The sequence below is a fragment of the Phalangium opilio genome, unplaced genomic scaffold (assembly GCF_054372755.1).
Source record: "Phalangium opilio isolate 3A_F unplaced genomic scaffold, DU_Popi_V2 ptg000101l_1, whole genome shotgun sequence".
Taxonomy (NCBI): domain Eukaryota; kingdom Metazoa; phylum Arthropoda; class Arachnida; order Opiliones; family Phalangiidae; genus Phalangium; species Phalangium opilio.
This window is the reverse complement of record NW_028324204.1, coordinates 10,414,516-10,486,604: the sequence shown is the minus strand read 5'-3', so window position 1 is coordinate 10,486,604 and position 72,089 is coordinate 10,414,516. Positions and strand designations below refer to the sequence as shown.

Here is a 72,089-nt window from a genome sequence, read left to right as displayed (position 1 = left end):
CCTTTCGATTAAGAGCTGGACGCGCTAATTACTGCGCCACGGAAGCCCAAAAATTAAATGTTCGTCAGGTATTGTGGAAAAACTCTGACATTTTACGTAACATCTGAGACGTCACAACACCGCTCCCGGATGGGCTCGAACCACCAACCTTTCGGTTAACAGCCGAACGCGCTAGCCATTGCGCCACGGACGCCCAAAAATTAAATGGTTGTCAGGTATTGTTGAAAAGTTACGACTTTTCACGCTACATCTGAGACCCCACAAATCCTCTCTCGTTTGGGCTCGAACCACCAACCTTTCGGTTAACAGCTGAACGCACTAACCATTGCGCCACGGAAGCCCAAAAATTAAATGGTCGTCAGGTATTGTGGAAAAACTCTGACATTTTACGTTACATCTGAGACGTCACAACACCGCTGCCGGGAGGGCTCGAACCACCAACCTTTCGGTTAACAGCTGAACGCGCTGACCATTGCGCCACTGAAGCCCAAAAATTAAATGCTCGTCAGGTATTGTGGAAAAACTCTGACATTTTACGTTACATCTGAGACGTCACAACACCGCTGCCGGGAGGGCTCGAACCACCAACCTTTCGGTTAACAGCTGAACGCGCTGACCATTGCGCCACTGAAGCCCAAAAATTAAATTTTCGTCAGGTATTGAGGTAAAACTTTGACTTTTTACTTCACATCCTAGACCTCACAACACCGCTCCCGGATGGGCTAGAACCTCCAACCTATTGGTTAACAGCCGAACGCGCTAACCATTGAGCCACGGAAGCTCAGAAATTAAATGGTTGTCAGGTATTGTTGAAAAGTTACGACTTTTCAAGCTACATCTGAGACCCCACAAAACCTCTCTCGTTTGGGCTCGAACCACCAACCTTTCGGTTAACAGCTGAACGCGCTGACCATTGCGCCACTGAAGCCCAAAAATTAAATGTTCGTCAGGTATTGTGGAAAAACTCCGACATTTTACGTTACATCTGAGACGTCACAACACTTCTCCCGGATGGGCTCGAACCACCAACCTATTGGTTAATAGCCGAACGCGCTAACCATTGCGCCACTGAAGCCCAAAAATTAAATTTTCGTCAGGTATTGAGGTAAAACTTTGACTTTTTACTGCACATCTGAGGCCTCACAACACCGCTCCCGGATGGGCTCGAACCACCAACCTTTCGGTTAACAGCCGAACGCGCTAACCATTGCGCCACGGACGCCCAAATAAAATGGTCGTCAGGTATTGCGGAAAAACTTTGGCTATTTACGTTACATTTGAGATCCAAAAACACCGCTCCCGGGTGGGCTCGAACCACCAAGCTATTGGTTAACAGCCGAACGCGCTAACCATTGAGCCACGAAAGATCAGAAAATAAATGGTTATCACGTATTATGGAAAAAGTTTGACTTTTCACGCTTCATCTGAGACCTCACAACACCTCTACCGGGTGGGCTCGAACCACCAACCTATTGGTTAACAGCTGAACACGCTAATCATTGCGCCACGGAAGCCCAAAAATTAAATGGTCGTCAGGTATTGTGGAAAAACTTTGGCTATTTACGTTACATTTGAGATCCAAAAACACCGCTCCCGGATGGGCTAGAACCTCCAACCTATTGGTTAACAGCCGAACGCGCTAACCATTGAGCCACGGAAGCTCAGAAATTAAATGGTTGTCAGGTATTGTTGAAAAGTTACGACTTTTCACGCTACATCTGAGACCCCACAAAACCTCTCTCGTTTGGGCTCGAACCACCAACCTTTCGGTTAACAACTGAACGCGCTGACCATTGCGCCACTGAAGCCCAAAAATTAAATGTTCGTCAGGTATTGTGGAAAAACTCTGACATTTTACGTTACATCTGAGACGTCACAACACTTCTCCCGGATGGGCTCGAACCACCAACCTATTGGTTAATAGCCGAACGCGCTAACCATTGCGCCACTGAAGCCTAAAAATTAAATGGTCGTCAGGTATTGTGGAAAAACTTTTGCTATTTACGTTACATTTGAGATCCAAAAACACCGCTCCCGGGTGGGCTCGAACCACCAACCTATTGGTTAACAGCCGAACGCGCTAACCATTGAGCCACGAAAGCTCAGAAAATAAATGGTTGTCACGTATTGTGGAAAAGTTTTGACTTTTTACGTTACATATGAGACCCAACAACACCTCTCCCGGGTGGGCTCGAACCACCAACCTTTCGATAAACAGCTGAACGCGCTAACCATTGCGCCACGCAAGCCCAAAAATAAAATGTTCGTCAGGTATTGTGGAAAAACTCTGACATTTTACGTTACATCTGAGACGTCACAACACTTCTCCCGGATAGGCTCGAACCACCAACCAATTGGTTAACAGCCGAACGCGCTAACCATTGAGCCACAGAAGCTCAGAAATTAAACGGTTGTTAGGTTTTGTGGATAAGTTATGACTTTTTACGTTACATCTGAGACCCTACAACACCTCTCCCAAGTGGGCTCGAACCACCATCCTTTCGGTTAACAGCCGAACGCGCTAACCATTGCGCCAAAGAAGCCCAAAAATTAAATGGTTGTCACGTATTGTGGAAAAGTTTTGACATTTAACGCTACATCTGAGACCCCACAACACCTCTTCCGGGTGGGCTCGAACCACCAACCTTTCGATTAAGAGCTGGACGCGCTAATTACTGCGCCACGGAAGCCCAAAAATTAAATGTTCGTCAGGTATTGCGGAAAAACTCTGACATTTTACGTAACATCTGAGACGTCACAACACCGCTCCCGGATGGGCTAGAACCACCAACCTATTGGTTAACAGCCGAACGCGCTAGCCATTGCGCCACGGACGCCCAAAAATTAAATGGTTGTCAGGTATTGTTGAAAAGTTACGACTTTTCACGCTACATCTGAGACCCCACAAATCCTCTCTCGTTTGGTCTCGAACCACCAACCTTTCGGTTAACAGCTGAACGCACTAACCATTGCGCCACGGAAGCCCAAAAATTAAATGGTCGTCAGGTATTGTAGAAAAACTTTGGCATTTGTAGAACGTTACATTTGAGATCCAAAAACACCGCTCCCGGGTGGGCTCGAACCACCAACCTATTGGTTAACAGCCGAACGCGCTAACCATTGAGCCACGAAAGCTCAGAAAATAAATGTTCGTCAGGTATTGTGGAAAAACTCTGACATTTTACGTTACATCTGAGACGTCACAACACTTCTCCCGGATAGGCTCGAACCACCAACCAATTGGTTAACAGCCGAACGCGCTAACCATTGAGCCACAGAAGCTCAGAAATTAAATGTTCGTCAGGTATTGAGGTAAAACTTTGACTTTTTACTTCACATCTGAGGCCTCACAACACCGCTCCCGGATGGGCTCGAACCACCAACCTTTCGGTTAACAGCCGAACGCGCTAACCATTGCGCCACGGACGCCCAAAAAAAATGGTTGTCAGGTATTGCGGAAAAACTTTGGCTATTTACGTTACATTTGAGATCCAAAAACACCGCTCCCGGGTGGGCTCGAACCACCAAGCTATTGGTTAACAGCCGAACGCGCTAACCATTGAGCCACGAAAGATCAGAAAATAAATGGTTATCACGTATTATGGAAAAAGTTTGACTTTTCACGCTTCATCTGAGACCTCACAACACCTCTCCCGGGTGGGCTCGAATACCAACCTTTCGATTAACAGCTGAACGCGCTAACCATTGCGCCACGGAAGCCCAAAAATTAAATGCTCGTCAGGTATTGTGGAAAAACTCTGACATTTTACGTTACATCTGAGACGTCACAACACCGCTCCCGGGAGGGCTCGAACCACCAACCTTTCGGTTAACAGCTGAACGCGCTGACCATTGCGCCACTGAAGCCCAAAAATTAAATTTTCGTCAGGTATTGAGGTAAAACCTTGTCTTTTTACTTCACATCTGAGACCTCACAACACCGCTCCCGGATGGGCTCGAACCACCAACCTTTCGGTTAACAGCCGAACGCGCTAACCATTCGCCACGGACGCCCAAAAATTAAATGGTCGTCAGGTATTGTGGAAAAACTTTGGCTATTTACGTTACATTTGAGATCCAAAAACACCGCTCCCGGGTGGGCTCGAACCACCAACCTATTGGTTAACAGCCGAACGCGCTAACTATTGAGCCACGGAAGATCAGAAATTAAATGGTTGTCACGTATTGTGGAAAAGTTTTGACTTTTAACGCTACATCTGAGACCCCACAACACCTCTTCCGGGTGGGCTCGAACCACCAACCTTTCGATTAAGTGCTCGACGCGCTAATTATTGCGCCACGGAAGGCCAAAAATTAAATGTTCGTCAGGTATTGTGGAAAAACTCTGACATTTTACCAGGGGTAAATAACGAAAGGAGTTAGAGACGCTAGCTTCCGTAGTGTAGAATACAGTAGGACCTTGAAACGTCATAGAATTTGTAACTAACGTAGTGCCATCTTTGGAACAGTATTGTATATAAGACCAGAACCTTAAAAGTTTTGCCTTAAAATCTCGCGCCGCAAGGTATTCTGGGTAAAGTAAAATGGCGGGTGTCGATGTTGAGAAGTCATCTCATAAAGCAACCCAATATAATTATTATATTCAATCGCGAGTAAACAGCGATTTAAAGAAGAAAGATAAGTCAACAATTTGCAATTTGAAGCCGGGGAAATCCTCAAAATGTGATCAAACTTTTTTTGCCGTAAGTGCGCGGTTACAGAGACGGCCCAGTGAGCCAAGGCTTAGTGATTTTTCCGAGTCAGTGCCAGTGGAACTGTGGGATCAGGATCATCGACTGTATCTGTGACTAAAGAAATTAAAACAACTAAAACTGTCTAGAAGGATGCAAAAACGACATTTAATTCCATTTCATTATCGATAAAGGAATTTACCAACTTTAAGATTGCATGATTCTAATTCAAGTGCACCTTAATGAATAAACTTTACTCTAAGCCTAATTGTCACTGAGTCGTAAGCAGACGAACACTAGCAGACGAACACTTGCAGACGAAAACTAGCAGACGAAAATTAGCAGACAGGAGAAAATCGATATCCCAGCATGACTTTCGAAACTTTGCTGCCACGCTATTGGTTGGAAAATATCATACTTATTTTGAATTATAGACGGCGCGACCGAGGCGTTTTCTCTTTTCTGTGTCTACGTTTGAAAGTCCCAATGTATTCTACACTACGGAAGCTAGCGTCTCTAACTCCTTTCGTTATTTACCCCTGATTTTACGTAACATCTGAGACGTCACAACACCGCTCCCGGATGGGCTCGAACCACCAACCTTTCGGTTAACAGCCAAACGCGCTAGCCATTGCGCCACGGACGCCCAAAAATTAAATGGTTGTCAGGTTTTGTTGAAAAGTTACGACTTTTCACGCTACATCTGAGACCCCACAAAACCTCTCTTTTGGGCTCGAACCACCAACCTTTCGGTTAACAGCTGAACGCGCTAACCATTGCGCCACGGAAGCCCAAAAATTAAATGGTCGTCAGGTATTGTGGAAAAACTTTGGCTATTTACGTTACATTTGAGATCCAAAAACACCGCTCCCGGGTGGGCTCGAACCACCAAGCTATTGGTTAACAGCCGAACGCGCTAACCATTGAGCCACGAAAGATCAGAAAATAAATGGTTATCACGTATTATGGAAAAAGTTTGACTTTTCACGCTACATCTGAGACCTCACAACACCTCTCCCGGGTGGGCTCGAACCACCAACCTTTCGATTAACAGCTGAACGCGCTAACCATTGCGCCACGGAGGCCCAAAAAATAAATGCTCGTCAGGTATTGAGGTAAAACTTTGACTTTTTACTTCACATCCGAGACCTCACAACACCGCTCCCGGATGGGCTCGAACCACCAACCCTTCGATTAACAGCCGAACGCGCTAACCATTGAGCCACGGAAGCTCAGAACTTAAATGGTTGTCACGTATTGTGGAAAAGTTTTGACTTTTTACGCTACATCTGAGACCCCACATCACCTCTTCCGGGTGGGCTCGAACCACCAACCTTTCGATTAACAGCTGAACGCGCTAACCATTGCGCCACGGAAGCCCAAAAAATAAACGTTCGTCAGGTATTGTGGAAAAGCTCTGACATTTTACGTTACATCTGAGACATCACAACACCGCTCCCGGATGGGCTAGAACCACCAACCTATTGGTTAAAAGCCGAACGCGCTAACCATTGAGCCACGGAAGCTCAGAAATTAAATGGTTGTCAGGTATTGTTGAAAAGTTACGACTTTTCACGCTACAACTGAGACCCCACAAAACCTCTCTCGTTTGGGCTCGAACCACCAACCTTTCGGTTAACAGCTGAACGCGCTGACCATTGCGCCACTGAAGCCCAAAAATTAAATGTTCGTCAGGTATTGTGGAAAAACTTTGGCTATTTACGTTACATTTGAGATCCAAAAACACCGCTCCCGGGTGGGCTCGAACCACCAAGCTATTGGTTAACAGCCGAACGCGCTAACCATTGAGCCACGAAAGATCAGAAAATAAATGGTTATCACGTATTATGGAAAAAGTTTGACTTTTCACGCTACATCTGAGACCTCACAACACCTCTCCCGGGTGGGCTCGAACCACCAAGCTATTGGTTAACAGCCGAACGCGCTAACCATTGAGCCACGAAAGATCAGAAAATAAATGGTTATCACGTATTATGGAAAAAGTTTGACTTTTCACGCTACATCTGAGACCTCACAACACCTCTCCCGGGTGGGCTCGAACCACCAACCTTTCGATTAACAGCTGAACGCGCTAACCATTGCGCCACGGAGGCCCAAAAAATAAATGCTCGTCAGGTATTGAGGTAAAACTTTGACTTTTTACTTCACATCCGAGACCTCACAACACCGCTCCCGGATGGGCTCGAACCACCAACCTATTGGTTAAAAGCCGAACGCGCTAACCATTGAGCCACGGAAGCTCAGAAATTAAATGGTTGTCAGGTATTGTTGAAAAGTTACGACTTTTCACGCTACATCTGAGACCCCACAAAACCTCTCTCGTTTGGGCTCGAACCACCAACCTTTCGGTTAACAGCTGAACGCGCTGACCATTGCGCCACTGAAGCCCAAAAATTAAATGTTCGTCAGGTATTGTGGAAAAACTCTGACATTTTACGTTACATCTGAGACGTCACAACACTTCTCCCGGATGGGCTCGAACCACCAACCTATTGGTTAATAGCCGAACGCGCTAACCATTGCGCCACTGAAGCCCAAAAATTAAATTTTTGTCAGGTATTGAGGTAAAACTTTGACTTTTTACTTCACATCTGAGGCCTCACAACACCGCTCCCGGATGGGCTCGAACCACCAACCTTTCGGTTAACAGCCGAATGCGCTAACCATTCGCCACGGACGCCCAAAAATTAAATGATCGTCAGGTATTGTGGAAAAACTTTGGCTATTTACGTTACATTTGAGATCCAAAAACACCGCTCCCGGGTGGGCTCGAACCACCAACCTATTGGTTAACAGCCGAACGCGCTAACCATTGAGCCACGAAAGCTCAGAAAATAAATGGTTGTCACGTATTGTGGAAAAGTTTTGACTTTTTACGCTACATATGAGACCCAACAACACCTCTCCCGGGTGGGCTCGAACCACCAACCTTTCGATTAACAGCTGAACGCGCTAACCATTGCGCCACGCAAGCCCAAAAATTAAATGTTCGTCAGGTATTGTGGAAAAACTCTGACATTTTACGTTACATCTGAGACGTCACAACACTTCTCCCGGATGGGCTCGAACCACCAACCTATTGGTTAATAGCCGAAAGCGCTAACCATTGCGCCACTGAAGCCCAAAAATTAAATTTTCGTCAGGTATTGAGGTAAAACTTTGACTTTTTACTTCACATCTGAGGCCTCACAACACCGCTCCCGGATGGGCTCGAACCACCAACCTTTCGGTTAACAGCCGAATGCGCTAACCATTCGCCACGGACGCCCGAAAATTAAATGGTCGTCAGGTATTGTGGAAAAACTTTGGCTATTTACGTTACATTTGAGATCCAAAAACACCGCTCCCGGGTGGGCTCGAACCACCAACCTATTGGTTAACAGCCGAACGCGCTAACCATTGAGCCACGAAAGCTCAGAAAATAAATGGTTGTCACGTATTGTGGAAAAGTTTTGACTTTTTACGCTACATATGAGACCCAACAACACCTCTCCCGGGTGGGCTCGAACCACCAACCTTTCGATTAACAGCTGAACGCGCTAACCATTGCGCCACGCAAGCCCAAAAATTAAATGTTCGTCAGGTATTGTGGAAAAATTCTGACATTTTACGTTACATCTGAGACGTCACAACACTTCTCTCGGATAGGCTCGAACCACCAACCAATTGGTTAACAGCCGAACGCGCTAACCATTGAGCCACAGAAGCTCAGAAATTAAATGGTTGTTAGGTTTTGTGAATAAGTGTGACATTATGCTTTGTATTATTAGTAGGCCAGTTTATGAACAGCCCCATATTAGCTTAATGTCTATTATTTATCTAATCTCTCGTGTATAAAAAGGCCCCCTCTCTGTGTTAAAAATTCAGTCTATCCCGGACCTCGATCATGTATAAATCATTGTAAATAAAACCATAGTTTTAAAGTATCAACTCCTGTGTAGTCGTACAAACACACAACATGGTGTCAGAAGTTCGTTAATGTGGTATTTAGTCGCGCGATATCACGGTTAGCTTTAATTCGTTAATCAGTAATCGACTAGATTTGCGGTCTACCTCGACACGGTAAATGCAGAACGCCGCAGCCTTTCAAGTGCAACCGCCTTGCCAATTCAACTTTTCGAATTCCAATGAGTGGCCCCGATGGAGGAGGAGGTTCGAGAGATTCAGATCCGCGTCCGGTCTTAGTTCCAAGACAGGAGAGGAACAAGTCAACGCGTTAATATACATGATGGGCGACAAAGCTGATGACGTATTCTTGTCATTTACGTTTGCCACCGATGCAGAGAAGTCTGACTTCAATGTCGTTATGAATAAATTCGAAGGACATTTCATTCTCCGGAGGAACGTTATCTACGAGCGAGCAACCTTCAACTCACGAGTTCAGCAAGATGGCGAACCGGTAGAAGAGTTTATCACCGCGTGTCGAGCCCAGATTGAGAAATGTGCCTACGGAACTCTCCAAGACGAATTGCTGAGAGACCGAATAGTAGTCGGGGTGCGAGACAAAGCCCTGTCGGAAAAAATGCAATTAGACGGAAACCTTACACTGGAGAAAGCGATCTCAACTGCCCGCCATGCCGAAGAAGTTCGCCGACAACAACAAGAATTAAACGCAGGAAGTTATAAAAACGGAACTCCGGCTGTTGTCGAAAAGCTTGGCTCTCAAAACACCTCTCAGACGAAGGAGAACAGGCGACCAAGAGCAACTCATCCTTCAAGACCAATTCAACGCGATCAAAAGGTTACTTCAGATACCTGCAAGAAATGCGGAATGTTCGAGAAACACAATCGAGAGCGATGCCCATCATATAGAGCAGTTTGCAGGAAGTGTAAGAAGATTGGCCGCTACGAGCGTGTGTGTCAAAGGTCAACCACCAACTACAATCGTGAGGTCACATCGCAAATGATCTCTGTGGATGATGATGACTCAACGCCAATGGATACGTTCTTGGGAAAAGTCAGCAGCGACGAGATACAAGATCGTTGGATGGTAAACATTAGGATTAATGCAAAACAAGTTCAATTCAAGATAGATACCGGCGCGGACGTTTGCGTATTACCAGACTCGCTGTACAAGGCGAAATTTCAAGACTTAGCACTGAATAAATCTGACCGACGTCTCTTTGGACCAGGGAAGACCTTGATTAACTGCAAAGGTTTCATTGAAGCCTACCTGTCAAGTAGAGATACCACCATCCATGACAAGGTCTATGTCATCGACCAATTGCAAGTTCCACTTCTAAGCCTCAGAGCAAGTGAAGACCTGAAAATAGTTCAAAGAATCGATGAGCTGCAACTCACGGAGACGAGTATAAGACCAAAGGACCATTATCCTCAACTATTTACCGGCTTAGGACGAGTCAAACGAAGCTACAAACTGAAGCTGAAACCAAACGCAGTACCGTATGCAGTGACGACTCCACGTCGAGTTGCGATTCCTTTGATGTCACAAGTCGAAGCTGAATTGAAACGAATGGTGGACTTGGGAGTAATCCGGAGAGTCGAGGACCCCACAGACTGGTGCGCTCCCATGGTGGTCGTGAGAAAGGATTCTGGCGAATTAAGGATATGCGTGGATTATACGCAACTGAATAACTACGTACAACGTGAACGGTACCAGATACCGGCTGTAGACCATACGCTTGGACGACTGGCTGGAGCCGAGATCTTCTCAAAACTTGATTGTAATTCCGGTTATTGGCAGATACCGCTACATCCGGACTCCATATTACTAACGACTTTCATGACGCCATTTGGAAGATATTGCTGCAATTGCCTGCCCTTTGGTTTAACATCTGCATCCGAGCACTACCAAAGCCAAATGTCTTCGTATATTGAAGGCGTCAAGAACACAGTTTGTCATCAGGACGACATTCTAGTATGGGGCAAGGACATGGCCGAACATGATGAAAACCTAAAGGAAGTTCTCGAAAGATTGAAAGACCAAGGAGTCACGCTCAATGAAAGGAAATGCCTCTTTGGAGTCAAAAGGATCAAGTTTTTGGGGCACGTAATAGACAGTGCCGGGATCAGTCCAGACGAGGAGAAGGTTCGAGCCATAGTCGAGATGAAATCACCATCTGATGTCGCAGAGCTACGTCGTCTATTAGGAATGGTAAATTATCTTGGAAAGTTCATTCCCCGAATGGCCGAGCAGCTTAAACCACTAAGTAGTCTATTGAGCACCAAGAACAGCTGGATTTGGGGCCCAAGTCAAGAAATGGCCTTCAAATACCTCAAGACGACGCTCACAAGCAAGCCTGTTTTGGGTATCTTCGATCCAAGGAAGCCAACAGTAGTATCCGCCGATGCGTCAAGCTATGGGATTGGAGCAATACTTCGACAAGAACAAGCCAATGGAACTTACAAAGTCATTGCCTATGCCTCGAAGACGTTATCCTCGACAGAACAACGCTATGCGCAGATCGAGAAGGAGGCGTATGCATTAACGTGGGCATGCCAGCGATTTGAGGATTTCATAACGGGTATAACAATAAAGCTAGAAACTGATCATCAGCCCCTTGTTTCCATATTGCATTCGAAACAACTGGACGATTTATCTCCGAGACTGCAAAGGCTACGTCTACGCATGATGCGATACTCGTACAAGGTCTCCTACGTGCCTGGAAAATCCTTAGTTGCCGCTGATACATTGTCTAGAGCTCCGTTGATAGACGTTGACGAAAACGAGCTACAACAAGAAATTTCTGCTCACGTACAGTTAGTAATGATGAACCTACCCACTACAGATCCAAAGCTTGCGGAAATTCTTCATAAACAACAGGAAGATGCTACAGGCAGAACATTACAACGTTACCTCGAACATGGATGGCCGGAGAAAAAACGCGTACACAGTAGTTGTAATGACTACTTCAGCTACAGGCATGAAATCACCATCCAAGACGGAATCATCATGAAAGGCAGCAGACTGCTCATTCCAAGTTCCATGCGTCCAGAAATAATGGATCGAATTCATCAAGGTCACATGGGAATCGTCAAATGTCGAGAAAGAGCCAAACAATCCGTCTGGTGGCCTGGAATTTCACGGGAAATCGAAGATAAGGTGAAAAGATGCGAACGATGTCTCAAAGAATCAGTCAACTTTCATGAGCCCTTAAAGCCAACAAGCTTACCCGAACGACCATGGCAAGCAGTTGCCATAGATATGCTACATCATGGGGGAAAATGGTACCTGGTCATGATGGACTACTACTCAAAATATCTGGAACTGGCTCGAATGAAAGATCAAACTACAAAAACTGTCATCGAGATCATCGAAGATATATTTGCACGACACGGAATTCCAGAGGTGGTCCGCAGCGATAATGGCACTAATTTATCAGCGACAAGAACCTTGGAATTCATCGCATTCTCCAAGAAATATGGATTTCGATCTATCACGAGCAGCCCAAGATATTCTCAAAGTAATGGGTTCGCAGAAGCAGCAGTAAAGACAGCGAAATCCATTTTAAAGAAATCTGACAACATCCCTTTGGCACTCTTGGCGTACCGATCTACACCGACGTCCAATGGTTTCAGTCCAGCACAAATGCTTATGAGTCGCCATCTCCGAACAACGCTCCCATTACCGTCAAACATGCTTGTCCCGACGATCTTATCAGCAGAACGTATCAAAGAAACATCACTAACGCAGAAAAAAACTCAGAAACGAGATTACGACCAACGCCATAGAGTCAGAGAGCTACACAAATTAGATCTTGGGAAAAGGGTATGGATAACCGATTTACGCAAAGAAGGAACCGTTGTCGAGAAAGCAGAGGAGCCCCGATCATATATAATCGAGACGTCTAAAGGAAGGATTCGAAGAAACCGGTTCCATCTAGTTCCCCTACCGGACAGTCATCAAAATCACGGAATCAAGTCTTTCACTCCGGAATCAAGTATTGGCCCAGAGGACGTCATAGATCCACCAAACATCATTGATCGAGATGCTGAAAACATTCAAGATACCGACAGAGAGAACTTGCGAGCTGATCCATCTGAGTCCAATACCACGAGGTCACCGGAAAGTACGAATAAGAGAAAGACAAGAAGCAAATTGCCAAAAGACGACAAAGGGACAGTAACACGATCCGGAAGAATCTCAAAGCCATCGACTAAGTTAAATTTATAAAACGCATTCTTATTTGTATAAAAAAAGGGGATGTGACATTATGCTTTGTATTATTAGTAGGCCAGTTTATGAACAGCCCCATATTAGCTTAATGTCTATTATTTATCTAATCTCTCGTTGTAACGCTATTTTGCTACTACCGGCGGACTACTACGCCTAGCGTTGACATTATCTACTACAACTACTATTAAACTTATAAATGGATTAAAATAGGTTATAATAAGGACAGGTTTTTGCCATACCAAGAGTCATGTTTATTATGAAACATAATTATTAAACTACTATTAATACTATGAAGTATTACTTCGACAATACACAAAAACAAAGTATTTACTTAATATTAAATTAGACTACTAGTCAATTAAATGGTTACTACTACTACTAAATTATACTACTATTATAAAATTACATTACCCCCAAAATAATAACATGCAGCATGCGCTACTCGACCAATGCCAGATTAAATATTACTACTAAAATTATATACTACTAATATTAACACTACTATATACACGGCTACTACTACTACGCGTTAAGTCAATTGTACTCATCACTTATCGTTGGTCTCGAGACTTGAAGAATTGAAGAATGTAGATTCGGAGAACAGTGGCCATAGAGTTGAAGAGATGAGATGTAACGATACGAGAGTTAATACGGCGTGGGCTTCTACGGGCTACTACGATGGTAGAAGGCAACGGCTGTCCATGAGGAACTTCTGGTGTGAGGAGAGCTGGTCTCAATTCAGGATTCTAAGTATTAGTTTTTGCGGCCAGCGCGGAGACTAAGTCTTTTTGTCCATCCTTGGTCCAGAAGAAGTTTTTAAGTTAGCTGTTGGTGCTTCGGCTCTCGAGCTCAGAATGATTTTCCTTTATGGTTAAAATCTTGAAACCCCGTTTTAACCTGGGTCTTCTTAATGCTATTCTATACAACCGTGCTTCTATTTCGGCTTCATATGGCCACCAATATCGGTCCCACATGAGCCCTCCAATTAAGGACGGATGGCGTTCCTTTTTACTTAATGGCTTTCGAGGTAACGCGCTAAAAACCGTCTTCCACGAAAACGCACTACTATCGGCTTAAACTATTATTTGCATTGGTCGGTAGATTCTGGCAAAGGAACGAGTTCAATAGAAATGGCATGCACTTAAATAAAAATACATTGGATACAATATTTTCTATCTTAATTTATGACCCCAGGTATGGCTTTTATGGTATAACGAGAAAAAGGAGCGGTGACAATTTACGGGGGTCTAATGGCGACGCTAAGGTATTGAACTTCGCCGGTATACGATTTTCACCCTTTCGCATTAGGCTTTATCTACTATTCTCTACGGATCTCTACTATCTTTCTAAACTATACGTAGGCATGGGCAAAAGCAATTATACGCCGTAGGCATGGGCAAAAGCAATCATACGCAGATGGAAAGGAATATTTCTTGGAATTTGAGAAATATTTCGTTACACTCCCCACTCCTCAGAGCCGAACGACCCTGAGAGGCAAATAAACTGGTCACTAACTAGGAATTACTAATACTAAAACAAAGCAAACTAATATACAAATATACACATAAAATTAATCACAATGGCTTCGGGTAAACTATGCTACGACGATGATTACTATAACCGGGAGTGTACCTTTCCCAGAAAGTAAGTCGTGCGAAATATGCTTTCTTCTCACACAGAGTCCCTAAGACCGTATTTAGTCCTTGCGAGATCGCAAGTTCATGTGGAAACTACTGTCTGCTGGAGGACGGACAATATCGGGTTTCCCTCTAGGTTTGAGGTTTTTAGCCTCTTCAACAAGTTGGTCACGCTCATTATAGAGCTTAAGTTCCCTCAAGTTGAAGGTTCCCTTCAAGGCCTGGTTACTATTTCGCGGGCGAATTTTGTAGGTGTAAGGGGATAACTTCGTGTCTATTACAAAGGGTCCTTCCCAAGATGGTGCTAACTTCGCGGAGAACCTATTTCCTGCTGAAGATTGGAAGTGAGTTTTCTTCAAAACTAAATCTCCCTCTACAAATTCAAACTCTCGCTTATTTTCATCATAAATAGCCTTATTCTTTTGCTGGCTTTCTACTAAATTAGCCTGGGCTTTCTTTATGGCGCTACTAATTAATTCTGCCTTGCTAAGGGGGTCGATTTGCTCGCAAGCTTTCGATAGTTGATTGTGGTCAACGTTCATGATGGGCGCTTCTCTTATTTCCCTACCAAAATTTAAAAACGAAGGTGTAAACCCTGTCGATTCGTTTTTAGAGGCGCGCAATGCCATAACGAACTGTTGAAGCCCTTCATCCCAATACTGGTGGCTCTCTTTGACGTAGCATTTAATCATCATTCCTAAGGTCTTATTAGCTCGCTCGGTTTGATTACTCTGAGGGCTATAGAATGATGTGAATCTCTGTTTGATGTTAAACAGGCTGCAAACTTCTCGAATTAGGTTAGACACAAATTGTGACCCATTGTCCGAGACTATTCTTTTTGGTACGCCAAATCGAGAAAATACTTGATTCACCAGGATGTTTGCTATGTTTTTAGTTGTCGCTTTCTTTAATGGAAAAGCTTCAACCCACTTGGTGGAATAGTCTATAACTACTAAAATATGGGTGTTCCCCTTTCTACTTCTAGGGTACTCACCCTTCAGATCTATCCCAATTATTTCCCAAGGTTGAGAAGGTTCTGCAGATTTCATAAATCCTGCCTGCTTAACGGGTGGGGATTTATGTTCTTGACAAATTGTGCATGTTTTGACAAATCTACAAACATCTTTTGCCATACCTTCCCAGGTGTAATATTTTCTAATCCTTTCTAAAGTTTTACTGGCTCCTTGATGGCCAGCTGACGGAATATCATGACAGGCGGACATTACTATATTGACTAGGTTATCGGGAACTACTACCATGAACGATTCTACTATGTTAGGGCATATGGCACTATCACCATTGTTATCCTGACTAGTACTACTACTATTGTTGTTGCTACTACTACTATTTCTACAACCGTTGCGACTACTACTATTTCTACAACCGTTGCGACTACTACTATTATTGCAACTATTGCGACTACTATTTTCGCCTCCTAACTGACCTACTATTGGAATGTTTCTATAAACAATACCGTCAATTATTTTACAGGAGGGTGCAACTCGTTCTACCCATTTACCTATACTATCTTTAGTACCTAATGAACGTTCCTCCAGAAACTTCAAGAGGCGACTGATTTTTGCGTCCAAGCGCTGTTCTTCAATAATTAATTCTCTATCTAGAATTATTGGTTCCGTCTTTTCTATTTCTACTAATCCTATAACGGGTTCTTCCGTTTCTGTAGCTTCTGGGATACGTGAGAGGGCGTCTGCTACTATATTATTTTTCCCCGGAATGTAAACAATTTTAAAATCAAAAGACTGCAACTTTGTGCTCCATCTAGTGAATTTTCCGGTTGGATCTTTTGCATTTTTCAGCCACTCTAGCGATTTGTGGTCAGTAATGATTTCAAAAGGAGCGCCCTCCAAGTAAACCCTGAATTTTTCTACCGCCCATACTATGGCTAAACATTCTCTTTCTGTGACAGAAAGCTTTCTCTGCGCGGAGTCTAAAGTCTTACTCGCGTATTGCACTACTCTACTTTTCCCATCTACTATTTGGGTTAATACGGCGCCAAGCCCACAATTGGACGCGTCAGTATAGAGAGTGAACGGGGCTTTAAAGTTTGGCGAGGCTATTATTGGGGCGGAGCTGAGTCTATTCTTCAGCGTCTCGAACGCGCTTTGTTGTTCAGGCCCCCACTGCCAACTAACATTATCATGAGTCAAGTGATGTAAAGGGGTTGCTATGTCCGCGAACTTGGGGATGAAACGCCGGTAGAAGCCGGCCATTCCCAAGAACCGTCTTAGTTGTCGTACTGTACGAGGGATAGGGTATTCTCTAATTGAACTCACTTTTTCTGGGTCTACTTCTATACCTTGACTAGAAACAAGGTGTCCCAAGATGTGTGCCTTTTTGCGGCAGAATTGAGTTTTCGAGGATTTTATTGTCAGACCGTCGTTCTTTAAAATAGTTAAAACCTTTTCTAAACTTTCGAGATGATCTTCGAAAGTGTCTGAAACTATGTATAAATCGTCGAAATAATCGAATACTCCCTCTCTCGCTAACCCACCGAATAAATTATTGACTAGTCTCTGAAATGTAGCTGGGGCGTTTGTCAGTCCAAACATCATAACTTTGGGTCTATAAATCCCACTATGCGTGACAAAAGCGCAAGTGTCACGACTGCCCTCGTGTAATGAAACTTGCCAATACCCACTTCTCATATCCATGACTGTGATATAATCTGGGGCTCTAATGGACTCTAAAATGTCTTCTATTCTTGGCAAGGGATATGAATCCCTGCGTGTTACGTTGTTAAGTTTCCTATAGTCTATTACTAAGCGATGTTTTCCGTCAGGTTTTCCAACTACTAGTGTAGGAGCTGACCATGGACTACTACATGGTTCGATTAAATTCAAGTCCAACATTTCTTGAATAATCCCATCTATTATTTCTCTCTTATGTGGAGAGTATCTATACGGTGGACACGCTATAGGCAGACTATTGCCCGTGTCGACGTAATGCTCCGTGGATTTAGTTAAACCGGGGTTGACAGAAAACACGCTTTTAAATTTAAAAACTAGCGCTCTTAATTTCTCCTTCTTATCTTTATCTATGGGCGCTTCATCTATCGCCTTACAAATAGCTTCTCCATCGAACTCCTCGTCCTCGAATAAATTACATTCTACTAAATTAAAATTACTACCACTATTATAAAATTCATATTCGACGGAAGGGTTCGTATCCCAACACCAACTCATCTGACCGTAACTAACCGTCATACCGGAAGTGCTTAAAAAGTCCAATCCTAATATACACGGATAAGCCAGGTCTTTGAGAATGAGTGCCTCATGTGTCAAAAGTTTGCCAGAAAATTCTAGAGACATTGAGATTGCCTCTTTTACTACTATTGAATTTTTATCTACAACTCTAAGTTTAATATTGACCGGTGAAATTTTAAATCCTAATTGTACTAAACTACTACTAAGGGTACAATCAATTAAAGTAACGGAGCTTCCCGATTCTACTAATGCTATTGTAGGAATACCCGCTACGTTAATCTCTATGAGGCATTTCTTTCGATCGCTATCTTTTGACACGTGGAGACAGTCAAAGGCAAAGGGGCTATTTTGGAGGATTTCTACTTTCTCTTTGGGGGGGCTCCCTCTCCTCTGGGACCTCCCCTCCTGTCGTTTCCCGCTTGCTGGCAATACCTTTGGATATGGCCCTTCTTCCCACAAATGGTGCAAACTACGGTAGGGCAATCGGGTACTTTGTGCCCTTCTTGATTGCAATGCATACACCTAATCACGAAGTTACTATTGAAACTAGGGGGGTTTGCTCTAGGCTGGAAACTACTTGGTTTATGTCTACGTCGCCCGCTTCTGTGGTTTCTATTTTCTAGGTCACTGTTGTCCCTAGAGTTATTTTCTTGGGCTTGACCTCCCACTGCTCCCTTCGAAAGCTCGACGCGAACGGCGGCCTCCAAAAGCTCGCTAACGTTTTTAAAGTTTTTGGTGGCTAAATATGGTTTTATACTTGTTCTCATATTGCGATAAACATATTCCACCTGGAGAGAGAGTGGCAACTGAGCTTCCATTTGAAGCATTAATTCGCGCATGCTATTTATATAGTCGCGAACTCCTTCGTTAGGCCCTTGTTTCCTACTAATAATTTGTTCGCTTAATGCAGCGTCGTTTACGTCGAAAGCGAATTCCCTCTTAATTACTTTCTGTAACTCTGAAAACTCGGTGGGCTTGGTTGGTAAAGATTGCCACCATTCTAATGCCGGACCTATGAACATCTGGGGTACCCACGATTGAATAAAGAGATCGTCTGGCATAGCTAGAGTCTCCCTGATTTGTAAAATCTTTACTAAAAAATCCTTCCTACTCATATCGGATGGTTTCCCAGTGAAAGTTGGGGTGTTAATTTTTGGCATTCTATTATAATGCATGCTAGACCCACCTAATGTCGACGTGTGCGGACTATTTTGCGCTGTAAAATTAGCGGCACTACTAGGAATAGTCTGGACTGCTAAAGGTACAGTCGGATTAGGAGGTGGGGGTTGATTATTAATCCCCAAAGTCTGAGCGGCCTGAGGAAGTGAGGCTACTAAATTTTGTGCTTGTGCGAGTTGTGTTAACTGCACTTGCAAGTCGGCTAATTGCTTTTGCATCGCCGCTAAATCTACGGTAGAAATCAACTGCATACCCGGAGGTATGGGATTTACTACTGATGGGATGGTATTCATATTTGAACTGGTGGTAGAGGTTGAATTACTCAAATTACTTGTATTGCTACTACTAATGGTCGTTACTGGAGGAGAGAGGATACTTGGCACGCTAGTTACTACTACTATATTACTAGCTGCTGTTCCACTACTAACCCCTGCTCCAGCACCCACATTATTAACGTTTAATGTGTTCATTTTTCTACTATCTCTTCCCTGTGCCCGCTTTTCTCTACCTACAGTTTGAGATACTCTATATGATTGTAAACAATCTGGGCAGCTAGAAAATGATCCCAATTGGGGTGTGCAATTTGAATGATTAACCTTACCAGTCATCAGTTAGACTATAAAATATTTCATACCTCCTACTATCGTCATAGCTTTCTACTAATTAGCTAAAATTACGGTTTCTACTAATTAGCTAAAATTACGGTTTCTACTAATTGGCTGAAATTAAAGTTCTGGATGCCTCCGTACTAGTTAATACTGGCATAGAAAGGCAATCCCGGCTGGGCCCCCAAAATGTAACGCTATTTTGCTACTACCGGCGGACTACTACGCCTAGCGTTGACATTATCTACTACAACTACTATTAAACTTATAAATGGATTAAAATAGGTTATAATAAGGACAGGTTTTTGCCATACCAAGAGTCATGTTTATTATGAAACATAATTATTAAACTACTATTAATACTATGAAGTATTACTTCGACAATACACAAAAACAAAGTATTTACTTAATATTAAATTAGACTACTAGTCAATTAAATGGTTACTACTACTACTAAATTATACTACTATTATAAAATTACATTACCCCCAAAATAATAACATGCAGCATGCGCTACTCGACCAATGCCAGATTAAATATTACTACTAAAATTATATACTACTAATATTAACACTACTATATACACGGCTACTACTACTACGCGTTAAGTCAATTGTACTCATCACTTATCGTTGGTCTCGAGACTTGAAGAATTGAAGAATGTAGATTCGGAGAACAGTGGCCATAGAGTTGAAGAGATGAGATGTAACGATACGAGAGTTAATACGGCGTGGGCTACTACGGGCTACTACGATGGTAGAAGGCAACGGCTGTCCATGAGGAACTTCTGGTGTGAGGAGAGCTGGTCTCAATTCAGGATTCTAAGTATTAGTTTTTGCGGCCAGCGCGGAGACTAAGTCTTTTTGTCCATCCTTGGTCCAGAAGAAGTTTTTAAGTTAGCTGTTGGTGCTTCGGCTCTCGAGCTCAGAATGATTTTCCTTTATGGTTAAAATCTTGAAACCCCGTTTTAACCTGGGTCTTCTTAATGCTATTCTATACAACCGTGCTTCTATTTCGGCTTCATATGGCCACCAATATCGGTCCCACATGAGCCCTCCAATTAAGGACGGATGGCGTTCCTTTTTACTTAATGGCTTTCGCGGTAACGCGCTAAAAACCGTCTTCCACGAAAACGCACTACTATCGGCTTAAACTATTATTTGCATTGGTCGGTAGATTCTGGAAAAGGAACGAGTTCAATAGAAATGGCATGCACTTAAATAAAAATACATTGGATACAATATTTTCTATCTTAATTTATGACCCCAGGTATGGCTTTTATGGTATAACGAGAAAAAGGAGCGGTGACAATTTACGGGGGTCTAATGGCGACGCTAAGGTATTGAACTTCGCCGGTATACGATTTTCACCCTTTCGCATTAGGCTTTATCTACTATTCTCTACGGATCTCTACTATCTTTCTAAACTATACGTAGGCATGGGCAAAAGCAATTATACGCCGTAGGCATGGGCAAAAGCAATCATACGCAGATGGAAAGGAATATTTCTTGGAATTTGAGAAATATTTCGTTACATCGTGTATAAAAAGGCCCCCTCTCTGTGTTAAAAATTCAGTCTATCTCGGACCTCGATCATGTATAAATCATTGTAAATAAAACCATAGTTTTAAAGTATCAACTCCTGTGTAGTCGTACAAACACACAAAAATAAGTTATGACTTTTTACGTTACATCTGAGACCCTACAACACCTCTCCCAGGTGGGCTCGAACCACCATCCTTTCGGTTAACAGCCGAACGCGCTAACCATTGCGCCAAGGAAGCCCAAAAATTAAATGGTAGTCAGGTATTGTGGAAAAAATTTGGCTTTCTACGTTACATTTGAGATCCCACAACACCGCTCCCGGGTGGGCTCGAACCACCAACCTTTCGATTAACAGCTGGACGCGCTAATTATTGCGCCACGGAAGCCCAAAAATTAAATGTTCGTCAGGTATTGTGGAAAAACTCTGACATTTTACGTAACATCTGAGACGTCACAACACCGCTCCCGGATGGGCTCGAACCACCAACCTTTCGGTTAACAGGCGAACGCGCTAACCATTGCGCCACGGACGCCCAAAAAAAAATGGTCGTCAGGTATTGTGGAAAAACTTTGGCTATTTACGTTACATTTGAGATCCCAAAACACCGCTCCCGGATGGGCTCGAACCACCAACCTTTCGATTAACAGCCGAACGCGCTAACATTGAGCCACGGAAGCCCAAAAATTAAATGTTCGTCAGGACAATAAATAAAAATGTACCTCGATTTTTAATAACATTTTCAAAATCGACGTTTCACGGCCAAAGAAGCATATTTTGAGTATTTCTACACTATTTTCAAATATAACCACTGGAACCATTATTTTTATACTTTTTGCTTTAATTCAAGCAATGTAACGATATTCATTCAAAAAACTGTTAAAATTCAATTTTCAATAAGAAATCGTATTCACGGATTTTGTGTCTTGAAGAAGAAAAACCTGCGATTTTTTCGGTACTTTTTTGAATGCATTTTTTTCTGGAGAAATTTTTGACCGAATTGAGCTTAATTCCCTATAAAACACTCATTAAAAGTGATTTCATCTCGATTGAACAATAAATAAAAATGTACCTCGATTTTTAATAACATTTTCAAAATCGACGTAACTTGGCCTAAGATATGGCCGTTGCCGAGAGTGCTAGTTAAAAATTCGAATTTAAATTAAGTGAGACAAATTAACCTTCATCTTTATAACCTTGACTTGACTGAGACCTCACAACACCGCTCCCGGATGGGCTCGAACCACCAACCTATTGCTTAACAGCCGAACGCGCTAACCATTGCGCCACGGAAGCCCAAAAGCTAAATGCTCGTCAGGTATTGTGCAAAAAACTTGACTTTTTACGTCACATCTGAGACCTGACAACACCGCTCCCGGATGGGCTCGAACCACCAACCTATTGGTTAACCGCCGAACGCGCTAACCATTGCGCCACGGAAGCCCAAAAGTTAAATGCTCGTCAGGTATTGTGTAAAAACCTTGACTTTTTACGTCACATCTGAGACCTCACAACACCGCTCCCGGATGGGCTCGAACCACCAACCTATTGGTTAACAGCCGAACGCGCTAACCATTGCGCCACAGAAGCCCAAAAATTAAATGGTTGTCAGGTGTTGTGGAAAAACTTTGGCTTTCTACGTTACATTTGAGACCCCACAACACCTCTCCCGGGTGGGCTCGAACCACCAACCTTTCGATTAACAGCTGAACGCGCTAACCATTGCGCCACGGAATCCCAAAAATTAAATGCTCGTCAGGTATTGTGTAAAAACCTTGACTTTTTACGTCACATCTGAGACCTCACAACACCGCTCCCGGATGGGCTCGAACCACCAACCTATTGGTTAACAGCCGAACGCGCTAACCATTGCGCCACGGAAGCCCAAAAGTTAAATACTCGTCAGGTATTGTGTAAAAACCTTGACTTCTTACGTCACATCTGAGACCTCACAACACCGCTCCCGGATGGGCTCGAACCACCAACCTATTGGTTAACAGCCGAACGCGCTAACCATTGCGCCACGGAAGCCCAAAAGTTAAATGCTCGTCAGGTATTGTGTAAAAACCTTGACTTTTTACGTCACATCTGAGACCTCACAACACCGCTCCCGGATGGGCTCGAACCACCAACCTATTGGTTAACAGCCGAACGCGCTAACCATTGCGCCACGGAAGCCCAAAAGTTAAATGCTCGTTAGGTATTGTGTAAAAACCTTGACTTTTTACGTCACATCTGAGACCTCATAACACCGCTCCCGGATGGGCTCGAACCACCAACCTTTCGGTTAACAGCCGAACGCGCTAACCATTGCGCCACGGACGCCCAAAAAAAAATGGTCGTCAGGTATTGCGGAAAAACTTTGGCTATTTACGTTACATTTGAGATCCAAAAACACCGCTCCCGGGTGGGCTCGAACCACCAAGCTATTGGTTAACAGCCGAACGCGCTAACCATTGAGCCACGAAAGATCAGAAAATAAATGGTTATCACGTATTATGGAAAAAGTTTGACTTTTCACGCTACATCTGAGACCTCACAACACCTCTCCCGGGAGGGCTTGAACCACCAACCTTTCGATTAACAGCTGAACGCGCTAACCATTGCGCCACGGAAGCCCAAAAATTAAATGCTCGTCAGGTATTGTGGAAAAACTCTGACATTTTACGTTACATCTGAGACGTCACAACACCGCTCCCGGGAGGGCTCGAACCACCAACCTTTCGGTTAACAGCTGAACGCGCTGACCATTGCGCCACTGAAGCTCAGAAATTAAATGGTTGTCACGTATTGTGGAAAAGTTTTGACTTTTTACGCTACATCTGAGACCCCACATCACCTCTTCCGGGTGGGCTCGAACCGCCAACCTTTCGATTAACAGCTGAACGCGCTAACCATTGCGCCACGGAAGCCCAAAAATTAAATGTTCGTCAGGTATTGTGGAAAAACTCTGACATTTTACGTTACATCTGAGACATCACAACACCGCTCCCGGATGGGCTAGAACCACCAACCTATTGGTTAACAGCCGAACGCGCTAACCATTGAGCCACGGAAGCTCAGAAATTAAATGGTTGTCAGGTATTGTGGAAAAGTTACGACTTTTCACGCTACATCTGAGACCCCACAAAACCTCTCTCGTTTGGGCTCGAACCACCAACCTATTGGTTAACCGCCGAACGCGCTAACCATTGCGCCACGGAAGCCCAAAAGTTAAATGCTCGTCAGGTATTGTGTAAAAACCTTGACTTTTTACGTCACATCTGAGACCTCACAACACCGCTCCCGGATGGGCTCGAACCACCAACCTATTGGTTAACAGCCGAACGCGCTAACCATTGAGTCACGGAAGCTCAGAAATTAAATGGTTGTCAGGTGTTGTGGAAAAACTTTGGCTTTCTACGTTACATTCGAGACCCCACAACACCTCTCCCGGGTGGGCTCGAACCACCAACCTTTCGATTAACAGCTGAACGCGCTAACCATTGCGCCACGGAATCCCAAAAATTAAATGCTCGTCAGGTATTGTGTAAAAACCTTCACTTTTTACGTCACATCTGAGACCTCACAACACCGCTCCCGGATGGGCTCGAACCACCAACCTATTGGTTAACAGCCGAACGCGCTAACCATTGCGCCACGGAAGCCCAAAAGTTAAATACTCGTCAGGTATTGTGTAAAAACCTTGACTTCTTACGTCACATCTGAGACCTCACAACACCGCTCCCGGATGGGCTCGAACCACCAACCTATTGGTTAACAGCCGAACGCGCTAACCATTGCGCCACGGAAGCCCAAAAATTAAATGTTCGTCAGGTATTGTGGAAAAACTCTGACATTTTACGTTACATCTGAGACATCACAACACCGCTCCCGGATGGGCTAGAACCACCAACCTATTGGTTAACAGCCGAACGCGCTAACCATTGAGCCACGGAAGCTCAGAAATTAAATGGTTGTCAGGTATTGTTGAAAAGTTACGACTTTTCACGCTACATCTGAGACCCCACAAAACCTCTCTCGTTTGGGCTCGAACCACCAACCTTTCGGTTAACAGCTGAACGCGCTGACCATTGCGCCACTGAAGCCCAAAAATTAAATGTTCGTCAGGTATTGTGGAAAAACTCTGACATTTTACGTTACATCTGAGACGTCACAACACTTCTCCCGGATGGGCTCGAACCACCAACCTATTGGTTAATAGCCGAACGCGCTAACCATTGCGCCACTGAAGCCCAAAAATTAAATTTTCTTCAGGTATTGAGGTAAAACTTTGACTTTTTACTTCACATCTGAGACCTCACAACACCGCTCCCGGATGGGCTCGAACCACCAACCTATTGGTTAACAGCCGAACGCGCTAACCATTGCGCCACGGAAGCCCAAAAGTTAAATGCTCGTTAGGTATTGTGTAAAAATCTTGACTTTTTACGTCACATCTGAGACCTCACAACACCGCTACCGGATGGGCTCGAACCACCAACCTTTCGGTTAACAGCCGAACGCGCTAACCATTGCGCCACGGACGCCCAAAAAAAAATGGTCGTCAGGTATTGCGGAAAAACTTTGGCTATTTACGTTACATTTGAGATCCAAAAACACCGCTCCCGGGTGGGCTCGAACCACCAAGCTATTGGTTAACAGCCGAACGCGCTAACCATTGAGCCACGAAAGATCAGAAAATAAATGGTTATCACGTATTATTGAAAAAGTTTGACTTTTCACGCTACATCTGAGACCTCACAACACCTCTCCCGGGTGGGCTTGAACCACCAACCTTTCGATTAACAGCTGAACGCGCTAACCATTGCGCCACGGAAGCCCAAAAATTAAATGCTCGTCAGGTATTGTGGAAAAACTCTGACATTTTACGTTACATCTGAGACGTCACAACACCGCTCCCGGGAGGGCTCGAACCACCAACCTTTCGGTTAACAGCTGAACGCGCTGACCATTGCGCCACTGAAGCTCAGAAATTAAATGGTTGTCACGTATTGTGGAAAAGTTTTGACTTTTCACGCTACATCTGAGACCCCACAAAACCTCTCTCGTTTGGGCTCGAACCACCAACCTATTGGTTAACCGCCGAACGCGCTAACCATTGCGCCACGGAAGCCCAAAAGTTAAATGCTCGTCAGGTATTGTGTAAAAACCTTGACTTTTTACGTCACATCTGAGACCTCACAACACCGCTCCCGGATGGGCTCGAACCACCAACCTATTGGTTAACAGCCGAACGCGCTAACCATTGAGTCACGGAAGCTCAGAAATTAAATGGTTGTCAGGTGTTGTGGAAAAACTTTGGCTTTCTACGTTACATTCGAGACCCCACAACACCTCTCCCGGGTGGGCTCGAACCACCAACCTTTCGATTAACAGCTGAACGCGCTAACCATTGCGCCACGGAATCCCAAAAATTAAATGCTCGTCAGGTATTGTGTAAAAACCTTCACTTTTTACGTCACATCTGAGACCTCACAACACCGCTCCCGGATGGGCTCGAACCACCAACCTATTGGTTAACAGCCGAACGCGCTAACCATTGCGCCACGGAAGCCCAAAAGTTAAATACTCGTCAGGTATTGTGTAAAAACCTTGACTTCTTACGTCACATCTGAGACCTCACAACACCGCTCCCGGATGGGCTCGAACCACCAACCTATTGGTTAACAGCCGAACGCGCTAACCATTGCGCCACGGAAGCCCAAAAATTAAATGTTCGTCAGGTATTGTGGAAAAACTCTGACATTTTACGTTACATCTGAGACATCACAACACCGCTCCCGGATGGGCTAGAACCACCAACCTATTGGTTAACAGCCGAACGCGCTAACCATTGAGCCACGGAAGCTCAGAAATTAAATGGTTGTCAGGTATTGTTGAAAAGTTACGACTTTTCACGCTACATCTGAGACCCCACAAAACCTCTCTCGTTTGGGCTCGAACCACCAACCTTTCGGTTAACAGCTGAACGCGCTGACCATTGCGCCACTGAAGCCCAAAAATTAAATGTTCGTCAGGTATTGTGGAAAAACTCTGACATTTTACGTTACATCTGAGACGTCACAACACTTCTCCCGGATGGGCTCGAACCACCAACCTATTGGTTAATAGCCGAACGCGCTAACCATTGCGCCACTGAAGCCCAAAAATTAAATTTTCTTCAGGTATTGAGGTAAAACTTTGACTTTTTACTTCACATCTGAGACCTCACAACACCGCTCCCGGATGGGCTCGAACCACCAACCTATTGGTTAACAGCCGAACGCGCTAACCATTGCGCCACGGAAGCCCAAAAGTTAAATGCTCGTTAGGTATTGTGTAAAAATCTTGACTTTTTACGTCACATCTGAGACCTCACAACACCGCTACCGGATGGGCTCGAACCACCAACCTTTCGGTTAACAGCCGAACGCGCTAACCATTGCGCCACGGACGCCCAAAAAAAATGGTCGTCAGGTATTGCGGAAAAACTTTGGCTATTTACGTTACATTTGAGATCCAAAAACACCGCTCCCGGGTGGGCTCGAACCACCAAGCTATTGGTTAACAGCCGAACGCGCTAACCATTGAGCCACGAAAGATCAGAAAATAAATGGTTATCACGTATTATTGAAAAAGTTTGACTTTTCACGCTACATCTGAGACCTCACAACACCTCTCCCGGGTGGGCTTGAACCACCAACCTTTCGATTAACAGCTGAACGCGCTAACCATTGCGCCACGGAAGCCCAAAAATTAAATGCTCGTCAGGTATTGTGGAAAAACTTTGGCTTTCTACGTTACATTTGAGACCCCACAACACCTCTCCCGGGTGGGCTCGAACCACCAACCTTTCGATTAACAGCTGAACGCGCTAACCATTGCGCCACGGACGCCCAATAATTAAATGGTTGTCAGGTATTGTTGAAAAGTTACGACTTTTCACGCTACTTCTGAGACCCTACAAATCCTCTCTCGTTTGGGCTCGAACCACCAACCTATTGGTTAACAGCTGAACGCGCTAACCATTGAGCCACGGAAGCTCAGAAATTAAACGGTTGTCAGGTATTGTGGAAAAACTTTGGCTTTCTACGTTACATTTGAGACCCCACAACACCTCTCCCGGGTGGGCTCGAACCACCAACCTTTCGGTTAACAGCTGAACGCGCTAACCATTGCGCCACTGAGGCCCAAAAATTAAATGGTCGTCAGGTATTGTGGAAAAACTTTGGCTATTTACGTTACATTTGAGATCCCAAAACACCGCTCCCGGGTGGGCTCGAACCACCAACCTATTGGTTAACAGCCGAACGCGCTAACCATTGAGCCACGGAAGCTCAGAAAATAAATGGTTATCACGTATTATGGAAAAAGTTTGACTTTTCACGCTACATCTGAGACCTCACAACACCGCTCCCGGATGGGCTCGAACCACCAACCTTTCGATTAACAGCCGAACGCGCTAACCATTGCGCCACGGAAGCCCAAAAGTTAAATGTTCGTCAGGTGTTTTGGAAAAACTCTGACATTTTACCTTACATCTGAGACGTCACAACACCGCTCCCGGGAGGGCTCGAACCACCAACCTTTCGGTTAACAGCTGAACGCGCTAACCATTCGCCACTGAGGCCCAAAAATTAAATGGTCGTCAGGTATTGTGGAAAAACTTTGGCTATTTACGTTACATTTGAGATCCAAAAACACCGCTCCCGGGTGGGCTCGAACCACCAACCTATTGGTTAACAGCCGAACGCGCTAACCATTGAGCCACGGAAGATCAGAAATTAAATGGTTGTCACGTATTGTGGAAAAGTTTTGACCTTTAACGCTACATCTGAGACCCCACAACACCTCTTCCGGGTGGGCTCGAACCACCAACCTTTCGATTAAGAGCTGGACGCGCTAATTACTGCGCCACGGAAGCTCCGAAATTAAATGGTTGTCAGGTATTGTGGAAAAACTCTGACATTTTACGTAACATCTGAGACGTCACAACACCGCTCCCGGATGGGCTCGAACCACCAACCTTTCGGTTAACAGCCGAACGCGCTAGCCATTGCGCCACGGATGCCCAAAAATTAAATGGTTGTCAGATATTGTTGAAAAGTTAAGACTTTTCACGCTACATCTGAGACCCCACAAAACCTCTCTCGTTTGGGCTCGAACCACCAACCTTTCGGTTAACAGCTGAACGCGCTGACCATTGCGCCACTGAAGCCCAAAAATTAAATGTTCGTCAGGTATTGAGGTAAAACTTTGACTTTTTACTTCACATCTGAGGCCTCACAACACCGCTCCCGGATGGGCTCGAACCACCAACCTTTCGGTTAACAGCCGAACGCGCTAACCATTGCGCCACGGACGCCCAAAAAAAATGGTCGTCAGGTATTGCGGAAAAACTTTCGCTATTTACGTTACATTTGAGATCCAAAAACACCGCTCCCGGGTGGGCTCGAACCACCAAGCTATGGGTTAACAGCCGAACACGCTAACCATTGAGCCACGAAAGATCAGAAAATAAATTGTTATCACGTATTATGGAAAAAGTTTGACTTTTCACGCTACATCTGAGACCTCACAACACCTCTCTCGGGTGGGCTCGAACCACCAACCTTTCGATTAACAGCTGAACGCGCTAACCATTGCGCCACGGAAGCCCAAAAATTAAATGCTCGTCAGGTATTGTGGAAAAACTCTGACATTTTACGTTACATCTGAGACGTCACAACACCGCTCCCGGGAGGGCTCGAACCACCAACCTTTCGGTTAACAGCTGAACGCGCTGACCATTGCGCCACTGAAGCTCAGAAATTAAATGGTTGTCACGTATTGTGGAAAAGTTTTGACTTTTTACGCTACATCTGAGACCCCACATCACCTCTTCCGGGTGGGCTCGAACCACCAACCTTTCGATTAACAGCTGAACGCGCTAACCATTGCGCCACGGAAGCCCAAAAATTAAATGTTCGTCAGGTATTGTGGAAAAACTCTGACATTTTACGTTACATCTGAGACGTCACAACACTTCTCCCGGATGGGCTCGAACCACCAACCTATTGGTTAATAGCCGAACGCGCTAACCATTGCGCCACTGAAGCCCAAAAATTAAATTTTCGTCAGGAATTGAGGTAAAACTTTGACTTTTTACTTCACATCTGAGGCCTCACAACACCGCTCCCGGATGGGCTCGAACCACCAACCTTTCGGCTAACAGCCGAACGCGCTAACCATTCGCCACGGACGCCCAAAAATTAAATGGTCGTCAGGTATTGTGGAAATATTTTGGCTATTTACGTTACATTTGAGATCCAAAAACACCGCTCCCGGGTGGGCTCGAACCACCAACCTATTGGTTAACAGCCGAACGCGCTAACCATTGAGCCACGAAAGCTCAGAAAATAAATGGTTGTCACGTATTGTGGAAAAGTTTTGTCTTTTTACGCTACATATGAGACCCAACAACACCTCTCCCGGGTGGCCTCGAACCACCAACCTTTCGATTAACAGCTGAACGCGCTAACCATTGCGCCACGCAAGCCCAAAAATTAAATGTTCGTCAGATATTGTGGAAAAACTCTGACATTTTACGTTACATCTGAGACGTCACAACACCGCTCCCGGATGGGCTAGAACCACCAACCTATTGGTTAACAGCCGAACGCGCTAACCATTGAGCCACGGAAACTCAGAAATTAAATGGTTGTCAGGTATTGTTGAAAAGTTACGACTTTTCACGCTACATCTGAGACCCCACAAAACCTCTCTCGTTTGGGCTCGAACCACCAACCTTTCGGTTAACAGCTGAACGCGCTGACCATTGCGCCACTGAAGCCCAAAAATTAAATGTTCGTCAGGTATTGTGGAAAAACTCTGACATTTTACGTTACATCTGAGACGTCACAACACTTCTCCCGGATTGGCTCGAACCACCAACCTATTGGTTAATAGCCGAACGCGCTAACCATTGCGCCACTGAAGCCCAAAAATTAAATTTTCTTCAGGTATTGAGGTAAAACTTTGACTTTTTACTTCACATCTGAGGCCTCACAACACCGCTCCCGGATGGGCTCGAACCACCAACCTTTCGGTTAACAGCCGAACGCGCTAACCATTGCGCCACGGAAGCCCAAAAATTAAATGGTCGTCTGGTATTGTGGAAAAACTTTGGCTTTCTACGTTACATTTGAGATCACACAACACCGCTCCCGGGTGGGCTCGAACCACCAACCTATTGGTTAACAGCTGAACGCGCTAACCATTGAGCCACGGAAGCTCAGAAATTAAACGGTTGTCATGTATTGTGGAAAAACTTTGGCTTTCTACGTTACATTTGAGACCCCACAACACCTCTCCCGGGTGGGCTCGAACCACCAACCTTTCGATTAACAGCTGAATGCGCTAACCATTGCGCCACGGACGCCCAATAATTAAATGGTTGTCAGGTATTGTTGAAAAGTTACGACTTTTCACGCTACTTCTGAGACCCCACAAATCCTCTCTCGTTTGGGCTCGAACCACCAACCTATTGGTTAACAGCTGAACGCGCTAACCATTGAGCCACGGAAGCTCAGAAATTAAACGGTTGTCAGGTATTGTGGAAAAACTTTGGCTCTCTACGTTACATTTGAGACCCCACAACACCTCTCCCGGGTGGGCTCGAACCACCAAGCTATGGGTTAACAGCCGAACGCGCTAACCATTGAGCCACGAAAGATCAGAAAATAAATTGTTATCACGTATTATGGAAAAAGTTTGACTTTTCACGCTACATCTGAGACCTCACAACACCTCTCTCGGGTGGGCTCGAACCATCAACCTTTCGATTAACAGCTGAACGCGCTAACCATTGCGCCACGGAAGCCCAAAAATTAAATGCTCGTCAGGTATTGTGGAAAAACTCTGACATTTTACGTTACATCTGAGACGTCACAACACCGCTCCCGGGAGGGCTCGAACCACCAACCTTTCGGTTAACAGCTGAACGCGCTGACCATTGCGCCACTGAAGCTCAGAAATTAAATGGTTGTCACGTATTGTGGAAAAGTTTTGACTTTTTACGCTACATCTGAGACCCCACATCACCTCTTCCGGGTGGGCTCGAACCACCAACCTTTCGATTAACAGCTGAACGCGCTAACCATTGCGCCACGGAAGCCCAAAAATTAAATGTTCGTCAGGTATTGTGGAAAAACTCTGAAATTTAACCTTACATCTGAGACGTCACAACACTTCTCCCGGATGGGCTCGAACCACCAACCTATTGGTTAATAGCCGAACGCGCTAACCATTGCGCCACTGAAGCCCAAAAATTAAATTTTCGTCAGGAATTGAGGTAAAACTTTGACTTTTTACTTCACATCTGAGGCCTCACAACACCGCTCCCGGATGGGCTCGAACCACCAACCTTTCGACTAACAGCCGAACGCGCTAACCATTCGCCACGGACGCCCAAAAATTAAATAGTCGTCAGGTATTGTGGAAATATTTTGGCTATTTACGTTACATTTGAGATCCAAAAACACCGCTCCCGGGTGGGCTCGAACCACCAACCTATTGGTTAATAGCCGAACGCGCTAACCATTGAGCCACGAAAGCTCAGAAGATAAATGGTTGTCACGTATTGTGGAAAAGTTTTGTCTTTTTACGCTACATATGAGACCCAACAACACCTCTCCCGGGTGGCCTCGAACCACCAACCTTTCGATTAACAGCTGAACGCGCTAACCATTGCGCCACGCAAGCCCAAAAATTAAATGTTCGTCAGATATTGTGGAAAAACTCTGACATTTTACGTTACATCTGAGACGTCACAACACTTCTCCCGGATAGGCTCGAAAAACCAACCAATTGGTTAACAGCCGAACGCGCTAACCATTGAGCCACAGAAGCTCAGAAATTAAATGGTTGTTAGGTTTTGTGGATAAGTTATGACTTTTTACGTTACATCTGAGACCCTACAACACCTCTCCCAGGTGGGCTCGAACCACCATCCTTTCGGTTAACAGCCGAACGCGCTAACCATTGCGCCAAAAATGGAATGGTCGTCAGGTATTGTGGAAAAACTTTGGCTATTTACGTTACATTTGAGATCCCAAAACACCGCTCCCGGGTAGGCTCGAACCACCAACCTATTGCTTAACAGCCGAACGCGCTAACCATTGAGCCACGGAAGCTCAGAAAATAAATGGTTATCACGTATTATGGAAAAAGTTTGACTTTTCACGCTACATCTGAGACCTCACAACACCGCTCCCGGATGGGCTCGAACCACCAACCTTTCGATTAACAGCCGAACGCGCTAACATTGAGCCACGGAAGCCCAAAAATTAAATGTTCGTCAGGACAATAAATAAAAATGTACCTCGATTTTTAATAACATTTTCAAAATCGACGTTTCACGGCCAAAGAAGCATATTTTGAGTATTTCTTCACTATTTTCAAATATAACCACTGAAACCATTATTTTTATACTTTTTGCTTTAATTCAAGCAATGTAACGATATTCATTCAAAAAACTGTTAAAATTCAATTTTCAATAAGAAATCGTATTCACGGATTTTGTGTCTTGAAGAAGAAAAACCTGCGATTTTTTCGGTACTTTTTTGAATGCATTTTTTTCTGGAGAAATTTTTGACCGAATTCAGCTTAATTCCCTATAAAACATTAATTAAAAGTGATTTCATCTCCAGAAAAAAAAATTTCTCCAGAAAAAAAGCATTCAAAAAAGTACCGAAAAAATCGAAGGTTTTTCTTCTTCAAGACACAAAATCCGTGAATACGATTTCTTATTGAAAATTGAATTTTAACAGTTTTTTGAATGAATATCGTTACATTGCTTGAATTAAAGCAAAAAGTATAAAAATAATGGTTTCAGTGGTTATATTTGAAAATAGTGAAGAAATACTCAAAATATGCTTCTTTGGCCGTGAAACGTCGATTTTGAAAATGTTATTAAAAATCGAGGTACATTTTTATTTATTGTTCAATCGAGATGAAATCACTTTTAATGAGTGTTTTATAGGGAATTAAGCTGAATTCGGTCAAAAATTTCTCCAGAAAAAAATATATTCAAAAAAGTACCGAAAAAATCGCATGTTTTTCTTCTTCAAGATACAAAATCCGTGACAACGATTTCTTATTGAAAAATTTAATTTTAACAGTTTTTTGATTGAATATCGTTACATTTGCTTGAATTAAAGAAAAAGTATAAAAATAATGGTTTCAGTGAATATATTTGTAAATAGTGAAGAAATACTCAAAATATGCTTCGTTGGCGGCGAAACGTCGATTTTTAAAATGTTATTAAAAATCGAGGTACATTTTTAATTATTGTTCAATCGAGATGAAATCACTTTTAATGAGTGTTTTATAGGGAATTAAGCTGAATTCGGTCAAACATTTCTCCAGAAAAAAATGCATTTAAAAGTGTACCGAAAAAATCGCATGTTTTTTTTTTCAAGATACAAAATCCGTGACAACGATTTCTTATTGAAAAATTTAATTTTAACAGTTTTTTGATTGAATATCGTTACATTTGCTTGAATTAAAGCAAAAAGTATAAAAATAATGGTTTCAGTGAACATATTTGAAAATAGTGAAGAAATACTCAAAGTATGCTTCTTTGGCCGTGAAACGTCGATTTTGAAAAAGTTATTAAAAATCGAGGTAAATTTTTAATTATTGTTAAATCGAGATGAAATCACTTTCAATGAGTGTTTTATAGGAAATTAAGCTGAATTCGGTCAAAAATTTCTCCAGAAAAAAATGCATTCAAAAGTGTACCGAAAAATCGCATGTTTTTCTTCTTCAAGATACAAAATCCGTGACAACGATTTCTTATTGAAAAATTTAATTTTAACAGTTTTTTGATTGAATATCGTTACATTTGCTTGAATTAAAGCAAAAAGTATAAAAATAATGATTTCAGTGAATATATTTGTAAATAGTGAAGAAATACTCAAAATATGCTTCGTTGGCGGTGAAACGTCGATTTTTAAAATGTTATTAAAAATCGAGGTACATTTTTAATTATTGTTCAATCGAGATGAAATCACTTTTAATGAGTGTTTTATAGGGAATTAAGCTGAATTCGGTCAAACATTTCTCCAGAAAAAAATGCATTTAAAAGTGTACCGAAAAAATCGCATGTTATTTTTTTCAAGATACAAAATCCGTGACAACGATTTCTTATTTAAAATTGAATTTTAACAGTTTGTTGAATGAATATCGTTACATTTGCTTGAATTAACGCAAAAATTACAAAAATAATGGTTTCAGTGGTTATATTTGAAAATAGTGAACAAATACTCAAAATGTTTTTCTTAGGCCGAGTTACGTCGATTTTGAAAATGTTATTAAAAATCGAGGTACATTTTTATTTATTGTTCAATCGAGATGAAATCACTTTTAATGAGTGTTTTATAGGGAATTAAGCTGAATTCGGTCCAAAATTTCTTCAGAAAAAAATTCATTCAAAAAAGTACCGAAAAAATCGCATGTTTTTCTTCTTCAAGATACAAAATCCGTGACAACGATTTCTTATTGAAAAATTGAATTTTAACAGTTTTTTGAATGATTATCGTTACATTTGCTTGAATTAAAGCAAAAAGTATAAAAATAATGGTTTCAGTGGTTATATTTGAAAATAGTGAAGAAATACTCAAAATATGCTTCTTTGGCCGTGAAACGTTGATTTTGAAAATGTTATTAAAAATCGAGGTACATTTTTATTTACTGTTCAATCGAGATGAAATCACTTTTAATGAGTGTTTTATAGGGAATTAAGCTGAATTCTGTCAAAAATTTCTCCAGAAAAAAATGCATTAAAAAAGTACCGAAAAAATCGCATGTTTATCTTCTTCAAGATACAAAATCCGTGACAACGATTTCTTATTGAAAAATTTAATTTTAACAGTTTTTTGATTGAATATCGTTACATTTGCTTGAATTAAACAAAAAGTATAAAAATAATGGTTTCAGTGAATATATTTGTAAATAGTGAAGAAATACTCAAAATATGCTTCGTCGGCGGTGAAACGTCGATTTTTAAAAAGTTATTAAAAATCGAGGTTCATTTTTAATTATTGTTCAATCGAGATGAAATCACTTTTAATGAGTGTTTTATAGGGAATTAAGCTGAATTCGGTCAAACATTTCTCTAGAAAAAAATGCATTTAAAAGTGTACCGAAAAAATCGCATGTTTTTTTTTTCAAGATACAAAATCCGTGACAACGATTTCTTATTTAAAATTGAATTTTAACAGTTTGTTGAATGAATATCGTTACATTTGCTTGAATTAACGCAAAAATTACAAAAATAATGGTTTCAGTGGTTATATTTGAAAATAGTGAACAAATACTCAAAATGTTTTTCTTAGGCCGAGTTACGTCGATTTTGAAAATGTTATTAAAAATCGAGGTACATTTTTATTTATTGTTCAATCGAGATGAAATCACTTTTAATGAGTGTTTTATAGGGAATTAAGCTGAATTCGGTCCAAAATTTCTTCAGAAAAAAATTCATTCAAAAAAGTACCGAAAAAATCGCATGTTTTTCTTCTTCAAGATACAAAATCCGTGACAACGATTTCTTATTGAAAAATTGAATTTTAACAGTTTTTTGATTGAATATCGTTACATTTGCTTGAATTAAAGCAAAAAGTATAAAAATAATGGTTTCAGTGAACATATTTGAAAATAGTGAAGAAATACTCAAAGTATGCTTCTTTGGCCGTGAAACGTCGATTTTGAAAATGTTATTAAAAATCGAGGTAAATTTTTAATTATTGTTAAATCGAGATGAAATCACTTTCAATGAGTGTTTTATAGGGAATTAAGCTGAATTCGGTCAAAAATTTCTCAAGAAAAAAATGCATTCAAAAGTGTACCGAAAAAATCGCATGTTTTTCTTCTTCAAGATACAAAATCCGTGACAACGATTTCTTATTGAAAAATTGAATTTTAACAGTTTTTTGAATGAATATCGTTACATTTCCTTGAATTAAAGCAAAAAGTATAAAAATAATGGTTTCAGTGGTTATATTTGAAAATAGTGAAGAAATACTCAAAATATGCTTCTTTGGCCGTGAAACGTCGATTTTGAAAATGTTATTAAAAATCGAGGTACATTTTTATTTATTGTTCAATCGAGATGAAATCACTTTTAATGAGTGTTTTATAGGGAATTAAGCTGAATTCGGTCAAAAATTTCTCCAGAAAAAAATGCATTCAAAAGTGTACCGAAAAAATCGCATGTTTTTTTTCTTCAAGATACAAAATCCGTGACAACGATTTCTTATTTAAAATTGAATTTTAACAGTTTGTTGAATGAATATCGTTACATTTGCTTGAATTAAAGCAAAAAGTATAAAAATAATGGTTTCAGTGGTTATATTTGAAAATAGTGAAGAAATACTCAAAATATGCTTCTTTGGCCGTGAAACGTCGATTTTGAAAATGTTATTAAAAATCGAGGTACATTTTTATTTATTGTTCAATCGAGATGAAATCACTTTTAATGAGTGTTTTATAGGGAATTAAGCTGAATTCGGTCAAAAATTTCTCCAGAAAAAAATGCATTCAAAAGTGTACCGAAAAAATCGCATGTTTTTTTTCTTCAAGATACAAAATCCGTGACAACGATTTCTTATTTAAAATTGAATTTTAACAGTTTGTTGAATGAATATCGTTACATTTGCTTGAATTAACGCAAAAATTACAAAAATAATGGTTTCAGTGGTTATATTTGAAAACAGTGAACAAATACTCAAAATGTTTTTCTTAGGCCGAGTTACGTCGATTTTGAAAATGTTATTAAAAATCGAGGTACATTTTTATTTATTGTTCAATCGAGATGAAATCACTTTTAATGAGTGTTTTATAGGGAATTAAGCTGAATTCGGTCAAAAATTTCTCCAGAAAAAAATTCATTCAAAAAAGTACCGAAAAAATCGCAGGTTTTTCTTCTTCAAGACACAAAATCCGTGAATACGATTTCTTACTGAAAATTGAATTTTAACAGTTTTTTGAATGAATATCGTTACATTGCTTGAATTAAAGCAAAAAGTATAAAAATAATGGTTTCAGTGGTTATATTTGAAAATAGTGAAGAAATACTCAAAATATGCTTCTTTGGCCGTGAAACGTCGATTTTGAAAATGTTATTAAAAATCGAGGTACATTTTTATTTATTGTTCAATCGAGATGAAATCACTTTTAATGAGTGTTTTATAGGGAATTAAGCTGAATTCGGTCAAAAATTTCTCCAGACAAAAATGTATTCAAAAAAGTACCGAAAAAATCGCATGTTTTTCTTCTTCAAGATACAAAATCCGTGACAACGATTTCTTATTGAAAAATTTAATTTTAACAGTTTTTTGATTGAATATCGTTACATTTGCTTGAATTAAAGCAAAAAGTATAAAAATAATGGTTTCAGTGAATATATTTGTAAATAGTGAAGAAATACTCAAAATATGCTTCGTTGGCGGCGAAACGTCGATTTTTAAAATGTTATTAAAAATCGAGGCACATTTTTAATTATTGTTCAATCGAGATGAAATCACTTTTAATGAGTGTTTTATAGGGAATTAAGCTGAATTCGGTCAAACATTTCTCCAGAAAAAAATGCATTTAAAAGTGTACCGAAAAAATCGCATGTTTTTTTTTTCAAGATACAAAATCCGTGACAACGATTTCTTATTGAAAAATTTAATTTTAAAAGTTTTTTGATTGAATATCGTTACATTTGCTTGAATTAAAGCAAAAAGTATAAAAATAATGGTTTCAGTGAACATATTTGAAAATAGTGAAGAAATACTCAAAGTATGCTTCTTTGGCCGTGAAACGTCGATTTTGAAAATGTTATTAAAAATCGAGGTAAATTTTTAATTATTGTTAAATCGAGATGAAATCACTTTCAATGAGTGTTTTATAGGGAATTAAGCTGAATTCGGTCAAAAATTTCTCAAGAAAAAAATGCATTCAAAAGTGTACCGAAAAAATCGCATGTTTTTCTTCTTCAAGATACAAAATCCGTGACAACGATTTCTTATTGAAAAATTGAATTTTAACAGTTTTTTGAATGAATATCGTTACATTTCCTTGAATTAAAGCAAAAAGTATAAAAATAATGGTTTCAGTGGTTATATTTGAAAATAGTGAAGAAATACTCAAAATATGCTTCTTTGGCCGTGAAACGTCGATTTTGAAAATGTTATTAAAAATCGAGGTACATTTTTATTTATTGTTCAATCGAGATGAAATCACTTTTAATGAGTGTTTTATAGGGAATTAAGCTGAATTCGGTCAAAAATTTCTCCAGAAAAAAATGCATTCAAAAGTGTACCGAAAAAATCGCATGTTTTTTTTCTTCAAGATACAAAATCCGTGACAACGATTTCTTATTTAAAATTGAATTTTAACAGTTTGTTGAATGAATATCGTTACATTTGCTTGAATTAAAGCAAAAAGTATAAAAATAATGGTTTCAGTGGTTATATTTGAAAATAGTGAAGAAATACTCAAAATATGCTTCTTTGGCCGTGAAACGTCGATTTTGAAAATGTTATTAAAAATCGAGGTACATTTTTATTTATTGTTCAATCGAGATGAAATCACTTTTAATGAGTGTTTTATAGGGAATTAAGCTGAATTCGGTCCAAAATTTCTTCAGAAAAAAATTCATTCAAAAAAGTACCGAAAAAATCGCATGTTTTTCTTCTTCAAGATACAAAATCCGTGACAACGATTTCTTATTGAAAAATTGAATTTTAACAGTTTTTTGAATGATTATCGTTACATTTGCTTGAATTAAAGCAAAAAGTATAAAAATAATGGTTTCAGTGGTTATATTTGAAAATAGTGAAGAAATACTCAAAATATGCTTCTTTGGCCGTGAAACGTTGATTTTGAAAATGTTATTAAAAATCGAGGTACATTTTTATTTATTGTTCAATCGAGATGAAATCACTTTTAATGAGTGTTTTATAGGGAATTAAGCTGAATTCTGTCAAAAATTTCTCCAGAAAAAAATGCATTAAAAAAGTACCGAAAAAATCGCATGTTTATCTTCTTCAAGATACAAAATCCGTGACAACGATTTCTTATTGAAAAATTTAATTTTAACAGTTTTTTGATTGAATATCGTTACATTTGCTTGAATTAAACAAAAAGTATAAAAATAATGGTTTCAGTGAATATATTTGTAAATAGTGAAGAAATACTCAAAATATGCTTCGTCGGCGGTGAAACGTCGATTTTTAAAAAGTTATTAAAAATCGAGGTTCATTTTTAATTATTGTTCAATCGAGATGAAATCACTTTTAATGAGTGTTTTATAGGGAATTAAGCTGAATTCGGTCAAACATTTCTCCAGAAAAAAATGCATTTAAAAGTGTACCGAAAAAATCGCATGTTTTTTTTTTCAAGATACAAAATCCGTGACAACGATTTCTTATTTAAAATTGAATTTTAACAGTTTGTTGAATGAATATCGTTACATTTGCTTGAATTAACGCAAAAATTACAAAAATAATGGTTTCAGTGGTTATATTTGAAAATAGTGAACAAATACTCAAAATGTTTTTCTTAGGCCGAGTTACGTCGATTTTGAAAATGTTATTAAAAATCGAGGTACATTTTTATTTATTGTTCAATCGAGATGAAATCACTTTTAATGAGTGTTTTATAGGGAATTAAGCTGAATTCGGTCAAAAATTTCTCCAGAAAAAAATTCATTCAAAAAAGTACCGAAAAAATCGCAGGTATTTCTTCTTCAAGACACAAAATCCGTGAATACGATTTCTTACTGAAAATTGAATTTTAACAGTTTTTTGATTGAATATCGTTACATTTGCTTGAATTAAAGCAAAAAGTATAAAAATAATGATTTCAGTGAATATATTTGTAAATAGTGAAGAAATACTCAAAATATGCTTCGTTGGCGGTGAAACGTCGATTTTTAAAATGTTATTAAAAATCGAGGTACATTTTTAATTATTGTTCAATCGAGATGAAATCACTTTTAATGAGTGTTTTATAGGGAATTAAGCTGAATTCGGTCAAACATTTCTCCAGAAAAAAATGCATTTAAAAGTGTACCGAAAAAATCGCATGTTTTTTTTTTCAAGATACAAAATCCGTGACAACGATTTCTTATTTAAAATTGAATTTTAACAGTTTGTTGAATGAATATCGTTACATTTGCTTGAATTAACGCAAAAATTACAAAAATAATGGTTTCAGTGGTTATATTTGAAAATAGTGAACAAATACTCAAAATGTTTTTCTTAGGCCGAGTTACGTCGATTTTGAAAATGTTATTAAAAATCGAGGTACATTTTTATTTATTGTTCAATCGAGATGAAATCACTTTTAATGAGTGTTTTATAGGGAATTAAGCTGAATTCGGTCCAAAATTTCTTCAGAAAAAAATTCATTCAAAAAAGTACCGAAAAAATCGCATGTTTTTCTTCTTCAAGATACAAAATCCGTGACAACGATTTCTTATTGAAAAATTGAATTTTAACAGTTTTTTGAATGATTATCGTTACATTTGCTTGAATTAAAGCAAAAAGTATAAAAATAATGGTTTCAGTGGTTATATTTGAAAATAGTGAAGAAATACTCAAAATATGCTTCTTTGGCCGTGAAACGTTGATTTTGAAAATGTTATTAAAAATCGAGGTACATTTTTATTTATTGTTCAATCGAGATGAAATCACTTTTAATGAGTGTTTTATAGGGAATTAAGCTGAATTCTGTCAAAAATTTCTCCAGAAAAAAATGCATTAAAAAAGTACCGAAAAAATCGCATGTTTATCTTCTTCAAGATACAAAATCCGTGACAACGATTTCTTATTGAAAAATTTAATTTTAACAGTTTTTTGATTGAATATCGTTACATTTGCTTGAATTAAACAAAAAGTATAAAAATAATGGTTTCAGTGAATATATTTGTAAATAGTGAAGAAATACTCAAAATATGCTTCGTCGGCGGTGAAACGTCGATTTTTAAAAAGTTATTAAAAATCGAGGTTCATTTTTAATTATTGTTCAATCGAGATGAAATCACTTTTAATGAGTGTTTTATAGGGAATTAAGCTGAATTCGGTCAAACATTTCTCCAGAAAAAAATGCATTTAAAAGTGTACCGAAAAAATCGCATGTTTTTTTTTTGAAGATACAAAATCCGTGACAACGATTTCTTATTTAAAATTGAATTTTAACAGTTTGTTGAATGAATATCGTTACATTTGCTTGAATTAACGCAAAAATTACAAAAATAATGGTTTCAGTGGTTATATTTGAAAATAGTGAACAAATACTCAAAATGTTTTTCTTAGGCCGAGTTACGTCGATTTTGAAAATGTTATTAAAAATCGAGGTACATTTTTATTTATTGTTCAATCGAGATGAAATCACTTTTAATGAGTGTTTTATAGGGAATTAAGCTGAATTCGGTCAAAAATTTCTCCAGAAAAAAATTCATTCAAAAAAGTACCGAAAAAATCGCAGGTTTTTCTTCTTCAAGACACAAAATCCGTGAATACGATTTCTTACTGAAAATTGAATTTTAACAGTTTTTTGAATGAATATCGTTACATTTCCTTGAATTAAAGCAAAAAGTATAAAAATAATGGTTTCAGTGGTTATATTTGAAAATAGTGAAGAAATACTCAAAATATGCTTCTTTGGCCGTGAAACGTCGATTTTGAAAATGTTATTAAAAATCGAGGTACATTTTTATTTATTGTTCAATCGAGATGAAATCACTTTTAATGAGTGTTTTATAGGGAATTAAGCTGAATTCGGTCAAAAATTTCTCCAGAAAAAAATGCATTCAAAAGTGTACCGAAAAAATCGCATGTTTTTTTTCTTCAAGATACAAAATCCGTGACAACGATTTCTTATTTAAAATTGAATTTTAACAGTTTGTTGAATGAATATCGTTACATTTGCTTGAATTAAAGCAAAAAGTATAAAAATAATGGTTTCAGTGGTTATATTTGAAAATAGTGAAGAAATACTCAAAATATGCTTCTTTGGCCGTGAAACGTCGATTTTGAAAATGTTATTAAAAATCGAGGTACATTTTTATTTATTGTTCAATCGAGATGAAATCACTTTTAATGAGTGTTTTATAGGGAATTAAGCTGAATTCGGTCCAAAATTTCTTCAGAAAAAAATTCATTCAAAAAAGTACCGAAAAAATCGCATGTTTTTCTTCTTCAAGATACAAAATCCGTGACAACGATTTCTTATTGAAAAATTGAATTTTAACAGTTTTTTGAATGATTATCGTTACATTTGCTTGAATTAAAGCAAAAAGTATAAAAATAATGGTTTCAGTGGTTATATTTGAAAATAGTGAAGAAATACTCAAAATATGCTTCTTTGGCCGTGAAACGTTGATTTTGAAAATGTTATTAAAAATCGAGGTACATTTTTATTTATTGTTCAATCGAGATGAAATCACTTTTAATGAGTGTTTTATAGGGAATTAAGCTGAATTCTGTCAAAAATTTCTCCAGAAAAAAATGCATTAAAAAAGTACCGAAAAAATCGCATGTTTATCTTCTTCAAGATACAAAATCCGTGACAACGATTTCTTATTGAAAAATTTAATTTTAACAGTTTTTTGATTGAATATCGTTACATTTGCTTGAATTAAACAAAAAGTATAAAAATAATGGTTTCAGTGAATATATTTGTAAATAGTGAAGAAATACTCAAAATATGCTTCGTCGGCGGTGAAACGTCGATTTTTAAAAAGTTATTAAAAATCGAGGTTCATTTTTAATTATTGTTCAATCGAGATGAAATCACTTTTAATGAGTGTTTTATAGGGAATTAAGCTGAATTCGGTCAAACATTTCTCCAGAAAAAAATGCATTTAAAAGTGTACCGAAAAAATCGCATGTTTTTTTTTTCAAGATACAAAATCCGTGACAACGATTTCTTATTTAAAATTGAATTTTAACAGTTTGTTGAATGAATATCGTTACATTTGCTTGAATTAACGCAAAAATTACAAAAATAATGGTTTCAGTGGTTATATTTGAAAATAGTGAACAAATACTCAAAATGTTTTTCTTAGGCCGAGTTACGTCGATTTTGAAAATGTTATTAAAAATCGAGGTACATTTTTATTTATTGTTCAATCGAGATGAAATCACTTTTAATGAGTGTTTTATAGGGAATTAAGCTGAATTCGGTCAAAAATTTCTCCAGAAAAAAATTCATTCAAAAAAGTACCGAAAAAATCGCAGGTATTTCTTCTTCAAGACACAAAATCCGTGAATACGATTTCTTACTGAAAATTGAATTTTAACAGTTTTTTGATTGAATATCGTTACATTTGCTTGAATTAAAGCAAAAAGTATAAAAATAATGATTTCAGTGAATATATTTGTAAATAGTGAAGAAATACTCAAAATATGCTTCGTTGGCGGTGAAACGTCGATTTTTAAAATGTTATTAAAAATCGAGGTACATTTTTAATTATTGTTCAATCGAGATGAAATCACTTTTAATGAGTGTTTTATAGGGAATTAAGCTGAATTCGGTCAAACATTTCTCCAGAAAAAAATGCATTTAAAAGTGTACCGAAAAAATCGCATGTTTTTTTTTTCAAGATACAAAATCCGTGACAACGATTTCTTATTTAAAATTGAATTTTAACAGTTTGTTGAATGAATATCGTTACATTTGCTTGAATTAACGCAAAAATTACAAAAATAATGGTTTCAGTGGTTATATTTGAAAATAGTGAACAAATACTCAAAATGTTTTTCTTAGGCCGAGTTACGTCGATTTTGAAAATGTTATTAAAAATCGAGGTACATTTTTATTTATTGTTCAATCGAGATGAAATCACTTTTAATGAGTGTTTTATAGGGAATTAAGCTGAATTCGGTCCAAAATTTCTTCAGAAAAAAATTCATTCAAAAAAGTACCGAAAAAATCGCATGTTTTTCTTCTTCAAGATACAAAATCCGTGACAACGATTTCTTATTGAAAAATTGAATTTTAACAGTTTTTTGAATGATTATCGTTACATTTGCTTGAATTAAAGCAAAAAGTATAAAAATAATGGTTTCAGTGGTTATATTTGAAAATAGTGAAGAAATACTCAAAATATGCTTCTTTGGCCGTGAAACGTTGATTTTGAAAATGTTATTAAAAATCGAGGTACATTTTTATTTATTGTTCAATCGAGATGAAATCACTTTTAATGAGTGTTTTATAGGGAATTAAGCTGAATTCTGTCAAAAATTTCTCCAGAAAAAAATGCATTAAAAAAGTACCGAAAAAATCGCATGTTTATCTTCTTCAAGATACAAAATCCGTGACAACGATTTCTTATTGAAAAATTTAATTTTAACAGTTTTTTGATTGAATATCGTTACATTTGCTTGAATTAAACAAAAAGTATAAAAATAATGGTTTCAGTGAATATATTTGTAAATAGTGAAGAAATACTCAAAATATGCTTCGTCGGCGGTGAAACGTCGATTTTTAAAAAGTTATTAAAAATCGAGGTTCATTTTTAATTATTGTTCAATCGAGATGAAATCACTTTTAATGAGTGTTTTATAGGGAATTAAGCTGAATTCGGTCAAACATTTCTCCAGAAAAAAATGCATTTAAAAGTGTACCGAAAAAATCGCATGTTTTTTTTTTGAAGATACAAAATCCGTGACAACGATTTCTTATTTAAAATTGAATTTTAACAGTTTGTTGAATGAATATCGTTACATTTGCTTGAATTAACGCAAAAATTACAAAAATAATGGTTTCAGTGGTTATATTTGAAAATAGTGAACAAATACTCAAAATGTTTTTCTTAGGCCGAGTTACGTCGATTTTGAAAATGTTATTAAAAATCGAGGTACATTTTTATTTATTGTTCAATCGAGATGAAATCACTTTTAATGAGTGTTTTATAGGGAATTAAGCTGAATTCGGTCAAAAATTTCTCCAGAAAAAAATTCATTCAAAAAAGTACCGAAAAAATCGCAGGTTTTTCTTCTTCAAGACACAAAATCCGTGAATACGATTTCTTACTGAAAATTGAATTTTAACAGTTTTTTGAATGAATATCGTTACATTGCTTGAATTAAAGCAAAAAGTATAAAAATAATGGTTTCAGTGGTTATATTTGAAAATAGTGAAGAAATACTCAAAATATGCTTCTTTGGCCGTGAAACGTCGATTTTGAAAATGTTATTAAAAATCGAGGTACATTTTTATTTATTGTTCAATCGAGATGAAATCACTTTTAATGAGTGTTTTATAGGGAATTAAGCTGAATTCGGTCAAAAATTTCTCCAGACAAAAATGTATTCAAAAAAGTACCGAAAAAATCGCATGTTTTTCTTCTTCAAGATACAAAATCCGTGACAACGATTTCTTATTGAAAAATTTAATTTTAACAGTTTTTTGATTGAATATCGTTACATTTGCTTGAATTAAAGCAAAAAGTATAAAAATAATGGTTTCAGTGAATATATTTGTAAATAGTGAAGAAATACTCAAAATATGCTTCGTTGGCGGCGAAACGTCGATTTTTAAAATGTTATTAAAAATCGAGGTACATTTTTATTTATTGTTCAATCGAGATGAAATCACTTTTAATGAGTGTTTTATAGGGAATTAAGCTGAATTCGGTCAAAAATTTCTCCAGAAAAAAATGCATTCAAAAGTGTACCGAAAAAATCGCATGTTTTTTTTCTTCAAGATACAAAATCCGTGACAACGATTTCTTATTTAAAATTGAATTTTAACAGTTTGTTGAATGAATATCGTTACATTTGCTTGAATTAACGCAAAAATTACAAAAATAATGGTTTCAGTGGTTATATTTGAAAACAGTGAACAAATACTCAAAATGTTTTTCTTAGGCCGAGTTACGTCGATTTTGAAAATGTTATTAAAAATCGAGGTACATTTTTATTTATTGTTCAATCGAGATGAAATCACTTTTAGTGAGTGTTTTATAGGGAATTAAGCTGAATTCGGTCAAAAATTTCTTCAGAAAAAAATTCATTCAAAAAAGTACCGAAAAAATCGCATGTTTTTCTTCTTCAAGATACAAAATCCGTGACAACGATTTCTTATTGAAAAATTGAATTTTAACAGTTTTTTGAGTGATTATCGTTACATTTGCTTGAATTAAAGCAAAAAGTATAAAAATAATGGTTTCAGTGGTTATATTTGAAAATAGTGAAGAAATACTCAAAATATGCTTCTTTGGCCGTGAAACGTTGATTTTGAAAATGTTATTAAAAATCGAGGTACATTTTTATTTATTGTTCAATCGAGATGAAATTACTTTTAATGAGTGTTTTATAGGGAATTAAGCTGAATTCGGTCAAAAATTTCTCGAGAAAAAAATGCATTCAAAAGTGTACCGAAAAAATCGCATGTTTTTTTTCTTCAAGATACAAAATCCGTGACAACGATTTCTTATTTAAAATTGAATTTTAACAGTTTGTTGAATGAATATCGTTACATTTGCTTGAATTAAAGCAAAAAGTATAAAAATAATGGTTTCAGTGGTTATATTTGAAAATAGTGAACAAATACTCAAAATGTTTTTCTTAGGCCGAGTTACGTCGATTTTGAAAATGTTATTAAAAATCGAGGTACATTTTTAATTATTGTTCAATCGAGATGAAATCACTTTTAATGAGTGTTTTATAGGGAATTAAGCTGAATTCGGTCAAAAATTTCTTCAGAAAAAAATTCATTCAAAAAAGTACCGAAAAAATCGCATGTTTTTCTTCTACAAGATACAAAATCCGTGACAACGATTTCTTATTGAAAAATTGAATTTTAACAGTTTTTTGAGTGATTATCGTTACATTTGCTTGAATTAAAGCAAAAAGTATAAAAATAATGGTTTCAGTGGTTATATTTGAAAATAGTGAAGAAATACTCAAAATATGCTTCTTTGGCCGTGAAACGTTGATTTTGAAAATGTTATTAAAAATCGAGGTACATTTTTATTTATTGTTCAATCGAGATGAAATTACTTTTAATGAGTGTTTTATAGGGAATTAAGCTGAATTCGGTCAAAAATTTCTCGAGAAAAAAATGCATTCAAAAGTGTACCGAAAAAATCGCATGTTTTTTTTCTTCAAGATACAAAATCCGTGACAACGATTTCTTATTTAAAATTGAATTTTAACAGTTTGTTGAATGAATATCGTTACATTTGCTTGAATTAAAGCAAAAAGTATAAAAATAATGGTTTCAGTGGTTATATTTGAAAATAGTGAACAAATACTCAAAATGTTTTTCTTAGGCCGAGTTACGTCGATTTTGAAAATGTTATTAAAAATCGAGGTACATTTTTAATTATTGTTCAATCGAGATGAAATCACTTTTAATGAGTGTTTTATAGGGAATTAAGCTGAATTCGGTCAAACATTTCTCCAGAAAAAAATGCATTTAAAAGTGTACCGAAAAAATCACATGTTTTTTTTCAAGATACAAAATCCGTGACAACGATTTCTTATTTAAAATTGAATTTTAACAGTTTGTTGAATGAATATCGTTACATTTGCTTGAATTAACGCAAAAATTACAAAAATAATGGTTTCAGTGGTTATATTTGAAAATAGTGAACAAATACTCAAAATGTTTTTCTTAGGCCGAGTTACGTCGATTTTGAAAATGTTATTAAAAATCGAGGTACATTTTTATTTATTGTTCAATCGAGATGAAATCACTTTTAATGAGTGTTTTATAGGGAATTAAGCTGAATTCGGTCAAAAATTTCTCGAGAAAAAAATGCATTCAAAAGTGTACCGAAAAAATCGCATGTTTTTTTTTCTTCAAGATACAAAATCCGTGACAACGATTTCTTATTTAAAATTGAATTTTAACAGTTTGTTGAATGAATATCGTTACATTTGCTTGAATTAAAGCAAAAAGTATAAAAATAATGGTTTCAGTGGTTATATTTGAAAATAGTGAACAAATACTCAAAATGTTTTTCTTAGGCCGAGTTACGTCGATTTTGAAAATGTTATTAAAAATCGAGGTACATTTTTATTTATTGTTCAATCGAGATGAAATCACTTTTAATGAGTGTTTTATAGGGAATTAAGCTGAATTCGGTCAAAAATTTCTCCAGAAAAAAATTCATTCAAAAAAGTACCGAAAAAATCGCAGGTTTTTCTTCTTCAAGACACAAAATCCGTGAATACGATTTCTTACTGAAAATTGAATTTTAACAGTTTTTTGAATGAATATCGTTACATTGCTTGAATTAAAGCAAAAAGTATAAAAATAATGGTTTCAATGAATATATTTGAAAATAGTGAAGAAATACTCAAAGTATGCTTCTTTGGCCGTGAAACGTCGATTTTGAAAATGTTATTAAAAATCGAGGTAAATTCTTAATTATTGTTCAATCGAGATGAAATCACTTTCAAAGAGTGTTTTATAGGGAATTAAGCTGAATTCGGTCAAACATTTCTCCAAAAAAAAATGCATTCAAAAGTGTACCGAAAAAATCGCATGTTTTTTTTCTTCAAGATACAATATCCGTGACAACGATTTCTTATTTAAAATTGAATTTTAACAGTTTGTTGAATGAATATCGTTACATTTGCTTGAATTAACGCAAAAATTACAAAAATAATGGTTTCAGTGGTTATATTTGAAAACAGTGAACAAATACTCAAAATGTTTTTCTTAGGCCGAGTTACGTCGATTTTGAAAATGTTATTAAAAATCGAGGTACATTTTTATTTATTGTTCAGTCGAGATGAAATCACTTTTAATGAGTGTTTTATAGGGAATTAAGCTGAATTCGGTCAAAAATTTCTCCAGAAAAAAATTCATTCAAAAAAGTACCGAAAAAATCGCAGGTTTTTCTTCTTCAAGACACAAAATCCGTGAATACGATTTCTTATTGAAAATTGAATTTTAACAGTTTTTTGAATGAATATCGTTACATTGCTTGAATTAAAGCAAAAAGTATAAAAATAATGGTTTCAATGAATATATTTGAAAATAGTGAAGAAATACTCAAAGTATGCTTCTTAGGCCGAGTTACGTCGATTTTGAAAATGTTATTAAAAATCGAGGTAAATTTTTAATTATTGTTCAATCGAGATGAAATCACTTTCAATGAGTGTTTTATAGGGAATTAAGCTGAATTCGGTCAAAAATTTCTCCAGAAAAAAATTCATTCAAAAAAGTACCGAAAAAATCGCAGGTTTTTCTTCTTCAAGACACAAAATCCGTGAATACGATTTCTTATTGAAAATTGAATTTTAACAGTTTTTTGAATGAATATCGTTACATTGCTTGAATTAAAGCAAAAAGTATAAAAATAATGGTTTCAATGAATATATTTGAAAATAGTGAAGAAATACTCAAAGTATGCTTCTTAGGCCGAGTTACGTCGATTTTGAAAATGTTATTAAAAATCGGGGTACATTTTTAATTATTGTTCAATCGAGATGAAATCACTTTTAATGAGTGTTTTATAGGGAATTAAGCTGAATTCGGTCAAAAATTTCTCCAGAAAAAAATGCATTCAAAAGTGTACCGAAAAAATCGCATGTTTTTTTTCTTCAAGATACAAAATCCGTGACAACGATTTCTTATTTAAAATTGAATTTTAACAGTTTGTTGAATGAATATCGTTACATTTGCTTGAATTAAAGCAAAAAGTATAAAAATAATGGTTTCAGTGGTTATATTTGAAAATAGTGAACAAATACTCAAAATGTTTTTCTTAGGCCGAGTTACGTCGATTTTGAAAATGTTATTAAAAATCGAGGTACATTTTTATTTATATTTCAATCGAGATGAAATCACTTTTAATGAGTGTTTTATAGGGAATTAAGCTGAATTCGGTCAAAAATTTCTCCAGAAAAAAATTCATTCAAAAAAATACCGAAAAAATCGCAGGTTTTTCTTCTTCAAGACACAAAATCCGTGAATACGATTTCTTATTGAAAATTGAATTTTAACAGTTTTTTGAATGAATATCGTTACATTGCTTGAATTAAAGCAAAAAGTATAAAAATAATGGTTTCAATGAATATATTTGAAAATAGTGAAGAAATACTCAAAGTATGCTTCTTTGGCCGTGAAACGTCGATTTTGAAAATGTTATTAAAAATCGAGGTACATTTTTATTTATTGTTCAATCGAGATGAAATCACTTTTAATGAGTGTTTTATAGGGAATTAAGCTGAATTCGGTCAAAAATTTCTTCAGAAAAAAATTCATTCAAAAAAGTACCGAAAAAATCGCATGTTTTTCTTCTTCAAGATACAAAATCCGTGACAACGATTTCTTATTGAAAAATTGAATTTTAACAGTTTTTTGATTGAATATCGTTACATTTGCTTGAATTAAAGCAAAAAGTATAAAAATAATGGTTTCAGTGAACATATTTGAAAATAGTGAAGAAATACTCAAAGTATGCTTCTTTGGCCGTGAAACGTCGATTTTGAAAATGTTATTAAAAATCGAGGTAAATTTTTAATTATTGTTAAATCGAGATGAAATCACTTTCAATGAGTGTTTTATAGGGAATTAAGCTGAATTCGGTCAAACATTTCTCCAGAAAAAAATGCATTTAAAAGTGTACCGAAAAAATCGCATGTTTTTTTTTTCAAGATACAAAATCCGTGACAACGATTTCTTATTTAAAATTGAATTTTAACAGTTTGTTGAATGAATATCGTTACATTTGCTTGAATTAACGCAAAAATTACAAAAATAATGGTTTCAGTGGTTATATTTGAAAATAGTGAACAAATACTCAAAATGTTTTTCTTAGGCCGAGTTACGTCGATTTTGAAAATGTTATTAAAAATCGAGGTACATTTTTATTTATTGTTCAATCGAGATGAAATCACTTTTAATGAGTGTTTTATAGGGAATTAAGCTGAATTCGGTCAAAAATTTCTCCAGAAAAAAATGCATTCAAAAGTGTACCGAAAAAATCGCATGTTTTTTTCTTCAAGATACAAAATCCGTGACAACGATTTCTTATTTAAAATTGAATTTTAACAGTTTGTTGAATGAATATCGTTACATTTGCTTGAATTAAAGCAAAAAGTATAAAAATAATGGTTTCAGTGGTTATATTTGAAAATAGTGAACAAATACTCAAAATGTTTTTCTTAGGCCGAGATACGTCGATTTTGAAAATGTTATTAAAAATCGAGGTACATTTTTATTTATTGTTCAATCGAGATGAAATCACTTTTAATGAGTGTTTTATAGGGAATTAAGCTGAATTCGGTCAAAAATTTCTCCAGAAAAAAATTCATTCAAAAAAGTACCGAAAAAATCGCAGGTTTTTCTTCTTCAAGACACAAAATCCATGAATACGATATCTTACTGAAAATTGAATTTTAACAGTTTTTTGAATGAATATCGTTACATTGCTTGAATTAAAGCAAAAAGTATAAAAATAATGGTTTCAGTGAACATATTTGAAAATAGTGAAGAAATACTCAAAGTGTGCTTCTTTGGCCGTGAAACGTCGATTTTGAAAATGTTATTAAAAATCGAGGTAAATTTTTAATTATTGTTCAATCGAGATGAAATCACTTTCAAAGAGTGTTTTATAGGGAATTAAGCAGAATTCGGTCAAACATTTCTCCAAAAAAAAATGCATTCAATAGTGTACCGAAAAAATCGCATGTTTTTTTTCTTCAAGATACAATATCCGTGACAACGATTTCTTATTTAAAATTGAATTTTAACAGTTTGTTGAATGAATATCGTTACATTTGCTTGAATTAACGCAAAAATTACAAAAATAATGGTTTCAGTGGTTATATTTGAAAACAGTGAACAAATACTCAAAATGTTTTTCTTAGGCCGAGTTACGTCGATTTTGAAAATGTTATTAAAAATCGAGGTACATTTTTATTTATTGTTCAGTCGAGATGAAATCACTTTTAATGAGTGTTTTACAGGGAATTAAGCTGAATTCGGTCAAAAATTTCTCCAGAAAAAAATTCATTCAAAAAAGTACCGAAAAAATCGCAGGTTTTTCTTCTTCAAGACACAAAATCCGTGAATACGATTTCTTATTGAAAAATTTAATTTTAACAGTTTTTTGATTGAATATCGTTACATTTGCTTGAATTAAAGCAAAAAGTATAAAAATAATGCTTTCAGTGAACATATTTGAAAATAGTGAAGAAATACTCAAAGTATGCTTCTTTCGCCGTGAAACGTCGATTTTGAAAATGTTATTAAAAATCGAGGTAAATTTTTAATTATTGTTCAATCGAGATGAAATCACTTTCAATGAGTGTTTTATAGGGAATTAAGCTGAATTCGGTCAAAAATTTCTCCAGAAAAAAATTCATTCAAAAAAGTACCGAAAAAATCGCAGGTTTTTCTTCTTCAAGACACAAAATCCGTGAATACGATTTCTTATTGAAAATTGAATTTTAACAGTTTTTTGAATGAATATCGTTACATTGCTTGAATTAAAGCAAAAAGTATAAAAATAATGGTTTCAATGAATATATTTGAAAATAGTGAAGAAATACTCAAAGTATGCTTCTTAGGCCGAGTTACGTCGATTTTGAAAATGTTATTAAAAATCGAGGTACATTTTTAATTATTGTTCAATCGAGATGAAATCACTTTTAATGAGTGTTTTATAGGGAATTAAGCTGAATTCGGTCAAAAATTTCTCCAGAAAAAAATGCATTCAAAAGTGTACCGAAAAAATCGCATGTTTTTTTTCTTCAAGATACAAAATCCGTGACAACGATTTCTTATTTAAAATTGAATTTTAACAGTTTGTTGAATGAATATCGTTACATTTGCTTGAATTAAAGCAAAAAGTATAAAAATAATGGTTTCAGTGGTTATATTTGAAAATAGTGAACAAATACTCAAAATGTTTTTCTTAGGCCGAGTTACGTCGATTTTGAAAATGTTATTAAAAATCGAGGTACATTTTTATTTATATTTCAATCGAGATGAAATCACTTTTAATGAGTGTTTTATAGGGAATTAAGCTGAATTCGGTCAAAAATTTCTCCAGAAAAAAATTCATTCAAAAAAGTACCGAAAAAATCGCAGGTTTTTCTTCTTCAAGACACAAAATCCGTGAATACGATTTCTTATTGAAAATTGAATTTTAACAGTTTTTTGAATGAATATCGTTACATTGCTTGAATTAAAGCAAAAAGTATAAAAATAATGGTTTCAATGAATATATTTGAAAATAGTGAAGAAATACTCAAAGTATGCTTCTTTGGCCGTGAAACGTCGATTTTGAAATGTTATTAAAAATCGAGGTACATTTTTATTTATTGTTCAATCGAGATGAAATCACTTTTAATGAGTGTTTTATAGGGAATTAAGCTGAATTCGGTCAAAAATTTCTTCAGAAAAAAATTCATTCAAAAAAGTACCGAAAAAATCGCATGTTTTTCTTCTTCAAGATACAAAATCCGTGACAACGATTTCTTATTGAAAAATTGAATTTTAACAGTTTTTTGATTGAATATCGTTACATTTGCTTGAATTAAAGCAAAAAGTATAAAAATAATGGTTTCAGTGAACATATTTGAAAATAGTGAAGAAATACTCAAAGTATGCTTCTTTGGCCGTGAAACGTCGATTTTGAAAATGTTATTAAAAATCGAGGTAAATTTTTAATTATTGTTAAATCGAGATGAAATCACTTTCAATGAGTGTTTTATAGGGAATTAAGCTGAATTCGGTCAAACATTTCTCCAGAAAAAAATGCATTTAAAAGTGTACCGAAAAAATCGCATGTTTTTTTTTTCAAGATACAAAATCCGTGACAAAGATTTCTTATTTAAAATTGAATTTTAACAGTTTGTTGAATGAATATCGTTACATTTGCTTGAATTAACGCAAAAATTACAAAAATAATGGTTTCAGTGGTTATATTTGAAAATAGTGAACAAATACTCAAAATGTTTTTCTTAGGCCGAGTTACGTCGATTTTGAAAAAGTTATTAAAAATCGAGGTACATTTTTATTTATTGTTCAATCGAGATGAAATCACTTTTAATGAGTGTTTTATAGGGAATTAAGCTGAATTCGGTCAAAAATTTCTCCAGAAAAAAATTCATTCAAAAAAGTACCGAAAAAATCGCAGGTTTTTCTTCTTCAAGACACAAAATCCATGAATACGATATCTTACTGAAAATTGAATTTTAACAGTTTTTTGAATGAATATCGTTACATTGCTTGAATTAAAGCAAAAAGTATAAAAATAATGGTTTCAGTGAACATATTTGAAAATAGTGAAGAAATACTCAAAGTGTGCTTCTTTGGCCGTGAAACGTCGATTTTGAAAATGTTATTAAAAATCGAGGTAAATTTTTAATTATTGTTCAATCGAGATGAAATCACTTTCAAAGAGTGTTTTATAGGGAATTAAGCAGAATTCGGTCAAACATTTCTCCAAAAAAAAATGCATTCAATAGTGTACCGAAAAAATCGCATGTTTTTTTTCTTCAAGATACAATATCCGTGACAACGATTTCTTATTTAAAATTGAATTTTAACAGTTTGTTGAATGAATATCGTTACATTTGCTTGAATTAACGCAAAAATTACAAAAATAATGGTTTCAGTGGTTATATTTGAAAACAGTGAACAAATACTCAAAATGTTTTTCTTAGGCCGAGTTACGTCGATTTTGAAAATGTTATTAAAAATCGAGGTAAATTTTTATTTATTGTTCAATCGAGATGAAATCACTTTTAATGAGTGTTTTATAGGGAATTAAGCTGAATTCGGTCAAAAATTTCTCCAGAAAAAAATTCATTCAAAAAAGTACCGAAAAAATCGCAGGTTTTTCTTCTTCAAGACACAAAATCCGTGAATACGATTTCTTACTGAAAATTGAATTTTAACGGTTTTTTGAATGAATATCGTTACATTGCTTGAATTAAAGCAAAAAGTATAAAAATAATGGTTTCAGTGAACATATTTGAAAATAATGAAGAAATACTCAAAGTATGCTTCTTTGGCCGTGAAACGTCAATTTTGAAAATGTTATTAAAAATCGAGGTAAATTTTTAATTATTGTTCAATCGAGATGAAATCACTTTCAAAGAGTGTTTTATAGGGAATTAAGCTGAATTCGGTCAAACATTTCTCCAAAAAAAAATGCATTCAAAAGTGTACCGAAAAAATCGCATGTTTTTTTTCTTCAAGATACAATATCCGTGACAACGATTTCTTATTTAAAATTGAATTTTAACAGTTTGTTGAATGATTATCGTTACATTTGCTTGAATTAAAGCAAAAAGTATAAAAATAATGGTTTCAGTGGTTATATTTGAAAATAGTGAAGAAATACTCAAAATATGCCTCTTTGGCCGTGAAACGTCGATTTTGAAAATGTTATTAAAAATCGAGGTACATTTTTATTTATTGTTCAATCGAGATGAAATCACTTTTAATGAGTGTTTTATAGGGAATTAAGCTGAATTCGGTCAAAAATTTCTCCAGAAAAAAATGCATTCAAAAAAGTACCGAAAAAATCGCATGTTTTTCTTCTTCAAGATACAAAATCCGTGACAACGATTTCTTATTGAAAAATTTAATTTTAACAGTTTTTTGATTGAATATCGTTACATTTGCTTGAATTAAAGCAAAAAGTATAAAAATAATGGTTTCAGTGTGGATAAACTTTGGGTTTTTACGTTACATTAGAGATCCCACAACACCGCTCCCGGGTGGGCTCGAACCACCAACCTTTCGGTTAACAGCCGAACGCGCTAACCATTGCGCAACGGAAGCCCAAATATTAAATGGTCGTCAGGTATCGTGGAAAAACTCTGACATTTTACGTAACATCTGAGACGTCACAACACCGCTCCCGGATGGGCTCGAACCACCAACCTTTCGGTTAACAGCCGAACGCGCTAGTCATTGCGCCACGGACGCCCAAAAATTAAATGGTCGTCAGGTATTGTGGGAAAATTTGGGTTTTTACGTTACATTAGAGATCCCACAACACCGCTCCCGGGTGGGCTCGAACCACCAACCTTTCGGTTAACAGCCGAACGCGCTAACCATAGAGCAACGGAAGCCCAAATATTAAATGGTCGTCAGGTATTGAGGTAAAACTTTGACTTTTTACTTCACATCTGAGACCTCACAGCACTGCTCCCGGATGGGCTCGAACCACCACCCTTTCGTTAACAGCCGAACGCGCTAACCATTGCGCCACGGACGCCCAAAAATTAAATGGTCGTCAGGTATTATGGAAAAACTTTGGGTTTTTACGTTACATTTGAGATCCCAAAACACCGCTACCGGGTTGGCTCGAACCACCAACCTATTGGTTAACAGCCGAACGCGCTAACAATTGAGCCACGGAAGCACAAAAATAAATGGTTATCACGTATTATGGAAAAAGTTTGACTTTTCACGCTACATCTGAGACCTCACAACACCGCTCCCGGATGGCCTCGAACCACCAACCTTTCGATTAACAGCCGAACGCTCTAACCATTGAGCCACGGAAGCCCAAAAATTAAATGTTCGTCAGGTATTGTGGAAAAACTCTGACATTTTACGTAACATCTGAGACGTCACAACACTTCTCCCGGATGGGCTCGAACCACCAACCTATTGGTTAACAGCCGAACGCGCTAACCAGTGAGCCACAGAAGCTCAGAAATTAAATGGTTGTTAGGTATTGTGGATAAGTTATGACTTTTTAAGTTACATCTGAGACCCTACAACACCTCTCCCAGGTGGGCTCGAACCACCAACCTTTCGGTCAACAGCCGAACGCGCTAACCATAGCGCAACGGAAGCCCAAATATTAAATGGTCGTCCGGTATTGAGGTAAAACTTTGACTTTTTACTTCACACCTGAGACCTCACAACACCGCTCCAGGATGGGCTCGAACCACCAACCTTTCGGTTAACAGCCGAACGCGCTAACAATTGAGCCACGGAAGCTCAGAAAATAAATGGTTATCACGTATTATGGAAAAAGTTTGACTTTTCACGCTACATCTGAGACGTCACAACACCGCTCCCGGGAGGGCCCGAACCACCAACCTATTGGTTAACAGCCGAACGCTCTAACCATTGAGCCACGGAAGCCCAAAAATTAAATGTTCGTCAGGTATTGTGGGAAAACTCTGACATTTTACGTTACATCTGAGACGTCACAACACCGCTCCCGGGAGGGCCCGAACCACCAACCTATTGGTTAACAGCCGAACGCTCTAACCATTGAGCCACGGAAGCCCAAAAATTAAATGTTCGTCAGGTATTGTGGAAAAACTCTGACATTTTACGTTACATCTGAGACGTCACAACACCGCTCCCGGGAGGGCCCGAACCACCAACCTATTGGTTAACAGCCGAACGCTCTAACCATTGAGCCACAGAAGCCCAAAAATTAAATGTTCGTCAGGTATTGTAGAAAAACTCTGACATTTTACGTTACATCTGAGACGTCACAACACCGCTCCCGGGAGGGCCCGAACCACCAACCTATTGGTTAACAGCCGAACGCTCTAACCATTGAGCCACGGAAGCCCAAAAATTAAATGTTCGTCAGGTATTGTGGAAAAACTCTGACATTTTACGTTACATCTGAGACGTCACAACACTTCTCCCGGATGGGCTCGAACCACCAACCTATTGGTTAACAGCCGAACGCGCTAACCAGTGAGCCACAGAAGCTCAGAAATTAAATGGTTGTTAGGTATTGTGGATAAGTTATGACTTTTTACGTTACATCTGAGACCCTACAACACCTCTCCCAGGTGGGCTCGAACCACCAACCTTTCGGTCAACAGCCGAACGCGCTAACCATAGCGCAACGGAAGCACAAATATTAAATGGTCGTCCGGTATTGAGGTAAAACTTTGACTTTTTACTTCACATCTGAGACCTCACAACACCGCTCCCGGATGGGCTCGAACCACCAACCTTTCGGTTAACAGCCGAACGCGCTAACCATTGCGCCACGGACGCCCAAAAATTAAATGGTCGTCAGGGATTGTGGGAAAACTTTGGCTATTTACGTTACATTTGAGATCCCAAAACACCGCTCCCGGGTGGGCTCGAACCACCAACCTATTGGTTAACAGCCGAACGCGCTAACAATTGAGCCACGGAAGCTCAGAAAATAAATGGTTATCACGTATTATGGAAAAAGTTTGACTGTTCACGCTACATCTGAGTCCTCACAACACCGCTCCCGGATGGGCTCGAACCACCAACCTTTCGATTAACAGCCGAACGCGCTAACCATTGAGCCACGGAAGCCCAAAAATTAAATGTTCGTCAGGTATTGTGGAAAAACTCTGACATTTTACGTTACATCTGAGACGTCACATCACCTCTCCCGGATGGGCTCGAACCACCAACCTATTGGTTAACAGCCGAACGCGCTAACCATAGCGCAACGGAAGCCCAAATATTAAATGGTCGTCAGGTATTGAGGTAAAACTTTGACTTTTTACTTCACATCTGAGACCTCACAGCACCGCTCCCGGATGGGCTCGAACCACCAACCTTTCGGTTAACAGCCGAACGCGCTAACCATTGCGCCACGGACGCCCAAAAATTAAATGGTCGTCAGGTATTGTGGAAAAACTTTGGCTATTTACGTTACATTTGAGATCCCAAAACACCGCTCCCGGGTGGGCTCGAACCACCAACCTATTGGTTAACAGCTGAACGCGCTGACCATTGCGCCACTGAAGCCCAAAAATTAAATTTTCGTCAGGTATTGAGGTAAAACTTTGACTTTTTACTTGACATCTGAGACCACACAACACCGCTCCCGGATGGGCTCGAACCACCAACCTTTCGATTAACAGCTGAACGCGCTAACCATTGTGCCACGGAAGCCCAAAAATTAAATGCTCGTCAGGTATTGTGGAAAAACTCTGACATTTTACGTTACATCTGAGACGTCACAACACCGCTCCCGGGAGGGCCCGAACCACCAACCTATTGGTTAACAGCCGAACGCTCTAACCATTGAGCCACGGAAGCCCAAAAATTAAATGTTCGTCAGGTATTGTGGAAAAACTCTGACATTTTACGTTACATCTGAGACGTCACAACACCGCTCCCGGGAGGGCCCGAACCACCAACCTATTGGTTAACAGCCGAAAGCTCTAACCATTGAGCCACGGAAGCCCAAAAATTAAATGTTCGTCAGGTATTGTAGAAAAACTCTGACATTTTACGTTACATCTGAGACGTCACAACACCGCTCCCGGGAGGGCCCGAACCACCAACCTATTGGTTAACAGCCGAACGCTCTAACCATTGAGCCACGGAAGCCCAAAAATTAAATGTTCGTCAGGTATTGTGGAAAAACTCTGACATTTTACGTTACATCTGAGACGTCACAACACTTCTCCCGGATGGGCTCGAACCACCAACCTATTGGTTAACAGCCGAACGCGCTAACCAGTGAGCCACAGAAGCTCAGAAATTAAATGGTTGTTAGGTATTGTGGATAAGTTATGACTTTTTACGTTACATCTGAGACCCTACAGCACCTCTCCCAGGTGGGCTTGAATCACCAACCTTTCGGTCAACAGCCGAACGCGCTAACCATTGCGCCAAGGAAGCCCAAAAATTAAATGGTAGTCAGGTATTGTGGAAAAACTTTGGCTTTCTACGTTACATTTGAGACCCTACAGCACCTCTCCCAGGTGGGCTCGAATCACCAACCTTTCGGTCAACAGCCGAACGCGCTAACCATTGCGCCAAGGAAGCCCAAAAATTAAATGGTAGTCAGGTATTGTGGAAAAACTTTGGCTTTCTACGTTACATTTGAGATCCCACAACACCGCTCCCGGGTGGGCTCGAACCACCAACCTTTCGATTAATAGCTGGACGCGCTAATTATTGCGCCACGGAAGCCCAAAAATTAAATGTTCGTCAGGTATTGTGGAAAAACTCTGACATTTTACGTAACATTTGAGACGTCACAACACGGCTCCCGGATGGGCTCGAACCACCAACCTTTCGGTTAACAGCCGAACGCGCTAACCATTGCGCAACGGAAGCCCAAATATTAAAAGGTCGTCAGTTATTGTGGAAAATCCTTGACTTTTTACGTCACATTTGCGACCTCACAACACCGCTCCCGGGAGGGCTCAAACCACCAGTCTTTTGAATAACAGCTGAACGCGCTAACCATTGCGCCACGGAAGCCCAAAATTTAAATGGTCGTCAGGTGCTGTGGAAAAACTGACATTTTACGTTACATCTGAGACCTCACAACACCGCTCCCGGATGGGCTCGAACCACCAACCTATTGGTTATCAGCCGAACGCGCTACCCATTGAGCCACGGAAGCTCAGTAATTAATTGGTTGTCAGGTATTGTGGAAAAACTCTGACTTTTCACGTCACATCTGAGACACCACAAAACGCTCCCGGATGGGCTCGAACCACCAAACTTTCGGTTCGTCAGTTATTGTGGAAAACGTTTGACTTTTTACGTTACATCTGAGACCTCACAACACCGCTCCCAGATGGGCTCGAACCACCAACCTATTGGTTAACAGCCGAACGCGCTAACCATTGAGCCACGGAAGTTCAGAAATTAATGTTTGTCCCGTATTGTGAAAAAGTTTTGACTTTTTACGCTACATCTGAGACCCCACAACACCTCTCCTGGGTGGGCTCGAAACACCAACCTTTCGGTTAACTGCTGAACGCGCTAACCATTGCGCCACGGAAGCCCAAAAATTAAATGCTCGTCAGGTATTGTGGAAAAACTCTGACATTTTACGTTACATCTGAGACGTCACAACACTTCTCCCGGATGGGCTCGAACCACCAACCTATTGGTTAACAGCCGAACGCGCTAACCAGTGAGCCACAGAAGCTCAGAAATTAAATGGTTGTTAGGTATTGTGGATAAGTTATGACTTTTTACGTTACATCTGAGACCCTACAGCACCTCTCCAAGGTGGGCTCGAACCACCAACCTTTCGGTCAACAGCCGAACGCGCTAACCATTGCGCCAAGGAAGCCCAAAAATTAAATGGTAGTCAGGTATTGTGGAAAAACTTTGGCTTTCTACGTTACATTTGAGATCCCACAACACCGCTCCCGGGTGGGCTCGAACCACCAACCTTTCGATTAATAGCTGGACGCGCTAATTATTGCGCCACGGAAGCCCAAAAATTAAATGTTCGTCAGGTATTGAGGTAAAACTTTGACTTTTTACTTCACATCTGAGACCACGCAACACCGCTCCCGGATGGGCTCGAACCACCAACCTTTCGATTAACAGCTGAACGCGCTAACCATTGCGCCACGGAAGCCCAAAAATTAAATGCTCGTCAGGTATTGTGGAAAAACTCTGACATTTTACGTAACATTTGAGACGTCACAACACGGCTCCCGGATGGGCTCGAACCACCAACCTTTCGGTTAACAGCCGAACGCGCTAACCATAGCGCAACGGAAGCCCAAAAATTAAATTTTCGTCAGGTATTGAGGTAAAACTTTGACTTTTTACTTCACATCTGAGACCACGCAACACCGCTCCCGGATGGGCTCGAACCACCAACCTTTCGATTAACAGTTAGATGGGGGACAATTTGTACTATAACATTTCCTAAGGACATCCCCGTATCTCTAGTAGACACAGAGTTATGGGCCTGCAAAGCATAGTCTAATGCATTTCCTTTGGACGGGTTGTTTGTTTACGTTTAGCTAAATTACTCGGCCCCTGTTTGTCGTAGCTCAATGTTTTTAGTATGGTTAGATGGGGGACAATATGGACTATAACATTTCCTAAGGACATCCCCGTATCTCTAGTAGACACAGAGTTATGGGCCTGCAAAATATAGTCTAATGCATTTCCTATGGACGGGTTGTTTGTTTACGTTTAGCTTAATTACTCGGCCCCTGTTTGTCGTAGCTCATTATTTTTAGTATGGTTAGATGGGGGACAAATTGGACTATAACATTCTCATAGGACATCCCCGTATCTCCAGTAGAAACAGAGTTACGAGCCTGCAAAGTATAGTCTAATGCATTTCCTATGGAGGGGGTTTGTTTCGTTACGTTTTGCTTAAGAACTCGGCCCCTGTTTGTCGTAGCTCAATGTTTTTAGTATGGTTAGATGGGGGACAATTTGTACTATAACATTTCCTAAGGACATCCCCGTATCTCTAGTAGACACAGAGTTATGGGACTGCAAAGCATAGTCTAATGCATTTCCTTTGGACGGGTTGTTTGTTTACATTTAGCTTAATTACTCGGCCCCTGTTTGTCGTAGCTCAATGTTTTTAGTATGGTTAGATGGGGGACAAATTGGAATATAACATACTCAAAGGACATCGCCTTATCTACAGTAGAAACAGAGTTACGAGCCTGCAAAGTATAGTCTAATGCATTTTCTATGGAGGGGTTTGTTTGTTCACGTATTGCTTAATTACTTGACCCTGTTCTTTCGATTAAAAATAATAATATATCTTTAGTATAGCGGTTATCGCATCCGCCTCACTCCCGGAAGGCCACAGGTTCGAAACCGCGAAGTTTTTTTTTTGCTTGGAACATGCAAAGACCTTTATTATTATCCGAACATTTGTGTCAAGGTCACATTATTTACATCCCCGTATCTCTGGTAGAACCAGAGTTACGAGCCTGCAAAGTTTATTTTCAAAAATCAAAAGTAACCTTCTAACAATAAGTGAGACAAAAAATAAGTTGACGACGATATTGAGGTAGCCTCAAGTTTAAAGTATCCTTGTATGGGGAGCAAAGAGTACTATAACATATCCAAAGGAGATCCCAGTATCTCTTGTAGAACAAGAGTTATGAGCCTCCAAAGTTTAGTGCAAAAATCATAAGTAACATAATAAAAATAAGTGAGACGATACCAAAGTTGACGAACATTTTGCTTAATATCTCGGCCCTTGTTTGTCGTAGCTCAATGTTTTTAGTATGGTTAGATGGGGGACAATTTGGACTATAACATTTCCTAAGGACATCCCCGTATCTCTAGTAGACACAGAGTTATGGGCCTGCAAAATATAGTCTAATGCATTTCCTATGGACGGGTTGTTTGTTTACGTTTAGCTTAATTACTCGGCCCCTGTTTGTCGTAGCTCATTATTTTTAGTATGGTTAGATGGGGGACAAATTGGACTATAACATACTCATAGGACATCCCCGTATCTCCAGTAGAAACAGAGTTACGAGCCTGCAAAGTATAGTCTAATGCATTTCCTATGGAGGGGGTTTGTTTCGTTACGTTTTGCTTAAGTACTCGGCCCCTGTTTGTCGTAGCCCAAAGTTTTTAGTATGGTTAGATGAAGGACAATTTGGACTATAACATATCCTAAGGACATCCCCGTATCTCTAGTAGACACAGAGTTATGGGCCTGCAAAGCATAGTCTAATGCATTTCCTTTGGACGGGTTGTTTGTTTACGTTTAGCTTAATTACTCGGCCCCTGTTTGTCGTAGCTCAATGTTTTTAGTATGGTTAGATGGGGGACAAATTGGACTATAACATTCTCATAGGACATCCCCGTATCTCCAGTAGAAACAGAGTTACGAGCCTGCAAAGTATAGTCTAATGCATTTCCTATGGAGGGGGTTTGTTTCGTTACGTTTTGCTTAAGAACTCGGCCCCTGTTTGTCGTAGCTCATTATTTTTAGTATGGTTAGATGGGGGACAAATTGGACTATAACATTCTCATAGGACATCCCCGTATCTCCAGTAGAAACAGAGTTACGAGCCTGCAAAGTATAGTCTAATGCATTTCCTATGGAGGGGGTTTGTTTCGTTACGTTTTGCTTAAGAACTCGGCCCCTGTTTGTCGTAGCTCAATGTTTTTAGTATGGTTAGATGGGGGACAATTTGTACTATAACATTTCCTAAGGACATCCCCGTATCTCTAGTAGACACAGAGTTATGGGACTGCAAAGCATAGTCTAATGCATTTCCTTTGGACGGGTTGTTTGTTTACATTTAGCTTAATTACTCGGCCCCTGTTTGTCGTAGCTCAATGTTTTTAGTATGGTTAGATGGGGGACAAATTGGAATATAACATACTCAAAGGACATCGCCTTATCTACAGTAGAAACAGAGTTACGAGCCTGCAAAGTATAGTCTAATGCATTTTCTATGGAGGGGTTTGTTTGTTCACGTATTGCTTAATTACTTGACCCTGTTCTTTCGATTAAAAATAATAATATATCTTTAGTATAGCGGTTATCGCATCCGCCTCACTCCCGGAAGGCCACAGGTTCGAAACCGCGAAGTTTTTTTTTTGCTTGGAACATGCAAAGACCTTTATTATTATCCGAACATTTGTGTCAAGGTCACATTATTTACATCCCCGTATCTCTGGTAGAACCAGAGTTACGAGCCTGCAAAGTTTATTTTCAAAAATCAAAAGTAACCTTCTAACAATAAGTGAGACAAAAAATAAGTTGACGACGATATTGAGGTAGCCTCAAGTTTAAAGTATCCTTGTATGGGGAGCAAAGAGTACTATAACATATCCAAAGGAGATCCCAGTATCTCTTGTAGAACAAGAGTTATGAGCCTCCAAAGTTTAGTGCAAAAATCATAAGTAACATAATAAAAATAAGTGAGACGATACCAAAGTTGACGAACATTTTGCTTAATATCTCGGCCCTTGTTTGTCGTAGCTCAATGTTTTTAGTATGGTTAGATGGGGGACAATTTGGACTATAACATTTCCTAAGGACATCCCCGTATCTCTAGTAGACACAGAGTTATGGGCCTGCAAAATATAGTCTAATGCATTTCCTATGGACGGGTTGTTTGTTTACGTTTAGCTTAATTACTCGGCCCCTGTTTGTCGTAGCTCATTATTTTTAGTATGGTTAGATGGGGGACAAATTGGACTATAACATACTCATAGGACATCCCCGTATCTCCAGTAGAAACAGAGTTACGAGCCTGCAAAGTATAGTCTAATGCATTTCCTATGGAGGGGGTTTGTTTCGTTACGTTTTGCTTAAGTACTCGGCCCCTGTTTGTCGTAGCCCAAAGTTTTTAGTATGGTTAGATGAAGGACAATTTGGACTATAACATATCCTAAGGACATCCCCGTATCTCTAGTAGACACAGAGTTATGGGCCTGCAAAGCATAGTCTAATGCATTTCCTTTGGACGGGTTGTTTGTTTACGTTTAGCTTAATTACTCGGCCCCTGTTTGTCGTAGCTCAATGTTTTTAGTATGGTTAGATGGGGGACAAATTGGAATATAACATACTCAAAGGACATCGCCTTATCTACAGTAGAATCAGAGTTACGAGCCTGCAAATTATAGTCTAATGCATTTTCTATGGAGGGGTTTGTTTGTTCACGTATTGCTTAATTACTTGACCCTGTTCTTTCGATTAAAAATAATAACATATCTTTAGTGTAGCGGTTATCGCATCCGCCTCACTCCCGGAAGGCCACAGGTTCGAAACCGCGAAGTTTTTTCTTTTGCTTGGAACATGCAAAGACCTTTATAATTATCCGAACATTTGTGTCAAGGTCACATTATTTACATCCCCGTATCTCTGGTAGAACCAGAGTTACGAGCCTGCAAAGTTTATTTTCAAAAATCAAAAGTAACCTTCTAACAATAAGTGAGACAAAAAATAAGTTGACGACGATATTGAGGTAGCCTCAAGTTTAAAGTATCCTTGTATGGGGAGCGAGTTATGAGCCTCCAAAGTTTAGAGCAAAAATCATAAGTAACATAATAAAAATAAGTGAGACGATACCAAAGTTGACGAACATTTTGCTTAATATCTCGGCCCTTGTTTGTCGTAGCTCAATGTTTTTAGTATGGTTAGATGGGGGACAATTTGAACTATAACATTTCCTAAGCACATCCCCGTATCTCTAGGAGTTATGGGCCTGCAAAATATAGTCTAATGCATTTCCTATGGACGGGTTGTTTGTTTACGTTTAGCTTAATTACTCGGCCCCTGTTTGTCGTAGCTCAATGTTTTTAGTATGGTTAGATGGGGGACCATATGGACTATAACATTTCCTAAGGACATCCCCGTATCTCTAGTAGACACAGAGTTATGGGCCTGCAAAATATAGTCTAATGCATTTCCTATGGACGGGTTGTTTGTTTACGTTTAGCTTAATTACTCGGCCCCTGTTTGTCGTAGCTCATTATTTTTAGTATGGTTAGATGGGGGACAAATTGGACTATAACATTCTCATAGGACATCCCCGTATCTCCAGTAGAAACAGAGTTACGAGCCTGCAAAGTATAGTCTAATGCATTTCCTATGGAGGGGGTTTGTTTCGTTACGTTTTGCTTAAGTACTCGGCCCCTGTTTGTCGTAGCCCAAAGTTTTTAGTATGGTTAGATGAAGGACAATTTGGACTATAACATTCCCTAAGGACATCCCCGTATCTCTAGTAGACACAGAGTTATGGGCCTGCAAAATATAGTCTAATGCATTTCCTATGGACGGGTTGTTTGTTTACGTTTAGCTTAATTACTCGGCCCCTGTTTGTCGTAGCTCATTATTTTTAGTATGGTTAGATGGGGGACAAATTGGACTATAACATTCTCATAGGACATCCCCGTATCTCCAGTAGAAACAGAGTTACGAGCCTGCAAAGTATAGTCTAATGCATTTCCTATGGAGGGGGTTTGTTTCGTTACGTTTTGCTTAAGAACTCGGCCCCTGTTTGTCGTAGCTCAATGTTTTTAGTATGGTTAGATGGGGGACAATTTGTACTATAACATTTCCTAAGGACATCCCCGTATCTCTAGTAGACACAGAGTTATGGGCCTGCAAAGCATAGTCTAATGCATTTCCTTTGGACGGGTTGTTTGTTTACATTTAGCTTAATTACTCGGCCCCTGTTTGTCGTAGCTCAATGTTTTTAGTATGGTTAGATGGGGGACAAATTGGAATATAACATACTCAAAGGACATCGCCTTATCTACAGTAGAAACAGAGTTACGAGCCTGCAAAGTATAGTCTAATGCATTTTCTATGGAGGGGTTTGTTTGTTCACGTATTGCTTAATTACTTGACCCTGTTCTTTCGATTAAAAATAATAATATATCTTTAGTATAGCGGTTATCGCATCCGCCTCACTCCCGGAAGGCCACAGGTTCGAAACCGCGAAGTTTTTTTTTTGCTTGGAACATGCAAAGACCTTTATTATTATCCGAACATTTGTGTCAAGGTCACATTATTTACATCCCCGTATCTCTGGTAGAACCAGAGTTACGAGCCTGCAAAGTTTATTTTCAAAAATCAAAAGTAACCTTCTAACAATAAGTGAGACAAAAAATAAGTTGACGACGATATTGAGGTAGCCTCAAGTTTAAAGTATCCTTGTATGGGGAGCAAAGAGTACTATAACATATCCAAAGGAGATCCCAGTATCTCTTGTAGAACAAGAGTTATGAGCCTCCAAAGTTTAGTGCAAAAATCATAAGTAACATAATAAAAATAAGTGAGACGATACCAAAGTTGACGAACATTTTGCTTAATATCTCGGCCCTTGTTTGTCGTAGCTCAATGTTTTTAGTATGGTTAGATGGGGGACAATTTGGACTATAACATTTCCTAAGGACATCCCCGTATCTCTAGTAGACACAGAGTTATGGGCCTGCAAAATATAGTCTAATGCATTTCCTATGGACGGGTTGTTTGTTTACGTTTAGCTTAATTACTCGGCCCCTGTTTGTCGTAGCTCATTATTTTTAGTATGGTTAGATGGGGGACAAATTGGACTATAACATACTCATAGGACATCCCCGTATCTCCAGTAGAAACAGAGTTACGAGCCTGCAAAGTATAGTCTAATGCATTTCCTATGGAGGGGGTTTGTTTCGTTACGTTTTGCTTAAGTACTCGGCCCCTGTTTGTCGTAGCCCAAAGTTTTTAGTATGGTTAGATGAAGGACAATTTGGACTATAACATATCCTAAGGACATCCCCGTATCTCTAGTAGACACAGAGTTATGGGCCTGCAAAGCATAGTCTAATGCATTTCCTTTGGACGGGTTGTTTGTTTACGTTTAGCTTAATTACTCGGCCCCTGTTTGTCGTAGCTCAATGTTTTTAGTATGGTTAGATGGGGGACAAATTGGAATATAACATACTCAAAGGACATCGCCTTATCTACAGTAGAATCAGAGTTACGAGCCTGCAAATTATAGTCTAATGCATTTTCTATGGAGGGGTTTGTTTGTTCACGTATTGCTTAATTACTTGACCCTGTTCTTTCGATTAAAAATAATAACATATCTTTAGTGTAGCGGTTATCGCATCCGCCTCACTCCCGGAAGGCCACAGGTTCGAAACCGCGAAGTTTTTTCTTTTGCTTGGAACATGCAAAGACCTTTATAATTATCCGAACATTTGTGTCAAGGTCACATTATTTACATCCCCGTATCTCTGGTAGAACCAGAGTTACGAGCCTGCAAAGTTTATTTTCAAAAATCAAAAGTAACCTTCTAACAATAAGTGAGACAAAAAATAAGTTGACGACGATATTGAGGTAGCCTCAAGTTTAAAGTATCCTTGTATGGGGAGCGAGTTATGAGCCTCCAAAGTTTAGAGCAAAAATCATAAGTAACATAATAAAAATAAGTGAGACGATACCAAAGTTGACGAACATTTTGCTTAATATCTCGGCCCTTGTTTGTCGTAGCTCAATGTTTTTAGTATGGTTAGATGGGGGACAATTTGAACTATAACATTTCCTAAGCACATCCCCGTATCTCTAGGAGTTATGGGCCTGCAAAATATAGTCTAATGCATTTCCTATGGACGGGTTGTTTGTTTACGTTTAGCTTAATTACTCGGCCCCTGTTTGTCGTAGCTCAATGTTTTTAGTATGGTTAGATGGGGGACCATATGGACTATAACATTTCCTAAGGACATCCCCGTATCTCTAGTAGACACAGAGTTATGGGCCTGCAAAATATAGTCTAATGCATTTCCTATGGACGGGTTGTTTGTTTACGTTTAGCTTAATTACTCGGCCCCTGTTTGTCGTAGCTCATTATTTTTAGTATGGTTAGATGGGGGACAAATTGGACTATAACATTCTCATAGGACATCCCCGTATCTCCAGTAGAAACAGAGTTACGAGCCTGCAAAGTATAGTCTAATGCATTTCCTATGGAGGGGGTTTGTTTCGTTACGTTTTGCTTAAGTACTCGGCCCCTGTTTGTCGTAGCCCAAAGTTTTTAGTATGGTTAGATGAAGGACAATTTGGACTATAACATTCCCTAAGGACATCCCCGTATCTCTAGTAGACACAGAGTTATGGGCCTGCAAAATATAGTCTAATGCATTTCCTATGGACGGGTTGTTTGTTTACGTTTAGCTTAATTACTCGGCCCCTGTTTGTCGTAGCTCATTATTTTTAGTATGGTTAGATGGTGGACAAATTGGACTATAACATACTCATAGGACATCCCCGTATCTCCAGTAGAAACAGAGTTACGAGCCTGCAAAGTATAGTCTAATACATTTCCTATGGAGGGGGTTTGTTTCGTTACGTTTTGCTTAAATACTCGGCCCCTGTTTGTCGTAGCCCAAAGTTTTTAGTATGGTTAGATGAAGGACAATTTGGACTATAACATTCCCTAAGGACATCCCCGTATCTCTAGTAGACACAGAGTTATGGGCCTGCAAAATATAGTCTAATGCATTTCCTATGGACGGGTTGTTTGTTTACGTTTAGCTTAATTACTCGGCCCCTGTTTGTCGTAGCTCATTATTTTTAGTATGGTTAGATGGTGGACAAATTGGACTATAACATACTCATAGGACATCCCCGTATCTCCAGTAGAAACAGAGTTACGAGCCTGCAAAGTATAGTCTAATACATTTCCTATGGAGGGGGTTTGTTTCGTTACGTTTTGCTTAAATACTCGGCCCCTGTTTGTCGTAGCCCAAAGTTTTTAGTATGGTTAGATGAAGGACAATTTGGACTATAACATATCCTAAGGACATCCCCGTATCTCTAGTAGACACAGAGTTATGGGCCTGCAAAGCATAGTCTAATGCATTTCCTTTGGACGGGTTGTTTGTTTAAGTTTAGCTTAATTACTCGGCCCCTGTTTGTCGTAGCTCAATGTTTTTAGTATGGTTAGATGGGGGACAAATTGGAATATAACATACTCAAAGGACATCGCCTTATCTACAGTAGAAACAGAGTTACGAGCCTGCAAAGTATAGTCTAATGCATTTTCTATGGAGGGGTTTGTTTGTTCACGTATTGCTTAATTACTTGACCCTGTTCTTTCGATTAAAAATAATAACATATCTTTAGTGTAGCGGTTATCGCATCCGCCTCACTCCCGGAAGGCCACAGGTTCGAAACTGCGAAGTTTTTTCTTTTGCTTGGAACATGCAAAGACCTTTATAATTATCCGAACATTTGTGTCAAGGTCACATTATTTACATCCCCGTATCTCTGGTAGAACCAGAGTTACGAGCCTGCAAAGTTTATTTTCAAAAATCAAAAGTAACCTTCTAACAATAAGTGAGACAAAAAATAAGTTGACGACGATATTGAGGTAGCCTCAAGTTTAAAATATCCTTGTATGGGGAGCAAAGAGTACTATAACTTATCCAAAGGAGATCCCAGTATCTCTTGTAGAACAAGAGTTATGAGCCTCCAAAGTTTAGTGCAAAAATCATAAGTAACATAATAAAAATAAGTGAGACGATACCAAAGTTGACGAACATTTTGCTTAATGTCTCGGCCCTTGTTTGTCGTAGCTCAATATTTTTAGTATGGTTAGATGGGGGACAATGTGGACTATAACATTTCCTAAGGACATCCCCGTATCTCTAGTAGACACAGAGTTATGGGCCTGCAAAATATAGTCTAATGCATTTCCTATGGACGGGTTGTTTGTTTACGTTTAGCTTAATTACTCGGCCCCTGTTTGTCGTAGCTCATTATTTTTAGTATGGTTAGATGGGGGACAAATTGGACTATAACATTCTCATAGGACATCCCCGTATCTCCAGTAGAAACAGAGTTACGAGCCTGCAAAGTATAGTCTAATGCATTTCCTATGGAGGGG

General features: G+C 38.6%; 1 non-coding gene across 1 annotated transcript; it reads right to left on the bottom strand.

The window, feature by feature from the left end:
- Positions 1–32,540: 32,540 nt before the first annotated feature.
- TRNAN-AUU (transfer RNA asparagine (anticodon AUU)) lies at positions 32,541–32,613 on the bottom strand. Its single transcript has one exon. It is a non-coding gene; the product is annotated as a tRNA-Asn (tRNA).
- Positions 32,614–72,089: the final 39,476 nt, after the last annotated feature.